The sequence below is a fragment of the Argopecten irradians genome, chromosome 2, assembly GCF_041381155.1.
Source record: "Argopecten irradians isolate NY chromosome 2, Ai_NY, whole genome shotgun sequence".
NCBI classification, from domain to species: Eukaryota; Metazoa; Mollusca; class Bivalvia; order Pectinida; family Pectinidae; genus Argopecten; species Argopecten irradians.
The window spans coordinates 28,565,264-28,631,216 of NC_091135.1; the positions used below are offsets into that span (position 1 = coordinate 28,565,264).

Here is a 65,953-nt window from a genome sequence, read left to right on the forward strand (position 1 = left end):
CTTAGACTTTGATAAAAAATGAATTTTGCGTATAAAAGGAAATTTTGACGTGGAGAAACTACTTTTGTATGGTTTCTCGAAACAAAATCGATTTTGTAAGAACAAAATGAGTTTTTTGTAAATTCAACACAAAATCCAGTTTTGTGTTACAAAACTCATTTGTCTTACAAATTAAAATTCATTTTTGTGTAACAGAATTAATTTTGTAAGCAAAAATAGATATAAATGATGCAGATGAACGACTTTGTAAGATCTTTCATTGGACAATGTGACCGTTCGTACATATATGATACAATATACATACATTATATAATATTCTCAATAGTTACAACAACTAATCTGTGTTAGCGACTTATGCTAGGTTTATGTTCCTGGCGACCACGGTAGCCCCGTTTGCCCGAAACGTGGTGCGCCGTGGAATTTTGGCTATTTTTGTCTCAAGTTTAGTTAGGTCTGTATTCAAGTTTAGTTAGGTCGGATATAGGGGAAAGTGCTGTTACCGGAGGTTAAAGGTGTACACTGCGGCTTTAGCACGGTCTATCAAGGTTACCACTACGTTCTCTCTAGGCCTGTTACGATCTGATGAGGTCTGCTACGTTTTACACGTTTTGATCAAGCTCCGATACGTTTTTCATTGTCCACCAAGGCTTAATAAGAATGAAAGTCTGATGCCGGACTTTTTTGAAGCAAATGAAACAACATTTATTGCCGAAAATGTCATTTCAAACTCATTGTAATTACAAAATGTGTTAAAAGAAAAGAAAATCTTAACTATATTTGGTATAAATATATAATTATAAGTGTTTCTACGCCAATTTTTTTTCTGTAATGGTTCTCAATTAATATGCCTTTTGCAATAATAGCTTTGATATAATTTGATGGTTTAAATGTGTTTGATAATTACTATATCTATTTAATAATACAAATAATTCCACGAAGTAGCAATTATGTGCCAGGCCAGGCAATGAACTGCCATCATATATTGCTTGCAACGTACAGTTTTTTTACAATAGTCATGATCATTAGCTAACAGTACTAGTTAGACCACAGGATCTGGCACGAAATTTTTTTAACCAATAGTATACATATATGTAGTTTATAGTTCAAGGTATGAACTGCGGCGGTCCGGCGAAAAACGGACCTATTTTTTTTAAAACCGTAATTAAATTATAATAAATGGTAATATACAACCTTGACGGATATCTTAACTTAAAGAGAAATAATTTATCTTTCAGTGAGTGCTTGATGAACAAAATTGGCCAAGTATTGACGAAGTTATGCTTGATGAATCGGGAAATTTACGAAAAACATGTCTAGGTAGACATTATCCCTGTCCGGTCTAAATGTCGTCTAAGGCTCTAATGGGTACCCTCAAAAAACCAAGATCAAAATCACAAAATCTACGCTTGTGGTGGTAAACAGTACCCATAACTGTGTTCATCCACAATCTCCTTTGGAGGTGTCATGACCCGTAACTTATGTAGAAACTCCATTTAAACATCGTGTAGCTCACTTACTTTAACCGTCACCTGAGCCATGTTCATGTTTGTTCTTCGGAACGCTTCTCGAGTTTACTCATTAGCACAATTTTACATAATTTGCATAATGTAGTCACGATATGTAAAGTCGAGAAGCGTCCCGAGAGAAAAAAGAACATGGCGGTGACGGTTAAAGTAAGTGAGCTACACGATGTTTAAATGGAGTTTCTACAAAGTACGGGTCATGACACCTCCAAAGGAGATTGTGGATGAACACAGTTATGGTACTGATTACCACCAGAAGAGTAGATTTTGTGATCTTGGCTTGGTCTTTGAGGTGCCCATTAGAGCCTAGACGACATTTCGACCGGAAAGGGAAATGTCTACCTGGCATATTTTTCATAAATTTCCCGATTCATCAAGCCATAACTTCGTCAATACTTGGCCAATTTTGTTTCATTCAAGCACTCAATGGAAAGATAAATTATATCTCTTTAAGTTAAGATATCAGTCAATGTTTTATATTACCCATTTATTAAAATAATCACGGTTTTCAAAAAATAGGTCCGTTTTTCTCTACTGCCGAGTTCATACCCTTGATACTATAATATATATATATGTATACTGTTAGTTTTAAAAAAATCGTGCCAGGTCCCTGTGAGTTAGACTATATAAGATCCTCCACGCGCTTCTGAAAAGATTCTATTCAGTACGTGTAGTTCCGCCTTCTGTATTTTCTGAGAATAATGTCCGAAAAAAAAACAACATTCGGACTTCTCTGGGTTTATATAATGATAATTTGTTTGCAATAATTTCCCCACTAGTACACCTTACACACATGAAATCTACAACAACAAGTAACCAATCAACACACGTAAATCGTTTTGACCAGCCAATCAAAGTAAACAGATTATTCATAACCATGTGAAATCCCAACAACATGGCAGGCAAAGCGACCGATTCTAATAGCTACCATCCTGGGTTTGATAGCAACAACGATATATGAAAAAAGTTTATAAAGTATATATGGTTGTGTGTTGAATTAAAGAATTAATCTCCTCTTGTGGGTGTGGGGCGAGGGGGGGGGTTTTCCAAATATTGAGGACCTTGCCCCCCCCCCCCCCCCTACCCTCAATTACGTTTGATCTTCCTACGCCACTGAGATACGCTGTAAATGCACAGGTGTTCGTTTCTAATATAAGTATAAGTATAATACAGGGTCCTTGACCCAGTATTATACTTATAATTAATAATAGAAACGACAACTGTGGTAAAATGTATCGCAATTACGGCTTAATCGGCCAATGTGACGTCACCGAAAAATAAAAGTTGCCGGAGGCTGGGTGGAGGAGTTGTTATTACATCATAACCACTATCGGTAAGGCGGATGAGACATTAGGATCAGCGACCGTGTATCGATATGTACCAAAATATTGTGCCGACAGATGGCTCAATTTGGTCTAGCAATAACTTTAACCTTATTATTGGTATACAATTTTTAGCAATGGTATAAAGAAATGGTTGGCTTTTGTAGTTGTTAACATATTAAAATATTAAAACTGTGAACAAAAAGACAATAAAAATAATGAAATGTTATAACATTCGGTATGGATTTTATTGTTTGATAGGATACAGACCGTGGGTAATTATACCTGTCTCTGGCACAGTCAGATAAACGAAAAATTGAACTGCTTCAATACAGTCAAGATAAAGATCTTGCACCTGTTGTTGAGATGTAACTGGTATTAATGCTGGATCAGTAGGGATATTATTAAAAAGGCCTACACGTAGTCAATACATGAATAATATGCATTTGAGAGGGTAAATAAGTCACCCGATTTCATAAAAATAATTCTATGTGAAAATCCAAAATACGAATCTCATTTCTTTTTTTATCAGTTTGATGAGATCATGTTTTTAACCAAAGACAAAAATATTGTACTTCTTCCTCTGTTGTCACAAGGACGTATATCTCACTTATAAATCCTTGGTTGTCATGTTGATAAAGCTATATCAATACTACACATGCATAATAATGAACATAAAGAAAACATAATCAAAGAGAGTCACACGAAAGATGCACCTTTCTACAGAACCATTTCCTTCATTTTTTCATGCTTTCTATTGTTAGTACATGCACACTTTACTTCGATCAGTAAAGTCAGTGATATCGATGTCGGTGATGTTAGTTCAGCAGTACTAGGTTACAGTAAACCGGCAGACCTTAGTACTGCAAGGTCAAACACCTGTCACCTTTATATACCGTGGTTATCGCCAACACAGCTTTTTGGTACAAGGGATCAAATATTCCTGCCTCATAATTGCTTGTAATATATGTTGGTAAATAACACACGCGCCCACTACAATTCTATTTTATTTCAAAGATTTCATTACACACCAACTATCACATGTAAATATCCGCCCAGGACTCTTTGTATATTGTCAGATTTCATCATAGATGTTATTTCAAGTTATAAGTGACATTACTTGGAGAAAGATTTGACACGCTATTGTTTCTTCAGTTATCTATTTAAAACTTTGAATGCGTGGATAAACATGCAAGATGCCATATAAACATATCTTACAACTTACAACACAAAGTTAATGCATCGTAATAGTTCTGTTCTTGTTTTATGTTTTATGTATATATATAATTCAATTTTGCTTGCTACGAGCATTTTCATTGGCTTAAAAATTTACTTTATCAGCCCATAAAGGAAAAAATGGCGTCGCTGTTTATAACGTTGCTTCTCATTCGCTGAGATGACGGCGTAATGATTTCATAGACAAAAGAGTCCCAAAATAAATCTTGAATATTGAAGAGAATATATTTAGTAAATTGAATTATAAGGATTAATTTGAATATATTTTTATGTTATGGAGATATAACACAAAAATCTGAGAGTACTCTCATCATAAACCGCTTCGCGGTTTATTTAGAGTACACTCAGATTTTTGTGTTATATATCTTCATAACATAAAAAATCTATTCAAATTAATCCTTAATTAGATGAAAACATATCTGAAGGAGTCACTTTATAATTACAGATATCGCTGTACTATGTTAAATGAAAAAAAAATCTTTTCCATTCACTCAAGTGTTTTTTTAAAATGAACAAAACAAGACATTACGAAGTTATATTTCATTGTAGAAAGAGCAATTCACCTCTGAACAACCATCACCCGAATACTATCCAAAGTAAGTCCTCCTCGATAATCCAGGGGTTCCGATCACTTACGATAACTACATCACTAGACTATCTCGTAGTAAAACTGAAGCCAGCACAGTGGAAAAATCTGAACCAATTACAGGCCAGCAAAAAGCTCCTTTTAGAGACTACAGAGATACAGTAGAGAGACGCCCAACTTCAAAGCCACACATCCAACCACAGTGTAACGTTTTACTATTATTTTGATGTGCATCAAACAAGTAAATTACCTGTTCTGTTCTGTTGCCTCCAGTTTTACTAGAAATAGTCCAGGGGTGTAGAAATCGTAAGTGATTGGAACCCCAGGAGTATCGAGGATGTATCTAAGCAGGCACTAACAATTTCAGATTGACCTATTGACCTATTCTAATGACATATGATGTTTGGGTAGGACCTTTGGCGGATTATGATTGTACTTTAGATATTCTCGTAAGTTCATTGGAAGGTGTAAATTTGACACATCCAGGTCCTTTGTAGGTAAATGTTGGACACAAGCTTTCTAGGCCAGACATATAATGTCGGGTACTATAAACTGTCTGCTTCATATTCAGTATCACAAGAAAGTTTGCTCGCCTAAGAAATTATCATAATTTCCCGAGGGCAAAGTTAAAAGCTTAATAGGATTTTGTGTGAAGGAACCCATCTTCACATACCTTTTAGGAAAGTCCATTATTGTTTATTATTTTCAAGGATGTAATTGGTCCCTGATTCTACCTACTGAATTGTTTTTTGTGTATGAAAGGTAGAGCTCGCTTACTTAGTAAATGTATGTAAACTCATTTTTTTTGTTTCTAAAAGTGCTTAGTTTAATAACATGATTAATGATTTTTAAACTATTGATTTATATTTCAATAAATAAATAACCAAAGAGTGAGTTGGATTGAGGGTCTTTAATTTGAAGACAAACAATTCTACGTTAGTTATGGATCGGAACACGGGTCTATAGTTGGTGGTGTCGTCGGCTGGGTAGTGACAGGTGCTGATGTGGATGACGCTGTACTTGGGCCAGCAATTGTAGCAGAAGTTGGGCCAGCAGTTGTAGCGGGAGCTGGTCTAGAGGTGGATCCCGTCCCGGATATACTGACATCAGCACAATTGATGAAGGTCTCCTGATCACCGCAGCCAAGGCAACCCTTCCCTGTCGCTTCATCGATACCCCAGTTATTTCCTAACAATAATTTTATTCACAACTTACACTCAGACAAAATGGAATATAATGTTTCAAAAGCCAAATTAAGATCATTTCGCTTATACATAAAAAAACAAAAACTTGATGCTGAATTTTGTGGGATTCTTTTTAAGGGAAAATACTTCATTTATTAATTTTTCACAAATTTTCTTAACGTATTTTTTTTGCAACTATAGATATTTGATAGTTCTATATTCAATGAATACGATATTCATGCAACTTTACACCTTTTACCTCTTTTGAAATTTGATTAGACAAAATATTTGCTTTTCAGCAAATACTAATCACGGTTCTGTTTTGTTCTTACTTGCTTTGTAGTGCCATTGAATGACACATTGATCGCACGTCATATCCGGCGGAAGTTGAACCTCTAAATCATAAAACCCAGCGTAGGTAACCGGCCATTTGGATTCACCGTTTGTAAACTTAAGAGGATGCTTGTCCAAAAACTCGGGTTGAAATAACTTGTGCCTAATCCATTTGTCCTTTTATGACAATAACATATGTTTAAAGTCAAAGTCAATATAAAAAGACACATAATAGTTTATATAAAACAGTTTAACATAAAACAATCCAGCAGTCATAGTGAGGTATTAATGGTATTCTATAAATCTTGGTCAAATTAGTTGGCGAAATTATCACAATCAAGAATCACCGAGATTTGTCACATGGTAATGGAATGCATATACAAGGGTTTGTTGTTATGTTATTTATTGACCGGTGGTCGTTTAGTATTTTGTCTACGGAGATTACACTTTGTATTCCTTCCTCGGGTTTTTACTTACCTGAAATCCCCCACAAAACAGTTCCATATAGTTATAATTTGGTTGAAATCGGGAGTCCCCCGGGGTAAAATCGCCACACTGTAGATCACTGAGGGGGCTCCATCATTCGGCCGTGGCCCCACACTGCCTGACAAAGTGCAAGCAATAAAAACACCAACTTCATCATTGAAATATGATGTCAGTAAGGATACAGGGAAATCTCTGACTTTTATAGTCGTTAACATATTAATTTTATTATCAATTAATTTTCTATAAAAATCATAAATTTTATCACTATGATGTGTAAGTGTACACATACTAAAACTAAGACACCTCAGGCTATACGTGTCCTGGAGGGTGGAATTTTTAATTAACGTTGTGTGGTCCTACAGAGAACTATTGATAGAAGATAGAGATCTTGGACCTGTTGTTGAATTGTTGTCCGTAACAATTACATAGGGATTTAGTTTTAAATATACACGAATAATCGCTTGAAGTGTACTTATACATATTTCCAGTCTATTTATGTGGGTTGGGGATAAACTATATGTGATCTTAAGTAATTTTATACGACCCATCTGTTGCAAGGTTAGAACATAATTATGCACTTTAAAAAACTTTTTTGCCAAATACAAAACAGAAGAAAATAATTAAAAAGTACTATTAAAGAAAATGTACTTTCAGTTTGAATGTCTGAGATAAAATTACTTAATATACATATTAATTGGAAAAACTGGCCATGTACGACCGTGATATAATGTACAAATATCATGTTGAAACGAATACACTTAAAAGTATTCAGCCAAAGAAAAGTGCCTACAACCCGCACGTTCCTCTGTCATTCAGGTGCTTCCAAACTCTATGTATTATTTATTTCTGATTCGGTAACAGATAAACGTACTAAGTAAACCCATTTCTGTTATTGCCATGTAAATTTCGTGTTCAATGGTAGATAAAAGTAAATATTGAAGCGGATTAGGGGGATAACATCATTTCTACATACGTCGACGCATGTTTGCGTAAAATCTCCTGCCACCATATGCGATTTTTTTCCCTATAAAACATTTCCTTCCTCTCCTTTCGGCAGGTTCCACTCAAATCCTCCTAATACAGCCATCATGAACGTGTTGGTGCTTTCTGTGGTGTTCAGTGCTGTTCTGTATACGGAAGGTAGGCTTTCTCATTTTCTTTTTCTATTGTTCGACTCTTTCTATTGTTCGAAAAGAATGATATATCAAAAACAATTCACATCTGAAACATTAACGTAAATTTACCTATGAAATTTTATATAGACCAATTAGTAATAATGGAATGACAGATTCGTCACTAAGAGTATCCATGGTTCATTACTTGTTAAGCATTTCTAGGATCTACGTTGTTAACTACTTAGTATTTTTTCAGTTTATATATTGATAATAACTTATCTGTTCTACATTATTCAATTGTAACTTTATCGACTTGTCGTGTTGTTTCTGTTTTCACTTGACAAATATATCCTTATTGCTAAATCTAATAACTACAACATACCTAGTAGGAGCTATGGTGTGTATGTTCATGTTATCTCTATTTTATATTAATGTCGGAATGATAACATAATAACATGAGGAATCCGGTTTTCATGTTGTTGATGTCTTTTCTATTGATAGATCACACTTTTAAACCAATCACAAGTTCGGATATTGCAGCATGCAAAATGTTAGCATATACTCACCTGATCATATACTCAGATTCATATTGCCGATGAATGAAAAAAATCTTGACTAAAATTATTCTTTGATTTAAAACATTTAATATCAAACTGAAGAGCCAGTAATGTTCTTGTGACAAGTAACTATCTTATTCTACACAAATGTATGTTCTGGGAAGCCATACTATATAGTTGATATATAGTTTGTCAGTGAGACAGCGATACCGCTTATAATTCAGAAGTTTTGCCAGTAGGCGGGGCCAATGCTTGTCGGTAAAAAAACTATATTTCTTTACCAATTTGCTTTGCAATTGTTTAGATACTATTCAAATGTTCACATTCGCTAAAGTCGGCGTTCACTTTGTAACAAAGTTATTTTACATGTAACATAAACTAAGAAAAAACATTTCATTACCATATTCATGAATGAATTTAATAACATTGAAAAATTAGGAAAAAGATATTTTGATTAATTAACATATTCAAGTATCAATTTTTTAGTAATATAAGTTAAAACGCTAACAGCACTGTCACACCAATGCGAAAACCAGATCAACCAAGTTTTTGCCACTGTATATGATCTGAAAATTTGCAAATGTGGAACTACCAGATTAATCAAAACATGTTGGAATGTTAACATTCTCTAACGGTTTTTAACACATTAAACATATAATATTATCTAATATCTAATATTTCGATAGAAACGTTGCATGTCTGCCAATGATATTTCACACGAAGCTCAGAAAGTCCTACTTTACGATTGCCTTGTCAAATTTCAGTATACACGTATATCGTTCCCGTTTCATTACAGATTTCAGTTTGCAAAACACATTTCCAACTGGATTAAAATTTAGGTTATATGTAGGCAGAAAGAAGAGAGAAACAAATCAGCAAACCATTCTTCTTTTAACCTGGTATCGTGCAATTATGTGTATATTTGGTAAAAAAACTATTAGATTAAAAAAAGCAATATACAGTGGCCCCGCCTACTTTTCAAACTACAAGTCCATCAAAGTGTTACATTCACACTGATATTGGTCCCTGATTGGTCAGCCAATCAAAAACGTTTTGCAAACTGATCGTCGCCGAGCTGTGCAGGAGATCAAAGGAATCCAAACTATTTACCGTTACAAGTTTTGCTAAACGATAAGCTGTATCGCTGTATATGTATGATTGTTTATGTCTTTTATATCACACATAGTTTCTGGCAACTAATATCATCGTACCGTAGAATTGTGACCATATTTATGTTTGAAACCTTCTTTTGCTTTAGAGATATAAAGAAAACTAGATAGATCAAATGTAGTTGTGACGAGAATACACACGTGAATGTATCAAAAACATCATTTATGAAGCAATCTATATGAATGAATCCTTATTCATTCTTATACTCACACTCTTTAAGCCGTTGTATTGTCCAATCAAAAGCGACGTTACAAACGCCTACGTCCATTCTCAGTTGATATTATTATTATTAAAATGAATTGTTATAAGTCAGATTGAACTTTTGTTTTCCATTGTGTATTTCAGTGGCCGGCTGGGCATGTCCTCGAGGCTGGGTATCTAACTGTGATCACTGTTACTTTTTCAGCAGAGACACTAAGACCTGGTTTGAGGCATCGGTAGGTCATTAACATACTGTTACAGTCTACGTTTTCTATATGTACTGTTACTTCTTTACCCTCTTTTAATACCTAGGAGCTGTTTTATTGATTCTGTAATTCCTATGATCTATAGGATCAATTTTGTTACACTGTTATCAATGTTTTAGAAATGTCTTAGCTCAGCCACTGTAAGCGTTGTGATTCACAAAAAGAATTGAGTGCTAGATCGTTGATAACGAGTATATACATATTTACATTTTCGTTATATGTTCTCTATATAACGTTACTAACGGATTTGACGATGAATGAGTACTGGTTCGGCATACACACCTGTACTGTCCTACGTCCTTATGTTGCGCTCCGGAAATTAATACAGCTTCCCGCGAATTCTTGATCAGCTGTCATATATTCAAACAGTTCCAAGGCTATTCCAACCATGTGTATAGCGTCAAATAAGTAATGAATATCTTGTTGTGATTAAAAGTATTGTTATGATATACCTGTCGTAATGTAGATATAAGAAATAATTGTTTTTTTTGTTAGTCACTGGTGTATGAACGTCATATATATACCTCATTCAATAACGAATTACATCATTTCATATTTGATATTTTCTTAGTAATTCATGCTTATTTTGCTGATACTTGACATAGTACATGTGTACCGCCATGGGAGGGGCCCTGGTCTCCTTTGACACGCCGGCTGAGTTACAATGGGTTAAAGGATACGTCACAAGACTCTGTAGCGGTAAGCACCAAATACAAATATATTGTACAGTTCATCATTGTAATACATTGTCAGTATAATTCATCACAGGATGCTTTATTGTTGCCGACCGAATCTCACAGGACTTTTAACACTTTTGACACTACGTGCAATGCATAGGTTTTAATTAAGATTTACGTCTACATTGTAGTAAAATAAGTACATATAGCCAAGTTATGGTCCACCATTTCATTTCGCAGTTTAATCATGATATTAGTAATTCTAAAGTGACAAATATGCTTTCATCTCAACATACATAAAGCATAAAACAAGAGCTTCATTTATTACGGGGAATAAATTATGTGCTGTAATTAATGTCTATAAAGCACCACACATATTTGTCCGTTTCTTTGAATGGTTTTCACGGTTTCATTTATCAGAAGTTGGTTTTCAAAAGATTACTCGAAGTAAAAATAACATGTCAAATTTTCCGCCCAGTTATGGCACATAACAACTTCAAAATACATGTAGATTAGATATAATACCAAACCTTCTAAATCAAAATACATGTAGCTTAGATATAATACCAAACCTTCTAAATCAAAATACAATGGAGATTAGATATAATACCAAACCTTCTACATCAAAATACATGGAGATTAGATATAATACCAAACCTTCTAAATCAAAATACATGTAGGTTAGATATAATACCAAACCTTCTAAATCAAAATACAATGGAGATTAGATATAATACCAAACCTTCTAAATCAAAATACAATGGAGATTAGATATAATACCAAACCTTCTAAATCAAAATACATGGAGATTAGATATAATACCAAACCTTCTAAATCAAAATACATAAAGATTAGATATAATACCAAACCTTCTAAATCAAAATACAATGGAGATTAGATATAATACCAAACCTTCTAAATCAAAATACATGGAGATTAGATATAATACCAAACCTTCTAAATCAAAATACAATGGAGATTAGATATAATACCAAACCTTCTAAATCAAAATACAATGGAGATTAGATATAATACCAAACCTTCTAAATCAAAATACATGTAGATTAGATATAATACCAAACCTTCTAAATCAAAATACATGTAGATTAGATATAATACCAAACCTTCTAAATCAAAATACATGTAGATTAGATATAATACCAAACCTTCTATATCAAAATAAAATGTAGATTAGATATAATACCAAACCTTCTAAATCAAAATACATTGGACAGGAAAGAGCTATTGGACAGGATTAAATGACATTAGACAGGAGGGACGATGGGTGTGGAATCCAACCAATGGAAATGCAGTTAAAAACGTGGATTGGGCACATGGTGAGCCTAACAGCTGGAGAGGATTGAATCAGGACTGTATGTTGTTGTGGCACCACCGGAGTTACCAGTGGGACGATGAGAGATGTGAACTACCCAAGGGGTACATCTGTGAAAGATATATGGTATATACCTAGATCCAATCTGATTAATTTACTTCCCTTAATATCAAAGTCATTACATTACTTTAACTTGATTAAAAATGTCAAAGGCTTCTTTCATTTTACCGGAATATATATTTTATTTGTATATAAAATCTTTTACACAGGTTTTTGCCTTCACATATGCCCGTGAAAGCTGTTTTGTCCTGCGAAAGAGTCTGCCTTTTTGTTATTTTTTGATTAATTTTAATTTACCTTTGCTATGGATAATTACTGTTTGTTCGACATCTCTATATATATATCAGTGAAGATATCGCCATACTTACAGTCACTTATGTACATTTAATCTATCAGACTTCCTCAAACGGTTGTGAAATCAGCACCTCATTAAATCTCTTATACCTCTTTAATCCTGTTCCTCTTTTCAGTTTTCAGAGAGAGTTTGCCCTTGTAGGTTGTAAAGAATCGGAAAATCGCAGCATAACAAATCGAAATGTATTTGAAATATTTAATAAAGAAGTGTATGACATTATGGTATGATTCTGTTGTTGATGAAGATGTTGTTATTTAGGCGTCTTACTATGATTTGATAACAAGTTGGAAAAAAACCACTTGAGATTAAAATGCAACCAAGTTAACTTAAATATGAAAATTTATATTTATTTGATACATATATTGTAAGCATCCTTTATGCTTGTTAAACATGGACGAGATGTAAAGATATTGCAGTTAAAAGGGTTCATATAGAATTTAGTAAAAACATTTGATGTGTTAAAATAATCGACTTGTAATACAAAGCTTTATTTTTAATTTTCGTTACCACTTGATAAATGTTTAAAGCTTTCAAGTATTGTTTTAAATGATTGAGCAGGAATCACTGTACTTTAAAGGAAGTATATCAGTCCATTTATATGGAGACTGACACATTTGAAACATAATATTTAGTGGGTTTTTTAACATAAATTATCTAAATTTGTATCAGGTTACATATGGCTCAGGCAATCTCCTGTTGATTTTACTTGCCTCCATTAAACAACGAATTGAAGATTAGTCGAAACAACTGCTGTTGACACCAATAATATATGGCCTTTTAGATACCTACTAGATGACGTAACATTACAATTTTATTAGACGAAATTTCTTTCAAAACAACGTAGGATTTTGTAACCAAACTCCGTCTTACAGCTGATAATCTTGCAATCGAGACAGGTAGATATAAAAAAGGAATAATGGGTTATATAGAAACCGTGAACTGTCCGAAATAGAGAGATGCATATCATTTTATTCAGTTCATTTCAACAAATTTTATTGACAAAGATGTTTCAAGTCAAATGGATAAAATAACAGACAAAGCCTATATAAATTCTCTCCATGGTAGCAAAAGTAATGTTTGAAACTTATATCAATCATAAATATTATATTTAAGTTTTGAAATGAAATTTTACAACAAATTAAGGGAGATAACTCTTTTGCATACTCCATTCACACATCACACATAATATAAATACAGCTATTATTTTATTACAAGAACATGTTATATTACAAATTAGACCACATGTTACTCAGATATTGACAGACAATGACCAAAAGTCCATGTGTATATATATACACTTGTCATTGCTCTAAATACTGTTAACTTTCTTGAAAATAATTGAAAATATACATTATATACTTTTAGTAGAATACGTGTATGCTGTATATAGAATAAAACAAAGTGACATTATTAAAACAACCATGCTCAACAAACTACTCCGAGTATATCTTTGACAGAGGATAATATAGAATATATACAATATTATTCAAATGTTATATAGTGAACATTGCATAATTATTTTTTTTTTTTTTGGAGAAAAATAAGAAAAAAAAAATCTTTAAATTTCAACAGCTTATGTCATGGCTAATTTAAATCATATAGAGATTAAAACGTCTTGATTTACCAATATATAGATGAACATCATGAAGTAATTGTCTGTTTATAGTTTCATCACCGTCAGGACAGTCTTGAAGAAGAATATTGATATCAATATGGTTATGATTTGCATAATTACTAATGGAGGTGAACAGGGGAAGTCTATGTTGGTCATATAAAGGGCATTCAAGGGTAGTGGGATATAGTTTCATTTTCAAAAGAACAAGCACAGGATGTATCATCAGATAAATGGTCAGTATATAGGTGGGAATTAAGATTACTACACAAATTTCTAAGTTGACAAAGAATAATATTAGCTCTTCTATCACCTTCTGTTTTAAAAATTTGAGTTCATTCAATTACAACTGGGACAGCTTTATTAAGTTGGTGTTGAAAGGCTGAGAGAGAAGGAGAGTTAAAGAGATTGTTATCATAAGTGTTAATAGTGCGACACATTGGTGGGATGAAACTATCAAAATAATTATTAGTTCTGCATATTGGTGGATTAAATATTCTTGTTTGTCTGAGAGCATAGCCATTATTGTTTTGATTGTTAATGAAAGGATTTAGGATATCTTGTAAGTATTGTGGTGATAGGCCATGCATTATTTTGTACATCATTGTTAGTTTGTGTTTGTGTCTTCTTACTGATAGTGTTTCCCATCCAAGTTCTGTAAAAAGTTTATTGTGGGATGTTCCAGACCTAAGTCCTGTAATAATTCTGGCTGCTTCTAATTGGACAGATTCTAAAAGGTCCTTTGATTGTTGAGTGCAAATTATCCCATATTATATCTGCATATTCTAAGATTAGCCTGATAAATGCTGTGTAAATTTTAATTAATGACTAACGATTTACTTTATTTTTAATGTAACGAAGAATGTTTAATCTACTGTATGCTTTTTCATATATGTTAAGGATGTGTTGTTTCCATGATGCATCATCCTTAAGTGTAAGCCCTAGGTGTTTGTGTTCTGATGTGTCAGTGATTTGATTGTTTTGGAAGTTTATTGGGGAGATGTTTTTGTTATGTTTTCTGGGAAATAGTACTAATTTGGTTTTGTTAGGGTTAAATGTCCCATGTTTTTGCCCATTCACCAATGTTAGAGAGATCAGTTGTTAGTGCTTGAGCTGCTTGTGTTGGGTTTTCATCTATAATTACATACAAGAAGGTATCATCTGTAATAAGTTTGATATTAGTTGAAAGATTATCAGTGATATCGTCGATGTAGAGGAGGAAAAGAAGAGGCCCGAGTAATGATCCCTGGGGTACCCCAGCGTTTACAACCTTGAACTGTGAATAGTAGCCTTCTATGGTCACTCTTTGTAATCTATCAGATAGGTAATTGTTGAACCATAGAAGTAAATTTCCATTTATTCCATACATCTTGAGTTTATGTAAAAGACCTTTATACCATACTCTGTCAAAAGCTTTGCTTATATCACAAAAAATAAATCGAAGTTCCTTTCCCTGGTCCATATTGCTATTTTATTCAGTTGCCTAGAATATCAAGATACTCGGAAATATAAATTAAACACTATTTTTGGGTAAAACTGTCTATTTACAAAGTTATTGAATTGCTTAAAAGACATGATCTAAAATATCTTAATTTATCAGGAAAATATACATTTGAGGCAAACAACAGTAGAATCACTTAAGCAAATATGTATATAACAAGACGTAAATATTTAGCCTGTCTTGATATTGTACCGCTTTCAATGTTGATTGTAAATGTGTGTATGCTATATAATAATGTTAGTTTCATTAATCCAATACTTTGTAAACTTACGAAAAAAAATTAAACTGAATTGACTAGATAGAAGACATAACCCAAAGCCTTCCTCACAGGGGCGAAAATTAAACGGGAGGCCATAAGTAAGGCGAGATTATGGAAAACATTAAAAGAAAGTCAGGATGAACAAATGTCCTACAAATGTCCCAATAAAACAGTACGTCGTAAAGAGTGTTATGTATGCAAAAGTGAGAATCATTTGGCCCGTGAACGTCTAGAAAAAAACGTCTGATAATCTCAGACAAGAACGTCATAGACGCTTCCATTTCTGGCGCATCTCTTGATAAAGTTGACATCGTTATAGAGAGAGCTGTGTCATTAATCGCCGAAAACGCGGTCATTAAAAACGTTACAATATGCTTGGGTACGAACGACGTTACAAGAAACATCGACGATCCAGAACAAGTGATCTGTAATTTGCCTTCTGCCATCAACAAAGTGCAGGAAATCTTTCCATATACTGCAGTCGGCGTATGTGGAATCATTTGGAATCATTCCACGTAAAGGCAAAAGTGAAAAAATAAGAGAGGCCAACGAGATAATGAACAGAGTTAACAAATTCGCGAAAAAGATGTGTGAGCGGAATTCCTTCCTTACATATGTGGATACTCCCATTGTATTTCAACGTCAGGGGCATGTAGTAAAAGAAATGTTCGATTCAAATGATTCGGCGGTAGTTCATGTCAGTGAATCGCGCGCTGCGCTATTATAGTCTGCGATGCGAAAGTACATCGACATTGCCAAAATCCAGTTAACGGCTCCATTTGGAGAGGATCCTGGTACACGCCCGCGGGCGCGCGAACGTCAAGCCAACAAGATATGCAAAAAAAAGAACGATCAGCGACAGATCAGCGACACCACAGTCTTCAGAACGTCAAGCCAAACGTGACAGAAATGGTAGGTTTTCTAGAGCGTTGCATCAATAAAGATGATTGCTCCATTATTTCAGCGTTATAAATATATACGCACCAAACACATGTGCAGAGAGGAAACTATTTCACCTGAACAGCATTGACGAAAACAGAAATAGAGCAAATGTGTGTAATTTTGGCTGACTTCCAATTGTACGTTAAATAAATACTTATGATAGAATAACAACAACGAACACTAATGATTCAACCCACACAACAATTTAGGGAGCTTATTGAAAGATATGAACTGAAAGATTTATGGCATGTGAATCGAAATCCCGAGAGTAGAGAATTTACATTTAAAAGGGGGAAATCAAGATCTAAGAATAGATTATATTTTGGTAGGTAATGAATTGTTTAATGATATGGTTAATGCAAAAATAATTCTGTGCATATATAGTGATCACAATATGGTGACTGCGGAGTTGAAAATTAGACCAGGTAAAAAGTGGCCCTGGCGTATGGAAATGAATCAGTTATAGAATCAGAATGTTTTAAAGATTTTTTCGAAGCCTTCTGGTCATACTGGAAAACAGGAAAGGTGCACTATGGGAAAACTTACAGAATGGTGGGAAATGACAAAAATTAAAATATAAAAGAACTAACCATACACGTTTCGAAGATAATGAATAAGAGAGATTAAGGCTCATTATAATTACACAAGATTAATGGTTATAAGATAAGGTCTAAAATGGAAAAATTATGAAGATCATGAAAACGTCTTCTAAGTATTTTTTAAACTTGGAAAAAACTAAGGCAAAAGAAATTACGACGGTAATTATAAAAAGAAGGAATATCTGCTATTTTTAGATGAGCAAACAAAATTTTATAAAAAGTTATTTTCTTCTGAGGGTTGGGATAGAGATGCAGCAAACTCTCTTCTAGAAAATGTTAATTGCACTAAAATAACTGACTGAACAGAGGGGCGAATTAGAAAGAGATATAAACGAAACTGAAATACATAACAGCATTTGTTCAAATGAAAAAAGAAACAAATCTCCAGGCGATAAGACGGTATTATATCCGAATTCTATCAACATACTACTGGTGGCTAATAAAAGGGGAAAATTCTTCGAAGTTTTAACAGAAATATTTGCTTCAAATACATTATCTGAACTCTCAGTCTAAAGGTATGCTTACTTTATTATATAAAAAAGGAGAAAGAGAACTTATTCAAAATTGGAGGACCGCAAACTTTACTTAACGTTGATTGTTAGAATTATTGCAAAGGTTCTGGCTAATAGAATAAAAACCTTATCTAAAACATATCATCCATTCGGATATAAAAGGTTTCGTTCCTGGTCAGATGCTAATAGACTTATTCAAGACGTTTTTGATTATATACGGATTTAGAATTTCAGAGAAGGAGCGATAATTTTTTCTCTCAGTCTTATAGTTTCTCGATAGAGTTAGAAACGGGTCCTGGGTTAACAGATGCCTAAATTCAACATGTGAGCTTAATGCTTAATGAATTTTTTAAGTACTACATGTATCTCTCTCTTTACTCTTGTTGTGCATAATGCACAATGGGAAAACGCGGTAATCGACAACTTCAAGTTCGTTACCATGTAGACATACAATTATCAAATATTTTGTTCGACATAGATATTTTGATTTATAAATGCTCATTTTTGAGACAGATAAGATTACAAAATAATGATGATCTATTTGGCTATCTTGATATTATTTGACTACCACGGTGCTTTTATAGCATTCATATACATATATTTACTTTTTCACTGCAACCCTAATATGTTTACCTACCAGGCGCATTTGACATTCAGGGGTGCATGATCCGCTATTAGCTTATTTTTATGTGATGTCATAATTTTTGTGCCATCGAAAATGGCTGTTTCGTCCTTGACGATATTGATTTTTTTCTTTATAGATACAAATATCTTGGGATGTTATCATACAAGTGTTATCAAATGAAAATGTATTCATTAAATTGCATTCAGTTGACAATAAGGGGAGTATGAATGCCAACTGGACATCTGCTAATTCAACATGAAGCGCTAAAGATATTGGACCAACATGTTAAATTGACCGATTTGTAAATCCAATGGTAAACGTCACGATATCACTTGGCCCTCCTGTTATCAACTGATTTGCTTTTATAATTTGTTTGCATATGATCATTTGTGCTATTGTTGTTAAGATATATTCTAAGTACCTTTTCAATCGTTATTGTGTGTTAAATCTGTGGAGAAATTATTAGTGAACTGACATGTAGAACTGTACTAACGCTATCAGCTAAAAACCCTCAGTGATCCTGTCTATCATGTATTCACGTATTTCTTTAGCTTATAGATCAGTGTGCTTTTCCTTTTGTTTGCATCGGATGCCTTTACATCTTTAAGTTTTATGTAGTTTCTTGTATATACGCAAAGACAATGCAAGAACAAAGGGTGTGTACAAATACATGTATAGACAAAAACTAAACAATATACAGTGTACGAATACCAAAGTATTCAGCAAAAAAAATTGTTACGATAATAGTTCATGATGTATCATGTATCTCGGTAGTATTTCATCTTTACCTGAATGATTATTTCAGCAATCTTTACGAAGCGACAAAGCATTTCAAAATCTTTGGATGTGACCGTTACCCTGTGAACGACATCCTTTTTAAAACAACAAAACGTCAACTAGGTTATACATGTATGTCACTTTTGTAGCGGATAAAATGAACTATAGCTACTATTTGAAATATAAGGTATTTTATTTCAGTAAATAACAGTAAAGTTAAAAAAATTACACTTGACATATTTCGGTGAATAAAATGTGACCGATAGCCACGCTGTGAAAAAAAAGACAGACTGATAATGAGCAATAGACGAAAAGCGATTTCAATAGCTCATTAACCATTTGCTGATAGGGGGTTCAAAAGTCGTCTTTCAAGATCAGATAAATTCAAGAAAAGTATTTTGGCGTCTTATCCACAGTTTTCGTAACTTTGGATGTGACCGTCATCCCTAAAGTTCTAAGTTAACCGATATCACTTTCATAACTTCTAATTAAGCACCGTATATGATTCTCCACTAGCAGATATAATGAAGGAAATATTTTCTTCCAACAGTCATATATTACATATTAGTAAACGGGACAGTTTTGTGGCAGCAAAATTTATTTATTTGCAATTTATAACGTTTTAGTGAATAAATGTGACCGATATCCCTGCTGTCAAAAAATATTGTGTCGAGGTGTTTGCATAATCTGAGCTAGTTTGACGACATCTAATAATTTCACAGAGTCTCTAACAATACACTGTCTTTGACGCACGATAGGTTTAGAAGATGCATTGCTTTTATGTCATAATTTCAGTCGATTTTTAATGGTGTAGCTTGCGGTTGCGAGGGTTACCGTCTTACTTTTTGAAGCGGGGCCCTTACTTCATGAGCTGTCTTATTTTTTTAACGAAAATTTTAGATATATCCTCTAAATATTCCGTCCTTAAAGCAAGTAATAAACGTTGTGAAATTTTATAAACTTTACGTTGGTGTTTCGATCGTTTGACTCGATAAGACAAGTATTTGTTGAGAAAATAGGCGTATCGCGTGGTGTTTAGTAATGGAAAGAGACAGTCACGAATCCTTCTCACTTATAAATCCTTGTTAAAACTGATTGGAAAAAAATCAAAAAAAAAAATCATCTATTTAATTTACAGCCTTACTGTATAGCCTGCGAGACACAGACACAGGTAAATGGACCTCCGTTTAGTTACTATCTAAATCTCTGAAATAGCCAAAAGTGAACCGTTGTTATTTCGTTCGAATGCAATAACTATAAGCCTATTTCGTTCCCACGCAATAATTATTTCGTTCGAATGCAATATCTATTTCGTTTTTTACCTTTATTTCCCCTATTGGGCCCCGCCCCTCCTGCCCCTGGGGGATCAGAGCCAAAATTTATACAAGTTCTGTTCCCCTTCCCCCAAGGATGTTTGTGGCTAATTTTGGTTACAATCCATGCAGAACTCTAGGACTAGTAGCGATTTAAAGGATTTACCTCTATTTCCCCTATTGGGCCCCGCCCCTCCTGCCCCTGGGGGGTCAGAGCCAAAATTTATACAAGTTCTGTTCGCCCTCCCCCAAGGATGTTTGTGGCCAAATTTGGTTACAATCCATGCAGAACTCTATGACTAGTAGCGATTTAAAGGAAATGTTGACGGACGGACGGACGACGACGGACGGACGACGGACGCCGCGCCATGACATAAGCTCACCGGCCCTTCGGGCCAGGTGAGCTAAAAACATGGAAATAGACATCACCCAAACAAGCAGCCTTAATGTGATAACCTATCTACAACATATCACAATACAGCTGTTATAAAAGAAATTCTAGTATACACATACATAATAGGAAGCCTTGAAATTCTAGTATACACATACATAATAGGAAGCCTTGAAATTCTAGTATACACATACATAATAGGAAGCCTTGAAATTCTAGTATACACATACATAATAGGAAGCCTTGAAATTCTAGTATACACATACATAATAGGAAGCCTTGAAATTCTAGTATACACATACATAATAGGAAGCCTTAACTGCCTGAGCTTTTTTTATATAACAAATGATAATGTATTTACCCATGATAACCTAGAAACTGATATCACACAATTATCTCGCATAACTTACTGATAGGATTATCGAATACCATTCACTTTACACATCACTGATATAAACTTGTGTCCTAGCTATAGGCTTCCTCACTAGTACCAGTTAGAGGAAGATTCCTGACCATCCCTTCTATAATAATGTACACATCAACATGCAACAGCTGGAACAGGAAATTTTTATAACCATATTTGGACTCTGACCTGAACTCTTAACCTCTAGACTTAACCTGGACACTGACATCCGTCTCAGTCTAGTTCTACTTTATTCCTTCCTCATTCAACTAAATTTGTGATAAAAAACACAATACTTCACTGATTATTCATTACACATACTGCAATTCTATTAGTATCTAGCACCAGAAAAGGCCAATACCTAAAACAAGCTCGAACTCAAACCTAGGACCTTCAAACTGTAGACGGAGACTGTAACTAGGTATTAGAACTATATCTGCTAGTCTGTATCTGGTATGGTATGTTGTTAGTTCCGAATTCTTATAACTTATGAAATGATGGTGTACATGTAGTGCACTATTGCAGTCTGTGATGCTAATTTTTTTCTCTGCTAGTCATTCGGACTAGTAAACCCCTTAATCTTATATTACTAGTCCGACTATTTCATCACTAGTCCAAATTAAATATACAGATACAGCTGTTTTGCTTCAGCACTTAAAATTCTGTCATGATCAGTTTACAATTTTTAACTCAAATCCCAGAATATAAATTATCAAAAAATTATGCATCCGGACTGAAATAATGCAGAAAGAATGCACTCAAAATGTATTGAAAAATGCAACTGACCACTGCTCTTGTAGTATTTAACGATATTAATCGAATGGGGAGCCACTATAGTGCAATCAGACTATTTCATTAAGATTGACACTAGACCGTCTGTAAAATTACTAGTCATGGGCATCGGACTAGTGCTTAAAGTCGCAGACTGCTATTGGCCTGGGGTTATTGGCTCAACTTGTCGTATGCGGTTTTGAACTGATTTAGCACTGACTACACTTTCCACCAGCTGATAACAGGTTCTGTGTTGGTGTATTTTGGCCTGTGGTATAATATTTCCAGACTTTTTGTGCTGTTTTTCACTTGACTGGTCTTTGAATTTCTCAGTCCTGATTTGTCATAGCTTTGTGACTGCATAATTGATCTTATATTTACCAATGTAAGATATGGTTTTCAGATGTTTATTGAATATTTTATTACAATGATTGGTTATCTAAAACGACAGGAAAACGTGGGGAATACCTACCTCAAAAATGATAAAAATAGACCGTCATATTTTATTTTTGGAACACAAAACGAAAGCTGGCCGAAAGCGAGGTTATAACGAACAACAAACTTGCTGACATGACAAGGAATATTTGTTTCCCACATTTTAAGATTATTTTCTAATTTACGATGGTTGACAAATGAAGTTTAAGCCATATTTGTTATAAAACAATTTGTATTTAACGTAAGAATGATAAATCAAAAGTCAAATGAGACTTACATCACGCAAGTATAAAGTGGAGAGTTGCTCCCGTCTTTTGCTTTCAGCGATCCATTTGTATTTACCAGTATATCTACTTTCCAAATCGTGCACGTAACTTACTCTTGACGTACACTGTTTTCTATCAGAATTTGTTTGTGTTCACTTCACCCAAGTTTTTGACCCACCATTTTATTTACATTAGTGCAGTGCATTATGGGAGGTCACTAAAGTTCAACACTACTATACTATCGTTATAAAAATTCGACCGGGCCAGTTCAAAATACAAGATGGAATTTCCATAATAATTATTTTATTTGACACTTTTGCACAATAACTGATATATATTACTTAGTAAGGTATCTGATATGTATTTTACTCAAATTTACATGGTGTATTTAGGTTCATGTCCCTTTAAAGGGACAATTCAGTCTAAGAGAACATTAAAATTTGTACATATATCGGAAAAACCAGTTCTTATGGAAATTAAATCATCAGTCGGTTTTACTGTGATATGCCTGAAAAGCCCATGACTGTGACATGTGTATAGATGTTCAAACTCGCTCACTGTCCGCCATTACACATTGTGGTCGAACTTCTTGTATGCCGAACCCTGTCCCTTGCTCGTAGAGTAATGCAACTTTTGTCTTGAACTGGTCAAATCGCTCAAACAGTAGTGTGTTTACCTCATTAGTTGAATTGTCTTGCCTAAAAGTCATTTTATCACCTTCTCAGTGGTTATGTAGTTTATTTGTTTAACGTGCGTGACTTTGGCTTTGGCGTCCATATTGTACCTGCTTAATCGTATTGATCAACGATTTGATATTTCAACGATATTAATTAAAATACTTAACAATGACGTGGAATTTGTCAATATTTTATGTTATATGTTTCATAAGAAATGTAGAACAATACATTTATGCCATATTTTGCTTCTTGGTTATGTAAAAGAATTAGCCAGAGCGAATTGTAGGTTCATGTCCCTTTAAATAATTTGCTATACCAATCGCCTAAAGGTTTGTGCCATATCAAATTATTGAAGTCGTTTGATAAATTTCATATCATATAGCCACTCATGTAAGACCCTCTATATAAATAAAATGTACATTTGGCATATGATACAATTGTTTAAATAGTGACTTAAATCTAAAAGATCACAGATTAGATTGTAAGACACACTTTAGTAATTAAAATGTTTTTATCTTTGATCATCCTCTTTACATAGCCAAAGTTTCCTTATACATTGTGTTTTATTGATAAAAATTGTTGCCTTCCTATTCAGAAACCAAAACAGTTGATTGGTTTGATTATTTTATCAGGTCTTATATTACATATTAACAGCTAGAGTCATTCAGGTTGAGTCGTCAGATACCACTCAGATTTAGATGGAAAGTTGGAGTACCTGCAGAAAAAAGTCTGAGTTTGCATTTGCATTTTCCCTTTTCTTTATAAGCATAGATAATGAAAAGGACCACACTTTTTTTTATGAAATTCCAGAACCGTAGGGACCCAATTTTATCTGAGGATGACTCAACACTTATGAAACGCCCAGCGCAAACCCTGAAAATCATTGATTAGTCGCAGTCATGATCATATATCTCAAACTCACGATCCAGAGGTGAAAAAGCTTGTGAATATTTCGTGACATCTTCATCACTCGACCCCAAAATATAAAAGTATTGACATTGCATAACATTTTTTTTTTCATAACATTCAAGCATTTTAATCTTTAAGCATTTTCCTTAAAATACATCTCAATATAATGGGAAATATATAGACATAAGATTACAAAATTCTTCATATCGGTATATCCTTGGTCGGAGGTCGTTTTGGTTGAATAAACGCTGCTAGGACAGCTGTACCATGTCTGCCGTCGACGTTGTTGACATTTGAGACTGATCAGTGTTTACGCAACATTGCTTTCAGTGGTAAAAGGGGACATAGTAGAAATACAGAAGCCAGGTGACATCAACAAAAATACATCCTAGCTGGCACTAGATGACGTATTTATTTTCAACACATAGCATCGCTGATAACACAGAAAACAATATGATAAAGCACGCTCTTACCGTCACTACGTCCAGCAGCTTCGCCATTTTTATTCCCGTGTGTTATCGGCAGTCACATGATTTTTGACGCGAGAATACACGAAATAGAAAAACCATAGGAAGGGCGCTTTTTCCGGAATACTGAAAAACAATTTATACGATGAACTTGTTTCTGATGTCATTATAAGGCTAGAGATTGAGAATATTAACGTTTTAAACTGGAATTCTTTCGACCAGATATTTTTAATTAAATGCAGTAATTAATAATAAACCAAACACGCACGAAATTTTGTTTGCAAACGGTTCTCACAAAAGTTTGCACAAACAAAATTCATTTCATAACCCTTAAAAAAATACTTACATCAATGCTTAAATTAATTTTTTAGACTACTTGATAACATAAAATACGTTTAAATGTACGATTATATTGATTTTCCAATAAATTATTTTTCCCAATCAATACGCAACGTCGACGTCTCTATTGTGACGTCATGAATACGTCGAATTTCGCGTCATTCTCGATTTTTTTCTTCAAAGTACCAGTATGAAGAAAAAGAATCTGCCAATCAGAGAGTTGGATTTAGCATGAAAACAAATAAGAATTGATTATTATTTTGTGAGCGCACATTCACATCGTTTTCTCCGAAACGTATGAATGACGTTACGCTCACAAACACATGACGTCACAATCAATACCTACCCGCAAGTGCAGATAACTCTGTAATATGCGAATTCGGAATATCATTTTTTTTTATATTTATATATTTTTATTTATTTTCTTTTTATACGAAAGCCGATTGTTCTCATTTTGGTAGAAGAAGAAAATAACTATGACGTTATAACACAAAACTGTCGCGTTATTATGGAAAACTATCAACGCGAAAACTTGGAGTTATTACACGAAACTTTTAAACAATGTAATATCTGTTTAATTATCTTATGCCTCCTCGATTTACATAGCCCGAGATACTTTTGCCCTAACACCAGACCAGAGTCGGGCTACGTTTCATTCTACCATGGCAGTATAACACCGTATGCATTTTAACCGAATTAAGGGCATCTAATTTGTATTAGATAAGAATTGTCTCTGAAAAATGTCAATAAGATTATTTGAGGTGCTTGTTACTAACTAGAAAAAGAATGGACATATATAAGACACCACCCTGATGAACTCAATATTTGAATAATTTTATTTACACTTTTTAAAGGTAAAATAAAGCAACATTTCTTGGATTGCCGTTCTATTTATTACAATAAAATGTAAACAAACATCGCAAGCGGCTGTGTTCCCACCATGTATACGGAGTTGTACCTTTGAGCGCCCGGATGTACCTTTGTGTGACGTCATCGCCATCTTTTCTATCGGTTATCTTACTGCAAGACGTTCGTCGTAAGCCGTGTACATGTCGACTACTATTAAAAGCTCTTCTTGATTCATGAGAATGAAAAAATACGGCACATATAAATTTAATGAGTTTAACCCTGGAAATCGGCAATTCGGCTATAGTAAAAATTGACGCTTGTTTCAATATGGTTCTAACAGAGATTTAAATTATATTTAAATCTCTGGTTCTATGCATTCTTAAAGCCAAGGACGTATATGGGAACAAGGATAAATCCTTGATGAGAAGGATAAGTCACACCGGGTTTTGGGGAAGTAGCTTTAATTTGTGTTTGTGCACTGACCATGACGTTGGGCGACGATCGACTGATTTTCCTTTGATATCCGCCGGCGCAGCCTTCAATGGCAATGGGGACAACCTACGTCATCGGAAGTGATATCGGACACACAAAAACAATGAAAAAACGCCCGCTTCAAGATGAAAATCGGCTGAAATTATGACATAACAGCAATGCATCTTCTAAACCTATCGCGCGTCAAAGACAGTGTATTGTTAGAGATTATATGAAGCTATTAAATATCGTCAAACTAGCTCAGATAATGCAAACACCTCGACACAATATTTTTCGACAGCAGGGATATCGGTCACATTTTATTCAATAAACTGTTAAAAGTTGTAAATAAATAGATGTTGCTGTCACAAAACCGTCCCGTTTACTAATATGTAATATATGACTGTTGGAAGAAAATATTTCCTTCATTATATCTGCTAGTGGAGAAACATAGACGGTGCTTAATTAGAAATTATGAAAGTGATATCGGTCACACTTAGAACTATAGGGGTAACGGTCACATCCAAAGTTACGAAAATTGAATATTACAGCATTGTACATGTAGTCGTTATTTACGCATTCATGCAACTCCAATGGATACCCCGTCAAAATACTTTTATTGAATTGATCTTTTTAACCCACCATCAGCAAATGGTTGGCGAGCTATGAAAATAGCCTCCACCCATTGCTCGTCATCCGTCCGTCTTTAATTTCTGTTACTTCTCTGAAAGTACTGAAATCGATTTATTTCGATACCGCTACATGTATTTACCAGAGAATATTAAGGATCTTTTTTAAATTTCATCTTTAGAAAGTCGTCTTTCTTGATTCTAATAGATGGACTTGTTGCTATGGTTCAAATTCAACATGTGAGCTTAATACTTAATGATTTTTTTAAGTACTACATGTATCTCTCTCTTTACTCTTGTTGTGCATAATGCACCAATGGGAAAACGCGGTAATCGACAACTTCAAGTTCGTTACCATGTAGACATACAATTATCAAATATTTTGTTCGATATAGATATTTTGATTTATTAATGCTCATTTTTGAGACAGATAAGATTACAAAATAATGATTATTTGGCTATCTTGATATTATTTGACTACCACGGTGCTTTATAGCATTCATATACATATATTTACTTTTTCACTGCAACCCTAATATGTATACCTACCAGGCGCATTTGACATTCAGGGGTGCATGATCTGCTATTAGCTTATTTTTATGTGATGTCATAATTTTTGTGCCATCGAAAATGGCTGTTTCGTCCTTGACGATATTGATTTTTTTCTTTATAGATACAAATATCTTGGGATGTTATCATACAAGTGTTATCAAATGAAAATGTATTCATTAAATTGCATTCAGTTGACAATTAGGGGAGTATGAATGCCAACTGGACATCTGCTAATTCAACATGAAGCGCTAAAGATATTGGACCAACATGTTAAATTGACCGATTTGTAAATCCAATGGTAAACGTCACGATATCTCTTGGCCCTCCTGTTATCAACTGATTTGCTTTTATAATTTGTTTGCATATGATCATTTGTGCTATTGTTGTTAAGATATATTCTAAGTACCTTTTCAATCGTTATTGTGTGTTAAATCTTTGGAGAAACTATCAGTGAACTGTCATGAAGAACTGTACTAACGCTATCAGCTAAAAACCCTCAGTGATCCTGTCTATCATGTATTCACGTATTTCTGTAGCTTATAGATCAGTATGCTTTTCCTTTTGTTTACATCGGATGCCTTTACATCTTTAAGTTTTATGTAGTTTCTTGTATATACGCAAAGACAATGCAAGAACAAAGGGTGTGTACAAATACATGTATAGACAAAAACTAAACAATATACAGTGTACGAATACCAAAGTATTCAGCAAAAAAAAATTGTTACGATAATAGTTCATGATGTATCATGTATCTCGGTAGTATTTCCTCTTTACCTGAATGATTATTTCAGCAATCTTTACGAAGCGACAAAGCATTTCAAAATCTTTGGATGTGACCGTTACCCTGTGAACGACATCCTTTTTAAAACAACAAAACGTCAACTAGGTTATACATGTATGTCACTTTTGTAGCGGATAAAATCAACTATAGCTACTATTTGAAATATAAGGTATTTTATGTCAGTAAATAACAGTAAAGTTAAAAAAATTACACTTGACATATTTCGGTGAATAAAATGTGACCGATAGCCACGCTGTGAAAAAAAAGACAGACTGATGATGAGCAATAGACGAAAAGCGATTTCAATAGCTCATTAACCATTTGCTGATAGGGGGTTCAAAAGTCGTCTTTCAAGATCAGATAAATTCAATAAAAGTATTTTGGCGTCTTATCCACAGTTTTCGTAACTTTGGATGTGACCGTCATCCCTAAAGTTCTAAGTTAACCGATATCACTTTCATAACTTCTAATTAAGCACCGTATATGATTCTCCACTAGCAGATATAATGAATGAAATATTTTCTTCCAACAGTCATATATTACATATTAGTAAACGGGACAGTTTTGTGGCAGCAAAATTTATTTATTTGCAATTTATAACGTTTTAGTGAATAAATGTGACCGATATCCCTGCTGTCAAAAAATATTGTGTCGAGGTGTTTGCATAATCTGAGCTAGTTTGACGACATCTAATAATTTCATAGAGTCTCTAACAATACACTGTCTTTGACGCACGATAGGTTAAGAAGATGCATTGCTTTTATGTCATAATTTCAGTCGATTTTTAATGGTGTAGCTTGCGGGTACGAGGGTTACCGTCTTACTTTTTGAAGCGGGGCCCTTACTTCATGAGCTGTCTTTTTTTAACGAAAATTTTAGATATATCCTCTAAATATTCCGTCCTTAAAGCAAGTAATAAACGTTGTGAAATTTTATAAACTTTACATTGGTGTTTCGATCGTTTGACTCGATAAGACAAGTATTTGTTGAGAAAATAGGCGTCTCGCGTGGTGTTTAGTAATGGAAAGAGACAGTCACGAATCCTTCTCACTTATAAATCCTTGTTAAAACTGATTGGAAAAAATCAAAAAAAAAAAATCATCTATTTAATTTACAGCCTTACTGTATAGCCTGCGAGACACAGACACAGGTAAATGGACCTCCTTTTAGTTACTATCTAAATCTCTGAAATAGCCAAAAGTGAACCGTTGTTATTTCGTTCGAATGCAATAACTATAATCCTATTTCGTTCCCACGCAATAATTATTTCGTTCGAATGCAATATCTATTTCGTTCACACGCAATAATATTTTCGTTCTCACGCAATAATTATTTCGTTCGAACGCAATAATTTTATTTATGTCATGTCTGCTCCCAGCCACCGAACTATTAAAAAGTAGATGGATGGCTATGTGATCCCAGTTTAATAAAGAGTTAGATAAAAAAAAAGTAGACGAAAGCTACAACATACATAAAAGTGCTGATCGATTTTAAGGATTGTCCCCTGTTTGAGTTGTATTTTAGCATCGCCAAGAATATATTTTTTCCCCCACATCAAAAATTCCGGAATTCGTTTGGTTCCCTCACCGGCGTAGTTTCGCGAGTTAGTATCGACCACAAATTTCAATATGGAGGAAAATGGTAATGATTTTATTACAACTTGACTTTTTTGTAGTACGCAAAATAAGGTATTTGTTTTGTACATATGTAAGCGGTTGTCCGTTCATTATTTTAATCATAAGCCTATTTGATATCAGAATCATGGGCCAAAAAAATCGCTTCAAGCAAAATGTTTAAAAAATTAACCGATGGTGATAGCGACAAAGACCCGTCTGTCAAGTTTCTTCTGAAACTCCCCCTTTTATAACTCCGATTCCATGTTAGACCTTAACAATCTAACCTAGATATATATTTGTCTATAGATCCACGTTTATTACACGGAACTTTATATGTTATACCATGTAAACAGTGGATGTTTTATGCAACTTGTACTGTAGAAAACTTGTATCCTCACAGAGGTTTGATGAGACTGTGCCAAGTTTATTATTGGTTCCCGTTACTTTATTCACTGACACGTGCATATCTTGCCAGAAAATATGCTGTGACCGTGTTTTATTTTTTACATTGATAACAAATCACTACTGCAATTGTCCTGTGTACGTAACCGCAAGGGTATAAATTTTATTTACCTGATATTTTGATCATAATTACGTGTACATTTGATTTATAAATAGTACATGTGTCATACTAATGCCTTATTTTAGTGGCTAGCTGGTTGAGGTGGTGTATAGAGTTGAATGTTAGACAAGGAGTGACAGCACACAACAGCACTGTCACACTACATATGTATACTATGTCTTTCTTTCTTGTCACAAACGAAACATTAGTTTTTGTTTTTCAACAGATGAAAGTAAGTTGAGTGTGAGAAAACCATTGTTGGTTCCATTCACCATTGAAAAGTCCACATTTCACTGTTTGATCATTTGTCATGGTCAGGTGACATGTGGTTATCCAATGATGTGTTGGATCATTTACATATAATGCTACTTTTATAACATTTGTTTGGTCCACATAAAGCAAACATGAATTGACGAAAACTCCTACATACATGCATGTAACTTGCAAACAGTCTTGTTATGGACTGAGTGAATTCACAGGGACTTTGCACATACAAAATTCCCATAACACATGTACAGAAATAAAAAAAAAAACATGCATGTTCATGATCCAACCCTAAAGAACTTGTCAATGATAATAATTATATATAAGTTGACATCTTATTTAGGTTCTGACCATGAAATATAAATTGAATATATTTCTTTCCTTCTTGATCATGGGAAGTTATCAATTCCTATGAGTGAAGTGATCGCATTATAATTGTAAAAAAAATTAATAATATTGTATATTACTTATTTAATTATATTTATTTCCTTTAGACTTTTGTAGTTTGAATTTGATGAAGTAATTATTTTGTAGTGTAAAAATATGTAATTAGCGTACTCAAACACTGGTATACATATATGTCGACTCCCGTGCCATAGTCATGAGCAGGTATAGATTAAATTAGGTAAACTTGATACTGGAGTTTAATCAAGGCTACTGAACTTCCTGGGTTTTTTTTCCAAAATAAAAGAAACCATGTGTCATGAACTTCCTTAATTAATAATACAAAATTTGGTTTAATCAATAAGGAAGATAATTATTGGAAGATTTCTGTATACATAAGGTGTAGTCTTAGGCTGGTGAAATTATATTTTTTGGTCTTAAGACAATTAATATACTGTATCATAACACATCATGACATAATCAACATATGTAAGTATGTGATACAAATTAAATGTTCTACTTTACTCTCTATTACTCTATAAGGTATGTGGTTTGTTATATGGTGGTTGAGTCATAGTACAAGACTTGTCACTTGTGAAATTTAAATATAGGGTAATATTCTGATAGATTAAATGGTGATACTATATTTCCTTTTTACAGATGAAAATATGTCATGGTGATAAAATTTGCCTTATACTCATGGGAAGGTTGTGACGGATTGATGGTTTGGATGCCTCATGTGATTTCATGCTAGGTGGTGATGGTGGACCGTGTCGCTCAGAGTGCCTCCTCCCGTATTCCCGTGCCGGTCAGGGCCACTGGTCACACTTTGGCCAATAATAAGGTCAAACAGCTGACCAAGGAGGAGCCCAAACATATATTTCAGGAAAATGGACTGGTGGACACACATTCCAAGATTGAAGAGACCAGTTCAAACGACAACAACACCAAGAAAGACAAGGGTTTTGAAACTTTTGTCATGACAGGTGATATGATAATTCGGACCACACAGAAGACGAGAGACAAGGCCAACAGAAGCACATCTGACAGTACTGACACCAGTGATACAGGAGATCTGAGCGACATAGGGATTCACACCAATGCTGTTTTCATAGAGGAGAAAGGTGTTCAGGAATATACAGAGGGCACCACCCTCAATAAAGACAATCAACGGTCCGCCGAGTCGGGATTTGAGGATCAGGATTCGGGGACATTGGAAAGGGACAGAAGTCAAGCAACTGAACCCAACAGTGTATCAGACTTGTCATTGATAAGTTCTGAGGACTTGGCAGAAATGACAAGGTCACAGTCGTCAGCTGCAAGTACATCGGTTTCGTCAGTCTCAACGCCTTCTGATATCAAATCCGACATATCTGAACAAACAGTGCTGCAGTGTTTAGTAGGAAAGACTGAAAATTCTTCTGAACGTCTGATTTCTCCAGAAACAGAAGGGATTCGAGATAGTGATACTTATAGTTCTAGTGAAAATGTGAAGGATTATAATGAATCAGAAAAAGATACAGATCATTTGAAAATGGTGACCAGTAAAAGTGCCGAAAAGTTTGTGCAAAGTAAGAGTGGAGGTCACCAAAGTGTACGTCCAAGTAAAAGTCAGGAACTTCAATCTGAATTCTCTTTAGTGGCCATAGATATAGAGGAAGATAATAAGGCATATTCGTTAGATCAAATACCACAACATGGCACAACTAATTCTACGGCTTCCCTGGAGGGCATTGGGGAAGGGGACATGTTGTTAGCCTCCAGAAGTCTTGATAGTTCTCCAGAACACAAGACCGATAAGTGCCATGACAAAGAATTCATACCTGGATTTATAACTTTAGCGGACGAGGCACACATGAAGAAAGCCAAAAGCAAAGAGGATGGTGAAATGAATGGTGCTGCAAACAACAACTGTTTAGAGGGTTCACAAAGCAATGTTGGGGAAGATGATGGCAAGCCTCAAAGATATTCTTTAGACCCTTCCCTTGATCCTAATCTCTTAGATTATCAACCTCTCGCTAAGGGGGTTGATCGACCGTCAGCTCAGCGACTTGCCAAACGGTTGTTTAATTTGGACGGATTCAAAAAATCAGATGTTTCGAGGCATCTTAGCAAGAAGTAAGTATTTACTAATAGGTACATTATTGACTTGTATGAAGTAGAGATTACTATCATCTGTAAATGCTTTTACACTGTAAATACACAGACTTATGTAATGTAGCAACAGCTGTACTTCACCATGAATGCTGTGTAAGGATAAATCTATTGTGACTGATCCTACTGAGGGCCGTTTCAATATGTCTATATTCATTATAACTTTATAGTATAAATATGTATTAAATGCCGTGGTTCCATTCACAATGTCAAAATGAAGTCAAATTTTGTTTCAATGTTTTAAGCAGAGCTGCTGTTTTCTTCGTTTCAGAAATGATTTTGGTGCATTAGTATCTGAAGAGTACCTCAAGTTTTTCGATTTTGAAAAGGATACACTTGATACAGCTCTCAGAAAGTTCCTACGACAGTTTTGTCTGATAGGGGAGACACAAGAACGGGAACGGGTGCTAGCTCATTTCTCCAAGCGATACATGGAAAGTAATCAAGGAATTTATAATTCTGAAGGTATGTGTACATTGGTGTAATTTGATATTGATGTAGAACTATTGTTTTGTAGTTATCCTCCTGAAATGTACTTCAAGGAGGACCTTTTTAATGTACCGGTAAATTGGTTCTGATGACGACTGATACCCTGTATTTCATATTTTAATACATTACTGAACTTTTTCAAAAGATATGTATTTATGAATTTTTTAAAGTTTAATCTGTTTGTGTTTTTCAGATGCTTGTCATACCCTCACGTGTGCTATTATGTTACTGAACACAGACCTCCATGGCCAGGTAAGATAATCAATTAGTATAAGTAACTGAATACCATCACAGTGGTCTCTCGAGAAATCAAACACTTGTGTGCCCAGCCCAATCTGTCTGGAATGTGAATGTTTTGGACTAAAGGATTCCATTTATTTCTGTCAGGAATCAAATCTGTTCCTGATATTTCTGTCAGAATTTTGAGATATGAATTAATGCAGGTCCACTGTATTGTAAGCCACGACTGGTGATTGATCTATTTAAATATGTTATCAAAATGTAGGAATGTAAACCTAATCTTAGTATCACAAAATTGAAGATTAATTTACAGAAAATATTAAACAATCAATCATCAAAAATCACTTAGGACATATAACCACATTAGTGACTAACAAAGACATCTACCGTGGTAAATATTACTTATAAGGAAATGGCTTGTATTAATCTGTACTACATAAGTTAATGTTCCCGATAATTCTTACCTGAACAGTGTTGTGTACTTACAATTTATATACAGCACATGCCATAGCTATATTGATTTCTATTCCAGAGTATTGGTAGAAAGATGACATGCGCAGAGTTCATAGAAAACCTGGCAGAGCTCAACGATGGTGATAATTTTCCTAAAGAACTTCTCAAAGTGATCTACCAAAACATCAAGGCTGAACCTATTGAGTGGGCAATGTAAGTCAAATGTTCTATATTTTGTCACCAGTAAAGTAAGATCTTAATCAAGTATCTTGTATGATGAAGAACTGGTTGGTTAAATTTATTTTTTGAAAAAAGTCATTGTAAAATTTGTAAAGAAGGAACTTGTGAAGATGCTCCCAAAATTAATGATAGAAAAAAAAATGAAACTCTAAAGTTACTTAACATAGTATGATTACATTTTTGCCTGATCTGTCGGGGGTCAAATTTTCTTATGAATTTTGATGTGACCACCATGGATTCTGTCCAACCTGTTGGACAATGTACAAAGATAACCAAGCTGTTGAATATGGAAGGTCCTCCACTTGCTATAACGATTGAGGTAGATCTATAATCAATTGACGACATAATGGTGATGTTTGTTACAGTGATGACGACCATGAAGAGAACCACAGTCAGACTGAGGATCGATCAGCTGTACCATTAACCAATATGTCAGCACCACCTTTAGGTTTCAATCCTTTCCTGGATGTAAGTCTTTTACTGTTATAGCTTTCCACACAAAACATGTAGGGCTGGGTATTGGAAGGTCTAAAACGATACGATACATATTGACAATACGATGAAGTAATACACGATACATATTGACGATACAGTGAACCTCTTTTTCAAATTCAGTTGACCATGTGTTTTGAACATTGTGACAATAAAAGACAATTTTGATAAAACTTTCTATAACCAGGAATAAATCTACCAAACATTTGATTCAGTTTATCATCTGTGTCAATTGATTTCTGTCAATTCGTATTCTTAGTTATGAAAAGGCATTTCTAATCCATCTAGGTGACACAGATGCCTTAAACACTTCCTATTGATTGAAATGCTCTTACTTGAATGATGTTTTAGAATAACTTTTGTTTGGAATTTCCTATTTCTAAAACAAAAACAGTAGGGTGAGTTGTTACAACGATACAGTGATATACAGCATGTTTGCGTATCAATATTTGATACACTGCTGAAAACTGATACATATCGATATATCGATATATTGATCCAACCCTAGAAACATGTCTATAATTCTTTATGCCCAGGCAATGAAAGTGTGAGGGGATATGATAAACTAAGGCTTCTGTTGGCAGAAATATGTTTAAAACATTTGTAGTTTATTTATACATCATTACTCTGTTCATTGTCAGCACTATAACACAGAATAGCAATTATGGATTTAAACCTGTTATTCTCATAATATTACAATATATTTCTACGAAAGATACACTTGGGTATAAATTGTTATATAAATGGTGTGATACTTGATTGGGTTTTGAATTGGATTTGAATTTATCTGTACTTTGTGTTTAAAGGTACCTGACCCAGACAAAGCGACTGAATACAAGAATGGCTATGTGATGAGGAAGTGTTGTATGGAGGCAGATAGGAGAAGGAGTAAGTATAGGAATAGATGTATTTATAGATATATGTGACCTATAAAGTAACAGTGATAATGTCACAGGGATATTTGTTGTTTGGTGTGACATACAAAATGAGAATCCTATAAATGTTATTGGTCATTGTCTAAGGTAGTGTGATAGTTTACAATGTACTGTAACAGGAAGATGATTGTTATATATCTCACGATGCCACACAGATAACAGTATATGTTTTCAGTCCTTCCTGAATTTAAGTTGAGCTGGGTCTTTGACTTAATGAGATAGAAAGTTTGGTTATATTGCCATTACCAGGTATGTTAAAAATTCAATGTGCAATAATTTGTCCATTTTTTTCAGCTCCACTGGGAAAGAGAGGATGGAAGATGTACTATGTGTCTCTACGTGATTTGATATTCTACCTGTATAAGGACCAACATGGGATGAAGAAGGGCCAGCTGGTACAGGGATCTAACAATGCTATACGTATTCACCACTGCCTTGCCTCCAAGGCCAACGACTACACAAAGAAACAGCATGTCTTCAGGCTTCACACAGCTGATGGGGCAGAATATCTCTTTCAAACAAGGTAACTTTGGTTTAGAATTTGACACTTTTATTTGGAGTATAGTTTAATATATTCTTTACATGAAACTTCAAATATCAGGATGTATCATACGAATATCTAAGCCAAATTCCCCTAAATTAGAGGAATTTAATCATAATCCCCCAAAATAAGGTAAAAAGGTCCTTTTATGACTATTAAGTGAGAAACAGTAAACTTTATTTCTGTAGAAAAAGTGATAAATTTGTATAGTACAGTACCTTGGTGAAAGAATAATACAGATGTGCTATTAGTATATATGCCGTCTAATTATGGTAAAAGACCACTAGTAGATTATACTATTCCTTCTGCCTCCAGTGACAGTCGTGAGCTCCAGGAATGGATCGACACCATCAATTTCGTGTCAGCCAGTCTTTCCGCCCCACAACTGCCTGGTGCTGTAGGCTCACAAAAGAAATTCCAGCGACCGTTGTTACCAGCAACCTACACAAAATATAATCTGGTATGTTCTCTTGGTTTTAAAATGATTAGTTATCTACCAAGTAATCATGTTATTAATATGCGTCCTGTACACTCAGCAAAAGAGAGCTTTATTTAGCTCCATCAGTTAAAGCGAATAGTCGGGCAAGTGACTGTAAAATCGGTAAAAATGGTATTAATATATCCGGTATAATTTCTTATGAATTAGAAAAATAAAATTTTCCGTCAAAATCGCTGTACATGCGAAGAAAATAATAATATCTATGGGAATCCTAAAAGTCCTCCCGACCGGCTATGAGTGCAGTTCAACCTTAACGCATGCGCAACACCCACCACTCTCCGTAGTAAACAAAACATGGCTACCGTAGTTTTGAACCAAAATGTTTCCGCCAAAACAACCAACTGACTCACCTAAAATGCGAAAGGAAAGGCAATGGAGCAGCGACAATCCCAACAACTGACTCGGTAAACATTACAACGCATGGACAGTGTTAATACAACTTGTTATAGTGAAGAGAACAGTTCAAACGAGCACGCGGCTCCGGACCGCTACTGTACGTACCTAGGCCTACTACCCGGTACTCCCTGCTCAGCTGATAGTGAGTGAGTCTTCGTATTTTGATCATTTTGTAAATAGTCCCTAGCAGTATTTTTTTCATAAATGAGTGGTCACTTATGGTCACATGTTTCATACCTGTTCCCCAATCGCGTAAAACGTAACCCTGGGGTAAATAGCGGTTCTTTAGTGGGGCCTCTTTAGGGGTAATGAATGCCCTGTATATTTATAAAATGTACCGTTGTAATGCATGTACAGTTAGAATGTAACCGCTTGTGCATTATCAAGCTAAGATTTGTTTCAATTAATCTATAATATTATGCTACCGGTCAATTCATACAGTTCTGATGTATATATTTATAGATTTTTAATTTGTAAATTTTTGTTCTGTACATGTTCTGGTAGTGTTATACACATACATTATAGGATTTACATTGTAGGTTAATTGGTAAAATTGTATTGTATATGTTCTGATATACACATATACATATGTACATGTAGGTTTTAGCTTGTTCTTTAGATATATTTGGAGGACACATACAGTATTATTTCTGGTCATAATAATAAATAGTGTTTGTACATGTGTATATGACAAACTTTACAGAGTTGAAATGTACTGCAGCCATGTATCATTTATAATTATTCTGAATTTATGTTGGAACTATAGATAATGAATTTTGTATCTTTTTTGAAACAATATTTGATTCTATCAAATGCATCAGTGACACATTCACAACTTATAAAATGTTTTCTCTAAAATAAAAAAAAAACCTGTAGAATGAACCTACATTTATTCATTTATATATATTTGAAATTGATCATTTCAATTTTTGTCACATTCAACAGATATAAAAAAATTGTTGGTTCTTTTTTTTCAGGCACCATGCATGCATAGTGACATGAATACAGAAAGTTCATCCCTTGGACCTGTATACAAGTGTATGTATACATATACATACAATTAGCATCATATGAAGACTGAAGAATGTTGATTTGAGTGCTCTTGAAAGTAAACTTTTTCCAATATAATATGGACCTAGAAGATCATGAACAGAACATTTAAAACAGTATTAATTTATTAAATGTTCCTTTCAACTGTAGTCATTAAATAAAATTATGATGCAATACTTTTTCATTGTTTAACTTTGTAGAAATATTTGTTTATATATATATTAGTCCTCTAGATCCAGTGATTATAATTCTTGCATCCATATGCCTGCCCATTTGTTTGTCAGGGCTTGTGAGATAGCTTTTCAATTACTTTTAAAATATAAGGATTTTTTTTACATATAGCAATATAGATACCATTGTCTTAGGATTTCTAAATTCTACTTTACAAGAGAGTAGACTCAACATATAAATAAAACCATAAAACTAGCAAGTTATCTGAAATGTTAAAAATCTTTTTGTCTGAACCAAATTTCACATTTATTGTCTATGTGTAACTTGTACATAGACCATTTATGTAGTAATACGTGAGTAGTAACAGTGATTACAAACACATAGACTAAAATGTAGTATGTAGTACTATGTACATCTGTCTTTGATTTGAGTTCTAAACACAAAAGTGGTACCTATTGGGAAGTTGTGACTTGGGCGAAGGGTGAAATACAGAAGAAATAGCTACACATGGAAAAAAGAAAGATATACAGTACCATATGGATTCAAAGTTGCTCCAAAATCAATGAGACTAAATAACCAAAAAAAAAAAAGCCATGTAAACCCAAATATGCAATGACCAGATCAATGATAAAGCACCCTTCCACTTCCAGTTATCTGTAGCTATTCTATATTACAACCCCCCACTCAAGTTACAACTTCCCAACCTCATGATTCTTCTGTCTTTTAGCCCCCCCCCCCCCCCCAACACACACATACCTGATTGATTGTCATGTTATTTCAGGTTCCTATTCAGGTATTATTCCTAAAAACCAAAAAGGGTATACACACTGTGTAATCTCAAAGGAGGGGAACCACTTCATTCAAAAATGGAATTTACAATTTCATCTTAATTTTGAAATTTTCAATTTAATTATTAATTACTGGACTATTAAAACAGTATAGAACCCCTCGGCTACAGACAAAGTACTGTGGTACACATTTCTCTTAATTAATTACTTTTCTTCAACTCAATCATCTTTTTCTCCAGAGCACAAAAAAGAACAGGAAACAACAGAAAAGGAAAGTAACATACATGTAGGCCTATATGTTTTCTGGAAATATATATGATGTGTTAATTCTCACAGCATAGGCCTACATGAATGTAAAGAATTAAATATTATCAATGTTTGAGAGAATTTCCTAGTTGTAATTCTATAGCAGCTACATGGAATGTACGTTTACATATATACATTGTACGATACATATACATCATAAAAGTTTCTTTCCTTCCAGCTGGACATTCATGTCATCTCTCTCCAGAACTCAAATATTGTTTACAAAAAAAAAAAACCAGAGACATAGATAATTTAATTAAAATCTCTGCAAAAAACTACACGAATAATTGAACACATATATTGTACTTGTAAAATATCTATGTATGAGCTAATTTATTTTCACATCTTTAACAGCTACATGCAATGGACGTTCTATGGAACGTTTTCGTGTGGTTTTAAATGGGAAATTATGTTACGATTATTTGTATTTAACCTTCATGATTCGGTTGATGTAAAATACGACGAATGCTATGCTGCAATAATTGCCCTTGCCGGGGCCCCATCTCTGCATCGGCCGAATATTTGTGTCGATTTCCATGTACAAGATGCTTTTATCGAAAAATGATTACAAAGCATTGTCATTAATGTAAGAATACTTCATTTGCATCAAATGTATCATCTCAAAACAACAATTTGCATACCGCATTAGTGGTTTATCACACGAAACGAAACCGACACGACTGAGAAACACATGTCCATGTTGACATTTCCACGCAGCCTCGTTTTCAAAGAGTTTGGCGAATTTATATTTAGGAACTGTGCTAAATTTACACGGGGCTTCCCCAAAATTTCAATGGTCAAAACTGGACACTTTTGGAAGGCCCGTACTGGCGGAACTTGACCATCATTATGGTATACAATGACTTTTGGAAGGCCAAAGAACGCATTTAGACTGGTTTCCTTTGCCCGACTATTCACTTTAAAGTATTTCAATTAACTCTAGATTCATGTTTTACCAGAAAATGTATACCAAGAAAATCCTATAACTTACTATCAAAGATCTAAGATACAAGGATAAAAAAGAATGAAAAAAAAAAAAACATCAAGTAAAAATTGATATTCGTCCAAGATAAAATCAAGGACATAGATTTTTTTCATTTCATATATATTTCATTCTTTTAAGTTTGGAGGGGAGTTCATCAAAGTAAATACAAAACACACAAGTCAAAATGTGGACCCTTGACCAAGGTAAATGTACATAGGATTATCAATGTATGTATCCAAGAAAATAGCTAAAATTGTAAATTACATAGATAATATTCTATTAATAATATACATGACGCAAATATCATTCATATAAAAACTTACCATTTTTTGAATTCATTTTAGGTATCACACCATGGTAAACAATCTTTAAATGTTAATTATAATTTGGAATTTAAATTGTTGACACAGAGAGGAAAATCCAATTCACAATAAAGCATCCAGGCTTATCTGTTTAAAAATACACAGTAATATTTTGAAATTAAATATATGATTAAAATGTTATACTGGCTTAGGTAATTATAAAATATGATAAGATTAAGACACACCTAGTCTTTTTCTTTAGTTTTCGAGCTTCCTCTAGAGCTTTTCTTGCAGAAAAAAACTGGAAATAGACTTTATTCGAACTTATATAAATTTTTAAACCATGGATTTGATTCCTAGGAGATTATTGATGTTTTAAATTTACAGTAATTTGTACCGAAAATTCATGAAGATGTCGGTCCAGTTAGAGAAAACACAATATTCCAGTTTTATGTATGGCCTTATGGCAAAAAAAATATTGAAGCTTTGAATATTTAAAGATGCTCCACCGCTGACAAATGGTATTTTTTTCACTGCCATCAAAAAAACAGGTAACAGACGATTTTGGTATTTTTTCTTCAGTTACAAAAGTTACTTACTTTTTACACCATTACCACCATCTCGAAATGTTTAATAAGCTTCTAATTTTACTTCGAGTTAAGAATATGAAAAATAATTAATTGAGCAATCCACGAAAAAATTCTGTGGCACTATATCCTATATAGAATTGAAGCATAAAATAAAATTGGAAAAATTAATAAAAAAAAAAAAACTGAAAGGATAACAAGCCTAAACAAACTGGTTTGAATGTATTAAACCTACAGTGTACAATGCAGATAGCCAAATACATTATCATTAGTACGTACATACTAGCTGAACTATTATGTTACAATGTATAATAATTTTATATCTCTTAAGATTTATATCTTAACTATAAAATATATATTGTACATATATTCAGTAGTATGTATACTAATGATAATGTATTTTGTATCTGCAATGTACACTGTACTTAAACATGCCAGTTTGTTTAGCTTGTTATCCTTTCAGTTCCATTAATTTAATTTTATGCTTCATTCTATATAGGATGTAGTGCCACAGAATTTTTTTCGGGATGCAATTAATTATTTTTCATATTCTTAACTCGAAGTAAAATTAGAAGCTTAAACATTTCGATGGTGGTAATGGTGTAAAGTAAGTAACTTTTGTAACTGAAGAAAAATACCAAATCGTCTGTTCCTGTTTTTGATAGTGAAAAAATACCATTTGTCAGCGGTGGAGCATCTTTAAATATTCAAAGCTTAATATTTTGCATAAGGCCATACAAAAAATATTTGTGTTTTCTCTAACTGGACCGACTCTTCATGAATTTTGGTACAAATTCTGTAAATTTAAAACATCAATAATCTCCTAGGAATCAAATCCATGGTTTAAAAATTTATATAAGTTCGAATAAAGTCTATTTCAGTTTTTTTCTGCAAGAAACTTAGATGAAGCGAAAACTAAAGAAAAAGACTAGGTGTGTCTTAATCTTATCATATTTTATAATTACCTAAGCCAGTATAACATTTTAATCATATATTTAATTTCAAAATATTACTGTGTATTTTTAACAGATAAGCCTGGTTGCTTTACTGTGAATTGGATTTTCCTCTCTGTGTCAACAATTTAAATTAAATTATAATTAACATTTAAAGATGTTTACCATGGTGTGATACCTAAAATGAATTCAAAAATGGTAGTTTTACATGAATGATATTTGCGTCATGTATATTAGTAATAGAATATTATCTATGTAATTTACATTTTTAGCTATTTTCTTGGATACATACATTGATAATCCTATGTACATTTACCTTGGTAGGTCCACATTTGACTTGTGTTTTGTATTTACTTTGATGAACTCCAAACTTAAAAGAATGAAATATATATGAAATGAAAAAAATCTATGTCCTTGATTTTTATCTTGATGATATCAATTTTTACTTGATGTTTTTTTTTTTTCATTCTTTTTTATCCTTTATCTAGATCTTTGATAGTAAGATATAGGATTTTCTTGGTTACATTTTCTGGTACAAGATCTAGAGTTAATTGAGAATACTATTTCTATCATTTTCTCCTATATGCCTAGAGGAATGCTTACATTTTTTAATTGTTTGTCTATACATTTGTATACTGTAGTATACAATTGTTATTTGTTGTGCATTTTTGATTAATATAAAGAAATTAATTAAAACTCTGTATCGATACATGTGTAATTGGAGTTAGCCATTTATTTGTTGATTTGTGTGTATTAAATTCAACATATGACACGTACAGATAAAACATAAACTACTGTAGGTCTGGTTTTGTCTGGTTTATTAGATTAACTTCCTATTAATTTAATTAATGCAAATTGTTGTTTTGAGATGATACATTTGATGCAAATGAAGTATTCTTACATTAATGACAATGCTTTGTAATAATTTTTCGATAAAAGCATCTTGTCCATGGCCATCGACCCAACTCATTCGGCGATTCAGCGTTGGGCTGGCTCCGGGGCCCTTATAGCCGCATGCATTACGTCGAAATTTTTCCCTCCACCGAATATGAAGGTTTACGTACACATAATCGACACACAATCATATCCAATTACCCCCGACACTAACGTTCCAGAACGTCCATGCATGTAGCTGCAAGATGTGAAAATAAATTAGTCCCTTTACAGCTATTTTCAGTACAAGTGTGTAGTTTTTGCAGAGCTTTAAAAAAAATATTAATGTTCTGGTACTGTATGCTTTGTAAACAGATTTGATTATCTGGAGACGCGATGCAAGAATGTCAGCGGAAGGAAAGACATTTTTATGATTGATATATGTAATCGTCAAAAGTATATTTGTAAAAACGTTAATATCCACTCGTAGCTGCTATAGAAATTACACTAGGAAATTCTTTCAAACATTGATATCTATTAAATTCATCACAGAATCCATGTAGGACTATGCTGTGAGAATTAACACATCATAATATAAGTTTCCAGCCCACAACATATAGGCCTACATTTATGAGTGACTTTCCTTATCTGTTGTTTTCCTGTTCCTCTTTTGTGCGTGTTGGAGAAAAAGACAGATTGCGTTGAGCCGCACCAAGTAATTAATTAAGATGAAATGTGTACCCACAGTACTTCTCGTCTGTAGCCGAGGGGTTTCTATACTGTTTTAATGGTATCCAGATAATTAATAATTAAATTGGAAAATTTCAAAAATAAGATGAAATTCGTAAAGATTCCTGTTTTTTGAATGAAGTTTGGTTCCCCTCTTAGGGAGTACACAGTGTGTATACCCATTGATTGGTTTTATTCGGAATAATACCTGAATAGAGATGCCAATCACAGATATCATGGACAATTAATGAGTGTATGGGGTGTGTGATGTTGGAGGCGGTGGGTTGGGAGGGCACGCGTGGGGACCACCCAAGCCCCAAACCGTCTGCCCAACAAGACAGAAGGAGTCCTGCGGGATTCGAGAGTTGTACCTTGGAGGTAGGGTTGACATATCTAGCCGACATAGCTACCATCTACCCTGGCAGAGGAAGTACGTGCTAATATCAAAGAATCAGGTCATTTGCATATTGGGGGATTAATCAGATGGCTTGTTATTAGGTTATTCCGTTCTATGCTAATTGGGAGCACTATGCATCCAATATGGTATGTTACATCTTATAATATCCTCATGTGAATTTATTTCTTCTGTATTATCCCCTCAGCCCAGTCCACAACATAACAACGGTACCATTTTTTAAGAAAAGCTCATCCCATCAAAGACAGCTGTTTACCATAGTACCTCCATACTAACTCCTATTACTCAAAGATTTTAGACACATGTGTTACAACAGTATTTGATTCCTATAAAGGGACTGATGTACCCGTTACACAACGATAATCAATGCTGAACTTTGGTTCAGCCCGACGCAATTTACCATTATCCGACTCAGTTGATCGTTTTTCTGAGTAATAAATTTCTATGTAGCGACTACCTCTATATCCCGAAGTATCGACATATAGGCAAATTCCTTCGACACAGGTAATCTATTCTAGCATCTCATGTCCCAAAGTCCTCATCTCATAAAATCAATGAAAAGCTATTCACTTAAACCAGCTGCCTCAACACATGGAGCGGCAAATGGAGTGCAAAGAATTATAAGTACGTGGATGCTAGAGGGCTAATATAAACAACACTATTTCGACAAAGTTAAACAATGAAAAGATATTGCGTCATAAATTTTATTTAATGATTACAGTTGAAAGGAACATTTAGAACCAAATTTTATGTTACATGATCTGTTGCATGGATCTTCTTGTGTCATATTGAGGAACGATTACTTTCAAGAGCACTCATCTACAACATTTTCAGTCATCATTCCGATGCTAATTGTATGTATATGTTATAACATAAATTGTATACAGGTCCAAAGGATGAACTTTCCTGGTATTCATGTCACTATGCATGCATGGTGCTTCCTGAAAAAGTAAGAACCAACAATTTTTTTATATCTGTTGACATATGACAAAAATTGAAATGATCAATTTCATGATAATATATAAATGAATAAATGTAGGTTCATTACTACAGTTGTTTTTTTTGTTATTTTAGAGAAAACATTTTATAAGTTGTGAATGTGTCATCATGATGCATTTGGATAGAATCAAATATTGTTTCAAAAAAAGATACAAATTCATTATCTATAGTTCAGAACAAAAATTCAGAATAATTATAGAATTGATACATGGCATTGCACGAACCCATTTCAACACTGTAAAGTTTGTTCATATTTACACGATGAACAAGGTACAGTTGTACTAATACTATAAACTATATAGTATGTATTATGACTCAGAAATAATCCTGTATATGGTCCTCCACATTTATCTAAAGAACAAGCTTAGAATACATGTAGATGTGTTATGTGTATTCTCCGTACATTAGACACATACAAATTTTACTATTAACATACAATGTTTATTCCTATATACAAATGTTTGTGTATAACACTACCAGCACATGAACAAGAACCACAGAATATTTACCACGAAATAAGAAATCTAAAAATATATACATCAGAACTGATATTGAATTGACGGCTAGCTCATCATTAGTATAGATTAATTGAAACAAATCTTCGTTTGATAATGCACTAGCGGTTACATTCTAATGTACATGCATTCTCTCGGTTACCATTTTATAAATAATACAGGGATTCATTACCAGATGAAGAGGCCCACACAACGAACCGCTATTTACCCAGGGTTACGTTTTTACGCGATTGGGGAAAAGGTATGAACATGTGACATATGTGACCACTCATTTATGAAAAAATACTGCTAGGGGACTGTTTACATAATGATCAAAATACGAAGACTCACTCACTATCAGTCTGAGCAGGGAGTACCGGGTAGGCCTAGGTACGTACAGTAGCGGTCCGGAGCCGCGTGCTCGTTTGAACTGTTCTCTTCACTATAACAAGTTGTATTAACACTCTCCATGCGTCGTAATGTTTACCGAGTCAGTTGTTGGGATTGTCGCTGCTCCATTGCCTTTCCTTTCGCATTTTAGGTGAGTCAGTTGGTTGTTTTGGGCGGAAACCTTTTGGTTCATAAAAACTACGGTAGCCATGTTTTGTTTACTACGGAGAGTGGTGGATGTTGCGCATGCGTTAAGATTGACCTAGCACTCATAGCGCGAGGTCGGGAGGACTGTTTAGGATTCCCATAGATTATTATTATTTTCTTCGCATGTACAGCGATTTTGACGGGAAAGTTTTATTGTTTCTAATTCATAAGAATTAATTCCGGTTTATATTTTAATACCATTTTTACCGGATTTTACAGTCACTTGCTCGACTATTCGCTTTAATTAAATTATTTTAATTTTAATGTATATATATATAAGAGCCGGAGTTTCATTTAGGGCTCCTATATGTGCAGCTGCAGTGCTGTGATGTTGTGAATGTCTATAATGTTTTTTATCCGGCAAAACTGTCCCCCACATACTGAGAGTAATTACTGCGGATAAACTTGTGCTATATCCGTCTCAGTAGAGTACGAAATGCTTTATTCGTCAATACGATCAGTGAATTTGTTCCATATCTTGACGGAACTTTATCTAACTTGAAACCAGAACTTGAACCTTCCGTGAATGAAACGTCAGTCAGTCCCGCTAAAACGTGACGTCACATTCATCGGAATGACGTCATTTTTACGGTATCCAAAATCTCGTTATGGCGGTGTCGTTTTTTCTTGGCTCATGGCAAAAGGTATGTATTGCAAAGTAATTTTTAAACGGGTATATATTGTTTTTTGAGTATTTTCATATTGTTTCAGTGATATATTACACTGAATGGATTTACGGATGGTGTTTGTGAATGCGCTTATTTATTTCCCACGGCAGTAAAAAGGAGTACACTCTCATTCGGTTTAGTGAATGAATATTTACCTCCGCATCAAAGAAGCGTCACGCTTCGAGCGAAACCAAGTAAATAACTGTCAATTTGCTTTCGTTTTGAATGCCATAATAGTTGCAGGATAAACAGAATACACGATTAGTATCTTACAATACAAGTTTTATTTTGGTGCTCGACACGGAAAGCCGGAAAGCCGAGATGACTCGGCAAAGCCTCGTCATCTCGGCTTTCCTAAGTCTCGCACCAAAATAAACCTTGTATTGTAAGATACTAACCATGTATTCTATAATGTTTTATAGGCTGCATGATATTAGTACTGTGCCGTCTTGTAATAGTGGATTTGCCATTTTTATAGTGCTACCCGGTATATCAATGACGCATACCACCAATCACACAGAACAAGCACACCCTATATCCGGTCACATTATACTGACAACGGGCACACCAATCGTCCCACTCACTTAATGCTGGGAGTTAAACAGGCAGGGGCAGAAACTTTACCAATTTTTTGGACGTTCTCTTTGGGAGGAGCTCTGAACAGAATGCCAAAAGTGATCATGAAGTGGTGTTGATGAAGAAGTTAGGACAACAATAGCTGCTATGACGTAGCTCTGAACGACGGATGATAGATTTCTGACAGGTGGTCGACCTACTGAGTGAAGGCAGGGTATCATTATGCAAAAGTCGGTTAGGAAGAAGAGAAACGACAGGATCCCAAAGAGAGGTCATTACCTTTTTAGATCATGCTGATTAAATACCATCCATTTGCCTAACGTAGCCCTTTGAAATTTCCGATTGAAAAAATTATGTCTCTAGCCGCCATGTAAGTAATGCATTAGGACGGAAGGTATATATACGGAAGGTGAGCGGAAGGTATAGAGCGGAAGGTATATACCAATATTTAATGGTCTACACATACAAGAGAATTTAATGGTACTTAATAATATTTCCCCCATTACCAAGCAAGTCACAACCTACAATACTTGGTTGTATGATTTGTGAAGGCTGTTAAATATATGTTAACAGATTCCATATACTAGACCATATGCATGGACCTTTGATTTAGGTCAAGATCATTGCCGAATAGATTTTGACGGCTGTTATCCAAGTAGGCAGAGACCTATTAGAGTCATTGAAATGTTATTTCCTTCGTTAACACATAATCCTGAAGCCTTGGATATAATTGAGGCATTTCTTTTAGAATCTGTGATTGTACACCTCTTTATCGTCCTTCTACCTAACATTCCGGTTTACAGATTAAACAAACTGAGAAAACTCCACTATAATGGCATGCTTATTATTTTTATGCTACCGAAGCCCCAATGAAAAATCAGCTTAGCCTATTATTGTAGTTGCTACAGTGTACCATTTCTCCAGCATTTCTAATAAAGTATTGAATTAATCTGTCATATAAAATGATTTTTTAAATTGGTGCGGTATGCTTGTAATTTCGGAACTGATAGAGAAAGAAAAAAACCGCTCATATACGGCCACCTTTACTTTTGACATTGTTACCACTTACATGATATCATATGTAGTAGTGTATAGCTTACACTGTTATAGGACATTATTTAGTAGTTTTTTAATGAGATAGATAGAACCTTGAAACATTAGGATATGATTTAGTCGGGATTCAGGGGGAAGTCATATTGGTTACTACAAACACGATTCTGCTTAGAAAAAAAAACCAGGTATACATATAATATCTCCTTTTCTGTGTATGTACGTGACCGTTAACGTGTGACAATGAGAAGATAATGTCTCATACACGATTGTTAAATACAGGTTCTCGAACAAGTGACTGTTTTCAAATTTTGAAAAGACACGAGCTGTACTGGTACCTACCAGTAGTCGTAATTTGGAAATAAAAAATAATCGTTTGCATCTCGTGAAGCACATTATTTTCACATAAATATACATCAACACCATCATGAAGTATTCGTCAGCAGCTCCAGACATTCGGAAATCTTGGACGCACAGTAGAATATACACATAATCACGACTACTGTTTGGATCCCAAAGTTTAGATAAACAGGATAAATAATAAGTCACGCGTTTGGGAACTTGTTGTCTGTACGGTGGCAGGGAGCAGACATGAAATAAAAAAACAATTATTACGTGGAAACGAAATATTATTGCGTGGTAATGAAATATTATTGCGCGGGAACGAAATATTATTGCGTTCGCACGAAAAATCATTGCGTGGGAACGAAATATTATTGCGTTCGCACTAAATATTGTGTTCGAACGAAATATTATTGCGTTCGAACGAAATATTAGTGCGTGCGAACGAATTTATTATTGCGTGCGAACGAATAACTATTGAGCTCATTATCATACATCAATAATACAGTATGACAGTAATCATGCCACCGTAGTAATATGATATGGCCTACAAATTATGAAACGTCACCTAATCTAATAAAGTTTGTTCCTTATTTTTAACGATTCAAAGTTTTGTTTATTGTATTATACTAGGGTTAGGGTTGACGTCGAATTGGGGACACTATAAAATTGTATTATCTTCTACGTACAGCATAGTATTTTGTACATATACTAACAACTTAGTTTGATAACTCGTACATTATACTATATGTACGTTGTACGTACAGATGTACAAGGTAATAGAAGAAACCTATATACATAATACATGTATATGTTTCTGATAATAGTTTGTACGTAGATGATACTGTAATAACGAGTACAAGATGAATAAAATTAGATATTGGTACTAATACGCTGTCGTACATGGAAATAAAAGCTCTCATTGTACATGTACATTGTATATATGGATTTAGTATATTGGGCTATTATGTTTCAATATTTCCATTTGAATGTGTGCAATTGTGTTAAAACAAAGTTTAACGTTATATTTTATCAATAGTTAGTCAACTAATTTTAGAAAGTAAAATATTGAATATACGGGGTTTTCTAGAGTTTCAATGCAAAATATTGGAAGACAAATACTAAAATAGAATACAAATCCAAATAAGATATACAGAAAGTTTAATCAATGGTTACAAAGCAACATAAACTATACTAAATATATTCTATTAAGAAGCTAAGGTTAGCACAAAACCACTTTTAATGACTAATTACAAAGAATATTGACATGAAATCATAGCCGACTTTGACATTTAAAATAGCCAAAGGTTATCATTCTTATTTGATAATGAGCTCAACAGTTATTTCGTTCGAACGCAATAATTATTTCGTTTGCACGCAACAATTATTTCGTTCGCACGCACTAATATTTCGTTCCCATGCAATAATTTTATTCATTTCATGTCCGCTCCCAGCCACCGTAAATACATGTACTAGTAGTTTGCCTTCCTTTAAAATGTTCACAATATTGGGGACATTGCCTTATTCATTTAACGTAAGAAAACTTCCTAATTTAGAACTCAATTCTCAAAAGGAAAACATTACATAGATTCAGGAAAGTTTCTTAATTAAAAAATAATGCCATAGCTTCTGTAATGCGTTTCTTTTGACATTCCTAAGCTAACAAACTCCCCTAAGTTGTAAGGAACGTACTGGACGAAACCGAAGTCAGTTCTGATATCGATAAAAAGCTATTTTTATGGATATCAATTGAATAAGTGGCCACCATAATATGATACGATAAGGGGCACAACACAACAAACTCTCATTTATGTTACGTTTCAAATCAATCTTACAGTTTAAATACAGTGTTTTCACTTCTATCAATTTTCGATGTAAATTGTAAGCAATATAACACAATATCTTTGTTATTTACATATTGGGTTCTACTCTACAGTCATACAGCTGAATGTCGTTGACGTTGAAGCTTATTGTAGAAAACGTCCAAGTCGTTAATAGTAGTGTGATAACCGTAATCATATCTGATCCCACTCGACACTGACACCTAAAGTGTATTTACTGTCATTTCTTCACAGAAAGTATATTATATAATATTTCTGTTTCATACATCTGCTGGCGGTAAAATATGTTTATTCATCAGTAACAATAATAACATTGCCAAACAATCCTGTTGTATATGTGAAAACCACAGCGTAATCAACAATGTCGCGCCATCGAAATGCAGTTATAAAAGGGAGTTAATATCAGTAGTTCCCCTAAAATGACTCGTGCGACCAGTGTGACTTGTCTTAGTCACTTCACAGAAACATATATTTTTTCCGACAAATGCTTCAAACATTCCAATGAAGTTAATTATCACATTAGCGAAACGTCCTTGAGTTGGTGTTGTAGTATGATGTCGATGGCTGCATTGAATACCACCTGGATATTGTTTGTGTCAGTGGCACATGTAAAATGGGTGTACACCTCCTTGTCCTTGTTTCTGTTCAACTTCTCGTATTTCTTCCTCATGAAACTAGCGGCCTGTTCGAACACGTTATCACCTGTGAATCATAGCAAAACAAATGCGTCATTAAAGACAGTCATTATAAGATGTCACTGCAAGATATTACACCAAATGTCAATATTTACTGCAAAACATAAAACCGGATGTCAAAACCACGTGCCGCCACCGGAAGCCGAGTACATCGATAGTCCAAAATGTTACACCGAAAGCCAATTACACGTGCTGCTGTCGACGTGTACATCGACAATCTCTCCCAGGGTGCATTGCGGTCCCCACTATTTCAAATTTGAATGTGGTGACCGCAATGAACCCTGGGAGAGATTGGTACATCGATAGTCCAAAATGTTACACCGGAAGAATTATATGGTACTGCCATTCTTTACAGCGAGAGCTAATGTATCTTGTAATCGAGAATGAGTCGTAAATTATGCAAGATGTCTTCACATAATTGTCATTGAGAAGAACACATCATAAAATTATTTAGCCTACATGTAATGTGTATCACTACGAAAACAATCAACGACATGAGTCATTTCAAGGGGTTCTTTCCTAATCCAATGCACAAAGGTACAGCATATAGCAACAAGTTAAAATATGTGTTGCAGTCATTGTCAATGATCAATGTTCACACTGTTTTATTTCAATTATATATTTCCGATGGTGACAACCGTGTAACAGTACAAAGAGTAATTTAGGATATGAAGTACTGTAAGTCCATTTTGAGCTCACGCATCGGATTTGATTTCCGGATTTATCATCAAAGAATATATTTATGGGGATGACTTTTGGTCCATTTTACTGCATATCTAGATATGAACTCGCTAAAATGTCAAGCTATTCGGGTGAAGTAAAGTTTTTGTGCTCTTACATTACGAATCAATTTTAAGCATAATGTTAAATGATACACCGTTTGAGTTTTCTACCAGTCAGTAGTTCAGTATATAGCTTTTTTGAAGTTTCAATCTTAAATTGTTATAAGAAAAAGAGAGTGTTGTTTTTGTTGAACATTTAAATGTGACATTTGCTTTATCATTAACCCTTATCATATTTATCTATATTCATCTTATTTTTATTTTCTATTTTTTTGTAACCCTGATAACATTATATCCTTTATATATTTGATACATTTGCATGAACATAAAAATATACTTGTTTACCTGTGTATTCTGGAAAGCAGGAAGTCAGGGGAGACGACTGTAGTTTGTTCTCAAAAAGGTCCTTCTTGTTGAGGAAGAGTATTATCGAAGTATCCATAAACCATTTGTTGTTACAGATAGAATCAAATAACTTCATACTCTCAACCGTCCGATTCTGAGAATATAAGGAAGATATATCTTAGCATGATAATCTGCGACTTCATGTTAATGGTGACACAGTACATACCAAGAATGAATATGCTACTTTTAATTTAGTGCATAGCTCCTTTACTTGCAAGCAAAAGGTTGCAAAAATGATCAATCACATCTGTACTCGAAAACAAAACTTGTTAATCAAATACAAATATCTGACAAAATATAAAATATTTACACCACAAATATGGTAAAAATATATTTTAATTTTTCATAACAAAGAAATACATACCAAAACTATAAATATTTATTCCTTAAACAAAATTCAAAAATATTTGTTCTGTCTTCCTTAAAAATATATTATATGTCATCCTATGACATGGCAACAATACACTACATGTATAGAGAGTTTTGTTACGGTGAATTGTATTGGGTAAATAAAAAGAAGGTAGTCATCGAACTTAATTGTAAGCTATAAACAACGTCGTAATCAGTTGCATTTGAGTGAATAATGAGAGCATATACAAGCTTAGACATCAATTCAAGCTCTTGGTTCCCCAATAAATGAAACAATCAAAGCGTATTTGACTTGTCTCAACACACTACATGTATTCATAACTTTTCAAATGCAATTACGAAGATACATTATTCTCTTGGATTTAAACCTTTTATGCCACATTATCAACTTTAACTTTCATTTTTAAACGTGTCAACGTGTGATAGTTTGAGTTCTGTTTCTATACTAGAGTATCCAAAAAATACCAGCTGTTATGTGTTATAATACTGTATAGTTCGCACCTATATGGTTGATATATTATGGCGTGAAAGATTACCTGCTCTCGATACCTTCATGAATATATGCGTATTATGCAATAAACATTAAAAATGATCGCTAATAGAAGAATAATATGTTTAGTTTAACACTGTCCCCCATCACTCTACTCACCACTGACTCGTCCTCACGTAGATACATGTCGTATTCGTTCATAGCAACAACGAAAAAGATGGCTGTCACGTCCTCAAAACAGTTGATCCACTTTTTACGTTCTGATCTTTGACCTCCGACGTCTATCAAACTAAAATGGATTTTGTGAGTGTTAGACTAAAAAATTGACAACATTTAGAAGGATAACAACGAAAAAAGTACAAATACTGGCAAAAATTAAAAACAAGAACAAAGAGCAGAAAAGACTGGGTTTGTTATATGATATTATTTTAAGACATTCTGGGTTTGTTTATGGAATATTAGATAGCAAGATTTTTTTTTATTTATGTCTTTATTTAACATACGGTAAAATACAAGGGGAATCTATTTGAATACCTACCGGAAGTGGAAATACCGAAAGTTGAACTTGGTTTCCACAATTCCTGTCGTTGTAATTCTGGTCCGAAGAACATCCTGCTCTGTTGGGACGTAGCCGGGGCTACATAGCCTGTCTAGAGCTTCCAGGTAACTGCACAACAAATAGATCGACGTACAACTACCACCCTGAAGTCAAAACCTTGTCACAGTGTGTTTTAATTAAATACATTGTAACAGTGCTGTTAGTATACACACTTCTTTGTAATGTACCTTAACACAAATGTTATTGTATTATCTAATTAGCATTATGTACCATAGAACGAATATACTTACCCGGCCTACTATACCTTTCAGCCGGGTACGAATGGGATGTGTCGTAGTGGAGCACTGCCTCCGAAAATCACTCTGGCACAGTTTTCTATACTTTATTGTAGGTTTCCAATTATTTTATTACATGCATTTACATATTATTTTTGTCCAAAACAAACATAACTACCATTCTTAATATCTACCGTAACGCTTATGCGACGTCAAATTCACAATTTGTGGACTTGCGGTATAAATTCCCTTCATAAAGACTTTCATATGTATTATGTAAAAAAAAATGATGTCTCGATGAGAATTTGATATTTTATGTGGTTCAGTTTTATTGCCTAGTGCGTAAGCGATATCAAACAAGTACGATAAAATGTAAACAAACGTTTTAGTATGGTTTGCTTAGTCATAGTTTGCTCCATTAACAGTAATATGCACCAATTGTAGCTCTAAAGACGACACTATTTTGTGTCTAAAAGTCTTTTGAGCTACAATATTGCAGCTATATGTACCAGAACTCTGTTTGTTCTTCATATAGTTGGAATTTTTATTTATAAAAAATCTATTATCTATGAACTCTATGACAATAAGAGCATTGGCCGGCTATGTCTCTGCCGAGACGGTTTTATCAATTTATATGAGTCATTGGTGCAATGAAGCAATTTTAATTCCTAATTATCTGTGCATCATAATATACTTACTATTCCGCTGAGTCGTTTAGTTGGTATTCCCGTGAACGTCTGAAACATTCTTGGACACCAGAATCATACCAGAGTCTCTTGAAGGCCCCACTTAGCTCCACAAAACAATCCTCGTCCTCAGCCTGATACGTTAACACCTGCCGCGCGTCGTCCTGAAGGCAGATCATTATATAGGTATTTTAGTGAGGAATGAATGGTGGCAGGCATTACCAGTATTCTCACTCGCGAAGATGTCGACATTTAAGTCCCATTCTAAATATTTACAAACAGCAAACATTGGTTGCAATATTAAGGACATAATTCATTTAATGAATATTTGGAACCATATCGAAATAGATAATGTTAACTGGAAACTCTGTTTGCTTTCATTGGAATTCAAACACAAATTGAAGAGAGTTACCAAACCTACCTGCCTTATTAAGCAGCAGACAAATCGTGTCTAAATCGGAACTAACAATGATATCAATACCATATGCTTTTTCATAATTAACAACAATTAATTACTTCAAGTCTATAGCATATCAATATATTTCTTATGTATTTTATTTAGATAGCATGTGTTATTCAGACGGTGAAATGGCACCCAAGAAAAGGGGCGATTTATGTTGCAGTAGAACAACAATGTCTGTTACAAGGTCCTTGGGTTATACCTATAGAAATATTGGTTGATGCATATTGATTTGGTCGGTAATGATTTTTTATGATAAGGATTCGTTTTCAAGGAAAAAACTATAAATCATGCTCCATTGCTTTCCAAATGTGTCTCGTAGTCAGCGTATATGATCTTTATGCAATCTAATTATGCAGAAACTATCTTCAGTGGTGAATGTATGTTTGTTGCAGCAAGTCAGAATTTAGTTATAAGTGGTGTCATGCGGTTGGTCATTTTAAATTTGGTTAATTATACGTATCTGGGTAGTTTCAAATAAAATTACACACCTGCCTGTTTGAGTCTGCGAAGTTTATTCCTAGTTCCGACATGGCCCTGAGGATAGCGATGAGGGAGACCCACGTGTTACTGTAGACGACTGGTTTGTACAGGAGACACTCCTCTCGGGGATAACCATCCTCGTGGATGATCCTGAAATGTTAACGTCAACGTACCTGTTTCAGTATAAACTTATTTCAGTGGACCGCTTGTGGTGCGCATGACAAAGAAACATGTTTCCATGCTTTCTGTGTACCTTAACAGGGGTACAAACAATGCTTTAAGAAATGACCCTGATATCATGGTTATTCTCTTTCTTGTACTGCAAAAATAGGTAACAGCACAGAACTAGAATCCTACTTTAATGGAAATATCGGATTTGAGGTCTCTTATTTCGTAATGGATATTGAACTTATTTCTTGGCTTCCTGTGTGTAGTTTTAGAATATGACTGTTTATTGTGGCACCAGGGATTAGCATATCGAGCTTGACACCATTATGATAAAATAGGTAGTTATCTTTATGATAACAAGACAGAATCAAAATATCAAACAGAATAAAAAAAACCTCTCTAAACATACTGTATGTGGTCTTGTGTTTTGTATTGATACCAATGCCCAAAATAGTTCTGAAACCATCCACAAGTTAAAACAAGTATTTTTTTTATATTTTGTAAATTAAGTAAGGGATGCCTTTGTTCATTTTGCCAAATGTTATATTAGCATTATTAGAGTAACATTTGTTTAACTTTTAACAAGTAAGCTTGGTAACCAATTAGTATAAAGATCAGTACTTACTTCATCTGTTTCACTATTGTACTCTTTCCAGATTCCCCAGCTCCTGCAGATTAAATGATTCAATATTATAATCATAACAATTACGTTTGTGAACCTCTGTACACGTAATTGTATTCCAAACTCTTTGTATTAGAATGTTCAACGCTTTTACACATCTTAATTATGTTTTTGTAGCCTTTTACTTACTAAGAAAACTCCATTATGGCGATTTTCAATCCATGCATGAAGGTTTTTATATTTTTTTGTTTAACTTTCGAAACAACAGCGTTACAGACTCCGACTTAAAACCCATAATTAATGATATAACTGTTATCCATCTCTTTCACATCTCAAGAATAACATCGCGAAATGCCAGGCGAGTTTGGAAAACCAAACTCTTATACATCAGGACCAAAAATGGAAAGGAGATTAAAATTGAATTGTAAGCTAATGACGAAATGAATACCATAACTCCATTTGTCTAATTTGGGACTACGATAACCAAGTGACTTTTCCTAGTATGGAAAATATGTGAACAGTGTTCTTGTAATCCCTCAAAAAAAAAAAAAAAAAAAATCTAATCAATCATCCATACACATGTTATATTCGGTTTGTGATAACATTTTATTTCAATAATCATAGCAACTAAATGGCATTAGATGTTTAAAACTATAACTGTTGTATGTGTTATCCTTCAAAGCCCTAAAACAATTGTTAGCTTAATCAGATATCTTGACCAAAAAAAGCCTAAGTGTCCATTGTAACGGACTGTTATGAAGACATTGATTAGCTGATCAAATGTATTAAAAAATCTGATTAGGTTACAACCTCGATTTCATTGTATTTTATTCAAATTGTCCGCTTTAAAAGCTTTACATAAAATACAACAAGAAGCATGGGTTTTAGTCGTGTATTTCATTTGCCATTGTTTGGGATCAGTTTGATATCAACATTAAAAGCTTGAGTCTTTTAAAAATCGCCAACACAAGACCAGCGAAATCATGCCTAATTACGTGTGAGTGTACAGATAGAGACATTTCCGGTATATTTTCATAACAAGGAGTAACTTCCGGTGATGATAAGCACGTTGTAGCGGAGCTTCCGTCATTTATGTATGAACGCAGGTTTATGATAATTTGTTAACATTATGTTAAGTATTTAAGATGTAATTTCTAGCCCATACTCATATGAAAGGAAAAGAACAAAGGCGGAAGTTTTTTGTTTTAATGTTTACAGATATATGATGGCATCCAGTACTGTTATGCGTCATCATGCTGACGTTAGACAGTTTATGTCCGAAGGTTAATTCAAACTGTAATTATCTAACATCGATTACAAAAACAATTATACAATTTATTCAAATGTTGATGACCCTATTATAAGCGTTTTAGAGTGGGGAACAGAAGTGCCAGGAGAAATTGTGAAAACGTCCCTTGACTTGACCTAGAATTGTATCAAGGGTGTCGCTGTGATCTAGATTTGTATGACGGGTTTCGCTGTGACCTAGATTTTTATGATCGGTGCCGTTGTAACCTAGATTGATGTGTAAAATGTCGCTGTGACCTTTATTTATGTGAAAGATGTTGCTGTTAAAACAGGAAACACTTATCTTTCCGGAATATCTGGCTACTTTTTTCGTTTAGCCTAAAACCAATCTTTTATTTTAATCTTAATATTTTAAATTTCATTCCTTTTCTGTTATATCATCCTTGAATTATGATTGTGGATGTATCATGTAAGCAATTTTAACACGAACGTATATTTCTATGATAGAGTAGCTAGAATGAGTCTTGATAAGTTTTAACATATTGTCTTATTAAGCACCAAAATCGTTTCGTAGCTATACCGCGTATTTTGTGACTAAACACTGTCTTAGTTAAAGAAAGTTGATATTCCGAATTTGCATATTACAGAGTTATCTGCACTTGCAGGTAGGTATTGATTGTGACGTCATGTGTTTCCGACAAAACGACTCGAATTGCGCTCACAAAATAATAACGTAATAATCGATACCTAATCGCAAGGGAGCTAACTCTGTAATATGCAAAGACGGAATATATACTTACCCAGGAGAAGTAGTTTGATCTCATGCTCATGTCTCACACCATCCTCCCGCAGTATCTTATCGATTTTACGGGACTCCTTCAGAGATTCTGCTTGCTCTGCTGACATAGAACATCCCATGGCTGGCATGGACGGTGTTCACCATAGCAGGTAGACCACAACCGAAAACGTCCAGAAAGGACGAAGGATCTCCACACCAACACTCCAATTCTAGATTAGTGTACCACTATCACTTCAAGTCGCTTAGTAAATACACCAAGATCCTAATTACTCATGGTGTTGTATCAGATATCCTATGTAACAGTAAAATTAGAAACCATCCAAATCTGCAGTTTTCATGAGATTTGTCTTGGAGCGCAATGTTTGAAGAAACAATATCGTTAGAGCTTAGACCCATTAGCTAATACTCTATGTCGCGGGACACGTTGTCCCTGGTCATCGTAAAATCGACTACAAAACAGTGATAATTTTGATAAATAATGTGATACTTCCGTTTAAGCGGAACTGACGTCATTTTAAGAGGCTGCTTTGCCTATGTCCGGGATTAAAATCGTACTTAACCCGAATAGTTATAAATCTGATGCTGTTTTGTAGGTGTATAGGAGGCAGGGGGTCTAACTTCGTTTCAATTAGCTAAATAAACAAGGTATAAGTACACAAGAACCGATTAAAAACTACACATGATAGAATATATTGTTGTTAGTGCTCCCGATGAGAATCTTAATTTCAAGGATAAAATGTTTTACAGAGATGACAAGAAGACAGAATATTTGTAATCCCAAGTCGTAGGACCAAGGAAAACAGCTACAAGACGTACAATAAAAGTGAGCTCGCGTTAACAATAAACCCAAAAGTTATCTGAACACCAAACGAAATGAGATGGATTTGGCTTGACAGTATTGGTGGGATGACTAGTGACGTCCAAATACCGGATTATAACTCGTGACCCAGAGGAAGTGCAAAGTCTGTGGTAATTCATCAGGATGTCTTAACTAAACGGCAACCGCTTCTGGCTGCAATAAATGTATGGTTACCATAGAAAATCGACAGATTATTGCGCAAACGATTTATTTCATAAGTTGACCGATGGAATGTTGACAGTTCGATGTCATGTTTGCTTCTCATTGTAACGACCAGTCACCCTTATAACATCATGTAAATTAATGTTCAGAGAGCGGGGGCATTTTAATGTTAATAGTGTATAAAAGAAAATGATTCCACAACAATAACACCATTACCTGGAACAAAAGAAAGTCATTTCAGGTAAATCGTTACCTGAAACAACAGAAAATCATATTATCCAACATTTAACATTTTTTCGTCAAATGCTTGACTATGAACACCACATTTCGCACTTTTTAATTAAACTATTTTTCTGACGAATGGTGTCTTCACAGTATTTTAACTACAGTAAAACAGAAGATGTTTGATAAGTTGTCAACTGAAAGGGACATACATACGTACACATACAGACAGTGAAGTGTACAAATAGGGTCTGTTCCATACATATCAAATCCCCTTCTGTAAACCTCTCAGCTGCTCGTCATCTCTTTGTATCTGCTGACTTGTACTTTCATCACATCGATAACGTCTATATCTGGTAAGTACTTTCACTATCAGGCAGACCCAGTGGTGGAGTCCCGCAAGGTCCTTGTAGAAACCGACCATCGAAGAGAAGGAAGTTAAAAATTGTTTTCACTTGTTTCATTGATTTTGATATAAAAGTACATTGTGAACCATAAATCCACTGCTAATTACAAGAATATCTGTCTATTGACAAACGCGATTAGCAGATTGTTTAGAACATTGATTATGCTTAACACCATATGTTAACAGCAAAGATAGATTTCTTTATTTCCTCTGATTAGAGATTTACCTCAATCATATCTTTTGTTTACATCAAATCATAACAACAAAGTATATACAAAATCATAGAAGAGTGTTCATCTCTGAGATCATTGCAGGCACCAGATCAGCAATGTTCAACATCATTAAAGTCCACTTTTCGTGGTCCAAGTAAATGTCCTTTGAACTTCCAAGAATAAAATTACATTGTCTTTCGTCTGTTAAATGGTCAAATTTTACGTAATCCGATACGTCTAATACGTTTACTAAAAACTCTAATAATGCATCGCGACTTTTGAATAGTGCCGGACACTGGACTAGAAAATGAACCGTTATATTATCAGTTTCTTTCTTACATATTTTACATGTCACCGTATTTTTCTCATGACGATATGATAATTTAACCAAGTTCGGCAAGTTTCCATGTATATTTCGGGTATTCTAGACTCAGTAGCCATAGCGGATTAGGACCATGAGTGTAGTGAATTGAATTGTATGTCTGTAGTCTTTCAAAAGATAACATAGCGTCTTGCCAGTTTTTATAATATAAATCCTCGACTGTTTTTCTGCAAAAGTTCTTCCATGTTGTTCGCGAAGGACAAAATCCATCGAACACATAGTCCAGCAAAAGGGATGAGATGTTTAGATTTCCCGCAATGATGAATATATCGTGAACAAAACTTTCTGTTTTCATCATTATATCACCGAATATAAAGGAGCACAGTCTAATCGTAAAGATAATTTTCCACACAAATTTACTACTTGCCACACAAAGCTTATTGAAGAACATGAGCTTTCTACGTTCAACCTCGGCATAGATGTCTAATAGCCCGAGTGCGCGTGTTGTGACTAAAGATGGAGACGTTTGCTCGAAACCTTGGCACCTCCGGGCGGCGTATCGTTGTACAATGTCGAGTTCCTGGCGAGATTGTTGTGTTGGATTAGCCCAAAGCTCCGATCCATACAGAATTCGTGACTGAACCATAGATTGCACGAGTTTACAGCTTGTCAATTAGTTCATACCTCCACTGTGTATGCCAACACTAATAAGAGAATTCAGTATCTGTCTCCCTTTCGCACATGATGACTTGATGTTTTTATCACAGTGAAGATTTGCAGTAAAAGTTATTCCCGCGTACTCTTTGGTGGTGACCCATTGGATAGGTTGTCCTCCTAGCTTACATTCAGTCTTTGGAACGCGCTTTCTACTGCCACTGTGAAACATCATGAGTGAACTTTTTACGGGATTATAACTCAAGCGCCATTTGCAGGAGAAATCGTATACTATATCCAAGAGGTTCTGCAAATTACCAGTAGAGCAGTCCATAAGTAGGGTATCATCGGCTAAGAGTATCCCTGGTAAATGTAGATCGTGAATATGAAGACCGAAGTTAGTTGAATCAAGTTCGTAAATGAGATCATTGATCATTACTAGGAAGAACCATGAAGACAATGTTCGACCTTGACCGACCTCTTGCTTGACCTTGTATGGATTTCCGGTTTTTCCCTCGAATATATATATAACACACGAATCAATACGTCTTTAAATGAATACTAGAGAGAGATAATTCGCCAGATTTTGCCATTTTTGAGTCCCATATTGTATATCTTGAAAAGATAATTCGGAGGCCGTTAAATCCATACACTATTGAATGCCTTTGCGTTGTCTAGAAATGCAGCGTAGACTCTTGTATCGCGTTCAAGATGGTGGCATATAGCTTCCTTTACTGTGAATGCAGCAGTAATACTTCCGCACTTTGGCCTAAAGCCTTGCTGTAATCGATGTGGAAAGTCAATTTTATTGCAGAACTTTAATATTCTTTCAGAGACGATTTTTTCGAACAACTTTTGTAACACTGGAGTCAATACATATGTGATGTCTCGATAGTTGTTGTGTTCAATCTGTCTTTCTTTCCACCCTTAAATAAGGAAATAACTAGTCCGTGCTTAAAACAAGGTGGATAGTCTTCTATTTCGAAAATAGAGTTATATAAGAAGGCTAGTGTTTTAAACAGGTGCATGCCTCCATACCGAATGTATTCTACTACAACATGATCGTGACCTCCAGCTTTGCCGTTCTTCATATGTTTAAGAGCGTTTATTATTTCTAGTTCCGTAATGTCATCTTGGCAAATCTTGTTCTCATTATGATAACTCTGTGCGTAAATGCTACTGACATTAAAGTCTATTAGTTGCTTATGTGCGCTGAAACCGACCAACTAAGAGAAGGAAGTTAAAAGTTGTTTTCACTTGTTTCATTGATTTTGATATAAAAGTACATCGTGAACCATAAATCCACTGCTAATTACAAGAATATCTGTCTATTGACAAACGCGATTAGCAGATTGTTTAGAACATTGATTATGCTTAACACCATATGTTAACAGCAAAGAGCCAAGATCATTTTAAGAAGGTCTTCTCTATATGTTTGTTGTGCTGTGTGAAGTAAACACGAGTGGTTGGAAGACTGCATCCGGCAACATTGTATTTGACAGAATGAAAACCAGTCTATCCCAGTTTTACAGTATTTCTTCGTGGGGGCGATGGGTACGAGTCATATAGACAATGGTGTATCGACGTAAGAAAACAGAACCTAGAGCGATTTTTGTTTAGTTAACTCGTGGCATCTTGTTTTTCATCTAACACAGCATTTTCCGTTGGCTTGTGGTACCTTCTCTCTTATGTAAACAGTATTTATTCACATATCGTTATATGTACATATAAAACATATAATATTTGGGAATTAGAAAACAGGCATCTCTTTGATCTGACACATCCATCTGGGTTGATTGATCTAACACGGTATTTAATTGGACTGGTTTTTGATAACCTTTCTAATTGTTTGTTCTCATTGCTATGAGTCAAACTGTTCAGTTTGTCCTCATGTTTCAGTGCCATTCGTGTATTCTCTCATGGTAACCACTTACTCAATCAACTCGATCAAATTACTTCTTTGCACAAGTGAAATATATGCTTGGAATATACCACTAGATTTACCCTAAACACGAACCTTAGGGAAGACTTCCTCCAGTATCCTTCCTTTGTTTCCACTCATTACCTAGAACACAATCTGTTCTCCAGATTGATAATTAGTATCTGTGAGGGAATGTTTCGGCTGTCGGCTTCACAACCTATAGTTGACAATGACATCGAAGTTGAATGTTGAAGATGTTCATATTCATTCAGGTGCAATATCCACTGTCGGGAATCACGTGGTTTGAAGTGGCGATCCCACGAACAGACAAAATGTCTGCCATGCAGAAAACCGAGGCGCTTCAAGAGAAACCAGACACGAATTTTGTTATAACCCATGTGTTAGTTATCTCGACGAGATACCGCTGTAAATGTCGTTGTTAACATTCATGTGTTCGTCGCTGACAACTTGTTGTCAAAATGTCAGCATTTTGAGTTTAATCGTTGTAGAAATATTGTAAGAATGTCTGTTATTATACATAGATCGTTTTATTGTTAATGAAGATTTGTGTAGTTGATTTAGCTTCAGATGCATTGTATACGATTTGTATTTTTATAGTATTGGAGGAATTATATTATAGTTCCTTTAAATTTGCGTAAGGTCTCGGGTGTGAGACAGACCAACCGAGGCTTTTAACCAATCAGCGGACGGCCTAGCCTCGTCCGAGGCCCAAATCATAAATAGGAGTGAGCATATACTTTGCTCTTCCTACACCATTTCCTATCTTTTCGCGTGCCCAAAAACGATAACGTGACGGCACGTAAAACTCTTCAATTCGGGCTTCGCAACTTCTGTTTCACCGGTACCAGCGAGCGGTCACTACGCTCTCTTAGCCTCTATGAGTTGTCTAAGTATTTATTTTTTGGATTATTCGGTTATAGGATATGAAACTCATAAGTTTCAAGAGTGCGGCTTATAGAATCTATGAGTTATCATTATATATATGTATTTTATGACAAGCTTAGGAAAGACTCTCATAAGTTTCAAGAGTGCGGCTCTTAGCCTCTGAGAGATGTCAGTAGTCGATTTCTCAGGAAAGACTCATAAGTTTCAAGAGTACGGCTCTTAGCCTCTGTGAGATTACTGGAATTATGGAGATTATAATTCTTATTTAAGACATGTTGTGACTTTCTCAGTTATATAATATATTCTTTAAAGATGCTCCACCGCTGACAAATGGTATTTTTTCACTATCAAAAACAGGAGCAGACGATTTGGTATTTTGCTTCAGTTACAAAAGTTACTTACTTCACACCATTACCACCATTGAAAAGTTTGAGCTTCTAATTTTACTTAAAGTTTAAAATATAAAAAATAATTAATTGCATCCCGAAAAAATTCCCTGGCACTATATCCTATATGGAATGAATTACTGATTGCGCATGCACCAAAAGCAAAACAAATTATTTTATATTATGTTTTGTGTTAATTAGACATACATATACACGATTAAACACCAATTATTGTTCAAATGATGAGTATCATTTATGCTCTGTCGGCGGTGGAGCATCTTTAACTTTTATTACTGTCTTGAGTCTTTTATGATACTGGATTATTTCCGGATAAGCAATTGTTGAGACTTGTAGTCTTAACCTACGGATCATACAAAATATAAGGTT

The 65,953-nt window shown here is 34.4% G+C and overlaps 3 protein-coding genes and 1 long non-coding RNA gene across 4 annotated transcripts; 2 read left to right on the forward strand and 2 right to left on the reverse strand.

Moving 5' to 3' along the window:
* Nucleotides 1–5,562: 5,562 nt before the first annotated feature.
* On the reverse strand, nucleotides 5,563–6,665 carry LOC138316949 (uncharacterized). Its single transcript, XR_011207689.1, has 2 exons — nucleotides 6,184–6,665; nucleotides 5,563–5,855 (listed from the first exon to the last, which is right to left on the reverse strand). It is a non-coding gene; the product is annotated as an uncharacterized lncRNA (long non-coding RNA).
* Nucleotides 6,666–7,648: 983 nt separating this feature from the next.
* Nucleotides 7,649–12,630, forward strand: LOC138316950 (perlucin-like protein). Its single transcript, XM_069258587.1, has 5 exons — nucleotides 7,649–7,810; nucleotides 9,858–9,949; nucleotides 10,585–10,678; nucleotides 11,892–12,115; nucleotides 12,520–12,630. The coding sequence occupies exons 1-5, from the start codon at nucleotides 7,759–7,761 to the stop codon at nucleotides 12,550–12,552; spliced, it is 495 nt and encodes a 164-aa protein (XP_069114688.1). The 5' UTR covers nucleotides 7,649–7,758; the 3' UTR covers nucleotides 12,553–12,630.
* Nucleotides 12,631–30,072: 17,442 nt separating this feature from the next.
* LOC138316576 (PH and SEC7 domain-containing protein 1-like) lies at nucleotides 30,073–37,423 on the forward strand. The gene is made up of 10 exons (XM_069258256.1): nucleotides 30,073–30,125; nucleotides 31,971–33,428; nucleotides 33,736–33,929; nucleotides 34,147–34,205; nucleotides 34,726–34,859; nucleotides 35,252–35,354; nucleotides 36,185–36,266; nucleotides 36,608–36,836; nucleotides 37,170–37,314; nucleotides 37,391–37,423. The coding sequence occupies exons 2-10, from the start codon at nucleotides 32,071–32,073 to the stop codon at nucleotides 37,421–37,423; spliced, it is 2,337 nt and encodes a 778-aa protein (XP_069114357.1). The 5' UTR covers nucleotides 30,073–30,125; nucleotides 31,971–32,070.
* Nucleotides 37,424–50,778: 13,355 nt separating this feature from the next.
* LOC138315041 (guanine nucleotide-binding protein G(i) subunit alpha-like) lies at nucleotides 50,779–59,993 on the reverse strand. Its single transcript, XM_069255768.1, has 8 exons — nucleotides 59,518–59,993; nucleotides 57,473–57,515; nucleotides 56,688–56,829; nucleotides 55,749–55,900; nucleotides 54,755–54,883; nucleotides 54,376–54,505; nucleotides 53,298–53,451; nucleotides 50,779–52,177 (listed from the first exon to the last, which is right to left on the reverse strand). The coding sequence occupies exons 1-8, from the start codon at nucleotides 59,642–59,644 to the stop codon at nucleotides 51,990–51,992; spliced, it is 1,065 nt and encodes a 354-aa protein (XP_069111869.1). The 5' UTR covers nucleotides 59,645–59,993; the 3' UTR covers nucleotides 50,779–51,989.
* Between the last annotated feature and the right edge of the window lie 5,960 nt (nucleotides 59,994–65,953).

Excerpts from the sequence above, each read along its gene's own strand:
- LOC138316950 (XM_069258587.1), top strand. The coding sequence starts at position 7,759 with ATGAACGTGTTGGTGCTTTCTGTGGTGTTCAGTGCTGTTCTGTATACG. Across the intron at positions 7,811-9,857 it reads TGCTGTTCTGTATACGGAAG|TGGCCGGCTGGGCATGTCCT; the intron begins GTAGGCTTTCTC and ends TGTGTATTTCAG. Across the intron at positions 9,950-10,584 it reads AGACCTGGTTTGAGGCATCG|TACATGTGTACCGCCATGGG; the intron begins GTAGGTCATTAA and ends TACTTGACATAG.
- LOC138316576 (XM_069258256.1), top strand. The coding sequence starts at position 32,071 with ATGGTGGACCGTGTCGCTCAGAGTGCCTCCTCCCGTATTCCCGTGCCG. Across the intron at positions 33,429-33,735 it reads TCGAGGCATCTTAGCAAGAA|AAATGATTTTGGTGCATTAG; the intron begins GTAAGTATTTAC and ends TCTTCGTTTCAG. Across the intron at positions 34,860-35,251 it reads GAACCTATTGAGTGGGCAAT|TGATGACGACCATGAAGAGA; the intron begins GTAAGTCAAATG and ends TGTTTGTTACAG.
- LOC138315041 (XM_069255768.1), bottom strand. The coding sequence starts at position 59,644 with ATGCCAGCCATGGGATGTTCTATGTCAGCAGAGCAAGCAGAATCTCTG. Across the intron at positions 56,830-57,472 it reads ACAATAGTGAAACAGATGAA|GATCATCCACGAGGATGGTT; the intron begins GTAAGTACTGAT and ends TTAACATTTCAG. Across the intron at positions 54,884-55,748 it reads CTAAACGACTCAGCGGAATA|TTACCTGGAAGCTCTAGACA; the intron begins GTAAGTATATTA and ends TTTGTTGTGCAG.